Raw genomic sequence first — 72,089 nt, forward strand, 5'->3', positions numbered from 1 at the left:
CATGAAAGGAATAACCTGCATTGCATACCGGTTCATCCAAAATGACTAACTTAGGGTCACCAATAAGGGCAATTGCAACACTCAGACGACGTTTCATTCCTCCACTGTAACTTCCAGCTCTCACTTTGGCTGCATCTGTGAGTCTCACCTCTGCCAACGACGTCTGGGTAATCTACATTTTTTCAGAGCTAGAATTAGAAGGAACGAGTAGCAGTACTCCGAATAGTTAATTTCAAATATTACACATGCCGTGCGTGCATGCACACATAGTAATTACTTCTACAGAACAATTTCAGGCCTGGAGGAGACATACTGATTTTATGGAAGCTGGGGACAGGCCTTTAATAGTAGCAAAGAGTTGAAGGTGTTCTTGACCAGACAGTGCATCCCATAGGATATCAAACTGCAGATTAGAATTTCAGTAACTGGTCAGTCATCTTTTAACGAGGAGAGAAGAGAAAGTCATTTCATTTGAAAATCATATTTATGCATTCCTTATGTGCTTAGATAGACATCCGTACATGAAAAACATATATGTGGGGGTAGAGAGAGAAAGAGAGAGAAACACCTGAGGACATACTCCTATAAGCTTTCGAATGTTTGACATGCCAGTAGAACTTCGGATGGAATGTCCATAAATCAAAGCTGTTAAAGAAGTTTAAAACGTTAACATATTCTTCTTGATTAATTATCGACATTTTGATTAATGAATGTTCAATGTTGTAGTTAAAGAGAGAGAGAGAGAGAGAGAGAGAATCACCATCTCCATTAGTTACTGGAGTTATCCCCGTCAGACAATTAATAGCTGTAGTTTTTCCAGCTCCATTGGGCCCTAGAAGACAAAATAACTGATCTTTTGCAAAGTTCACCCACAAACCCTGGAAATAATATAAGAATAACACATTAATCATATTTCCAAATATAGGTCAATCTCCACATGAAAACAGATTACATTCTCCACCATGTTGCCTTATTGAAAAACGAAATATTTGAGACACTCAAATAAAATAATAAAATAGCGGGAAAGGTTCAGGAAAACAGAAAATTGATCATCACTATTCCAAAAGAGATCAAGTTGAGAAGATTTCAATGTGTTTGTATGAATATTCTGTAGAATTGCACCCAAATCACATAGGAAAAAGTTATTTTCATAAACCAAATAATTCCAAGTGCTTAAGAGATGAGAAGCCGTTTTGTCTGAACCATGAATAATGCACATGCCCATCTTTGCCTTTTCCTGACTCTTGAGATTTCACCTTTAATGAGGAAGAATGGGGAGTAACAATCAAACACATGATTGCTTAGTCATAGAAGCTCTAATGTCATGTCATGAATTAACGATCCCAAAAGCTTAAGTGTCAGATGAAGTCACGTGAATGATTTTATATATAACAGGATTCATCAATGAAAAATTGTTGTACGAAAACAGACAGGAACAACTTTTATTCTAATCACCCCAATTTCGAAGATAAAAGTTTTAATAGGAAATGCTTTACCTTAACAGCATTGTAAGGAGTACTCCTTTTACATTTACAGCAGCACCCAATGTTTAGTGTACCAGGATATGTCTTTGCAAGGCCATGTATCTGAACAGCAACATTTGCGTCAACCACACCTTCTGTTAGTTGCTGTTTCACTTTGTTTTCTTCTTCAAGGACATCTTCATCATCTGGAGTAATTTGCTCATGGCGTGGGGCTGAACCTACACAACTACAAACCCCACCCTCTACAAAACGAAGATAAGGAGATGGGGAAGAAGAGTTAAGTCATAAAGAGCAGGAAAGAAATAAAAAAACACTCCTTGAAGCACAAAATTAATCACCTTTCACTTTTTGGCCTCCTTTTCCCATCCAGTAACTAGGATTTAGAAAGTATATTATCGATTTCCTCACCCCTGATGCATTTGGGATTATGTTGTCAAAGTAGATGGCCAGAACAAACCAGAGAAAGAACGTAACCACAAGCCATATATAAATATCATTCTGTCAATGAAAAAAAATAAAATATACTAACTGTTGCAGTGACACAACTAATGCTTGAGGGGCAGGTAGGGATAAAAGAAAATGGAGAACTGCAGAACAGAAAGTGAAATGTAAAAGCAAAATTGAAGTGGGTTTTGGTGTTGGGATTTAGAGGTCCATCATTGCTTACAATTGTTATCACACAATTATCATCATTAGCAGCACATTCCCCCCGTTTACTCCAGCTAATACCATCATCTTCAGGAGTAGCAACTGCATCTGAAAGCACTTGTAATGCTTGAGCAAAAGGATTAGGTGGGAATAATGACCAAACATTTCGGAAAGTTTTGGAGATGCTATCTGAGTAAGGAAATCCTGCTTGTACAACAAGCTGAAAACAGAAAATAAAAGAAAAAAAAAATATGAGCATTCCTTCTTTCTGCTTCTCAATAAACCTTCTCCAGAAAGTAAGAAAAGGATTCATGCCTGAGTCACAAAGCCCACAATAAATATAGAAAATCCCACTGTTGTTGCCGAAGATGATTTCCGAATGAAAGCAGATAACATGAAGGCTAAGCCAGTCTACAATAAACATAGAAGCTACTTATGGGTTATATAATCCCAATAAAAAAGATGAAGGTTTAAGCAGAAACTAAACAGGAATGTTCTCACCATATTGAGTTCAAAAAGGAAGAACAAAAGGAACAGGATCGCAAAACTGTTTTTCAAGAAAAAACTAAACTGGAACATCATTCCAAAGAGAACTATGAGGAGGGACGATATAATCGTGACAACAGTTTCCCAAGTAAGCCAGGATAACCAGTAAGCAGCATCATAAAGGCCCATCATGGTCATTGCCTGTGCCAACAAAAAAGTCCACAAAATAACAATTCCAATTAGAAAATGATGACAATTTCATAGGGTCAATGACATATCCATATATCATGAACAGTTTACCCCAAAAGTTTAAGCTATTAGCTGAAAAATCAGAAACGATTTTGAGCTTTGTTTTATCCTTCTACTTATCATCTTAATAATTCTCTTATTATATTATAAAGTAAACATAAAATGAAAAAACGTAAAGGTATTTATTATCTTGAACACAAAAAATATTTAATTTTTTTCCTTTTAATAATTAAAAAGATTTGTAAAAACAGAAGGTAAAGAATTTAGAATTATTTTACGATTTTAACTAAATGTCTAACACCGCATTAATTACCTGGCGAAGTTTAAGCTCTTTCTCTGTGACCAAAGAGCTAATCTGAAGAACAAAATTAAACATGGCAATTGCGAGGAAAAACGCTGGACCAATTGAACCCACGGCAGAGAAAGGGATCCGAGCAGGGTGTGCGAATTCCCTCAAAAACACATTCCAACTGAAATTCGAGTCTGAATTATCATTTGAAGCCACAAATTAGATCGCAGCTATTCGAACGTTTCAAATACCAACAGAATTCAATCAAATAACAAACATTTATGTTTCATACATACCTCCAATTAGGTATCTTGCAATTTCACGCTCCGCAGCAAGCTGAAGAGGAAGTTGGAACGAAGCAGTAGGATCTTCATATTTTCCTCGTTTCGGAAGAGTAGTCGAATTCGTTTGAATACCATAGCTTATAACGGTGTCGTTTTTCTCCACGAAATGAAGAGCCCCTGCAACGCGCATAGGGTTACTCAAAAGCCACGCATCCACTTCACCTTTATCCCCAAACGACAACACCTGCGGCACAAAACGCTCAATTATTCATATCATTCACATTGAATCGTTAATTATTTGGTACCTTAGAGGGAGGTATGGGCCTGCCGGGGTTGTTGTTCATGATGCGGTCCACAATGGTGTGAAACTTTGCGTTTTGGTCACCGCTCCAAACGAAGTCGTAGCATGGAAGCTTTATGAAGTACTTGCTTTCGCAAGGAGTGATAGGAGGAGAGGGTTGATTGGGAGGGTTTGTGACTTTTTTATACGCAGAAGAGGTTGATGTTTGAGCCTTAATTGCCTTGTCGATTGCAAATATGAGAAAGATGAACATTAGAGGAGACAAGAGTTGAAGCAGAGTAGCTCTCTTGTTTCGCCACGATAATAAAAGGTTCTTTTTCAACAGTGCTTTGTATTGTTGCGCCACCAGCGTGAACCCGCGGGTGGTAGCCATTTCTCTCTTCTTTTCTCTTTCACTAGAGTTGAGAGTGTGGGGTGAGAAGGAGAAGAATGATGTTATCTTGGAAGAATGCTGGGAATATTAATTAATATATAGTTGGGGCTACGTGAGAAATTCTCTCTTTTGTATCGGAATGGGAAGGGATGCAACATCTTAACTTAAATGGTAGTTCCAAGAAGGGAAAGCGCGGGTTTTTCCTTTCTTTCTCCGTTGTCATTCTTGCAGGAGAGAGAACAAATATCGCTGACGCAATCGTCCTCGTTGTTTGTTGTTTGGCATTTGACTTATCTACATTTACCAACTCTGCCATTCGTGTTTTCTAACCCGCAAAGTTTGATTATATAATTTTTAATAAATTATTAAAAATATATTTCCAATAAAATCTAAAACTTTATTTTATTTATTTCAAAATTTTTAAAATATTAGCAACATAGTGCTAATATATTAAAAATAGACTTAATTGTATTTTTTTATTTTTATGTTTTAATATATGTTGATAGTATTTAATTTTTTTAACTATTCAAATTAAATTCTTCACTGAAAATTAAATTTTATCATATTATATTTTATATTATATTTAAATATTTTATAATATATTTTTTACTTGTATATATTAATAAAATTTTATACTTTAAAAAATAAAAAAACTGAACATGAGTAATTAAAATTAGAGACTAAGTTATAATATAAGAACTAAAAGTATAATTAAATTTAAAAATATTTTGTATTTTTTTACTCATGAAAATTCTTCCAAAACCTTAAAAAGTATTTTAAAAATTTGTATAGCGCATGCTGCTGCATACTAAGAATGATCACAGTGGATAAAATTTGGGTAGGGTGCTCCATGACCTCTTGTCATATCTGTAATTTATGTAAATTTTTATTTGAATTTATATTTTGGTGATCAATAATTGAACTCATTACTCATGCTTTAATTAATTAAATATTGTCTTTTATGATTTATCTGTTCAATAAATTAATAAATACAAATGTTAGTAATGATAAAAAGCATTAATCAAAAGTAAATTATGTAATTTAAATAAAAATATTTTAAAATAATAAAATATTAAAAATAAATTTATAATTTAATTATTTTTTATTTTTTAATTTTAAATTTTTAATTTTAAATTATAAATATAATAAATAATATATGTATGAGATAAATGAGTAGGATTGAATGGTATAATATTTATACTTACACTTGCACATGTATTTATAAATTTTTTGAATAATTGTTTATATTTAAAGTGAGACTTATTTAATGAATAAAATCTTAGGCGTTCAATAATTTTTAGAAATATTTATTGAATCTGACTCCGGTTATTGTCTCAACCTCCGGTTATTGTCTCAACCAGAAGGAACTCAAGTTAGAGCATGCCATAACAAAATTTTGGAAAAATATGAAGTCAAAGCTTGAAAACGCGTATACGTGCATATCCATACAGATTTCCATAATATTATTAATTATTATTTGAAAGATAAGTTATATAATATAATAAAAATAAAGTAAAATATGTTAAGTGAGTAATGATATCGATAGAGTTTTTTTTTTTTTTTTTTTTTTTTTTTTTAAAGCATCGTTAGAGTATTTATAAGTCATATTTTCTTTCTTTCTTTACTTTTTTTACTAATATTTTAAATATTACTAAAAATTATCACTTAATTTTCTATTACACCTTTCATCTGTATTAATGAATATCTCACTCACTTTCTCCATTTTCTTTATGTTTAGGGTTTTATACAAAAATTAAAAATATTTAATATTTTAAATTTTATATATAAAAATTACTTTTTTTTTCATATCCTTCATCTATTATACTAATTAATATCTCACTTATTTATTATTTTTCCAAATAGAAATTAATTTTGAGAAAAAATTCATTAATTTTATAAAATGATAATAATATAAACAAATTAAATTTGTTAAAATATTAAAGAGAAAAAAGATTAATTTTAAGCAAATAAAAGTGTCATTTTTATTAAAAAAATAAATTTATTACACCGTAAATAAAAATATAATAAATATTATTTTTATAATATTCTAGGTGCATAATTTTTATAATAAATTAGAATCAGTGACAGCCACAAAGAATTTGAATCCATGGTATCCAACCTACCAAGGGACATTTGGGTCATCTGGATGGGACGTGGTGAAGGACAAGTTAGTCACTATAGGAGTAGGTCATCAAAAGAGTTGACCATGGAATATATAAATAAAAAAATAAAACTATATTCAAATATTTCATTTTTTGAGTTTACGTGGGGTTGTTTACTACCCTGATTTCTGATAATTAGTGGCTGTTTGAGCTAGTCTGTACACACTTATCTAAGCACATTACATGAGAAAGAAAATTATCACTTTGACCACAACTTACTTGCACTTTAGGCAAGTAAGTTGTGCAAGTAAGTTCAGCCACAAATTGAATTTTATGCCTCTAAAATATTTTGTTGCTGTAAGGTATCCAATCCTGGTTATTTATAACTCAACTTTCCCACGATCGCTCCAGAAATCCATGTTCACAATATCTATTTATGTTCACATTGCTTCACACGGTAAAGAAATTTCCAAGCGCTTTCCTTGGAAAGAAAATTCTTCGCTCTTAAATATAAACAAAAAAATTCTTCGCTCTTAAAAAATTCTACACACCTAATATACTTTATAGTCAATGTATGCGTGATATACTGAATGGTGGCATGTGCCGCCCATTGATAAATGTAAATCTGTCGCTGCTGAGGGTTACAACCGCAAGTTGAATTATTAAAAATGATAAAAAAATAAATCATAGAATATTTAAAATCTATTAACGGTTGGTGTTCTACAAAAGCTGTATTCCCTTTAAATTTATTAATACTTTCAAATATTTAAAAATATTAAATTTTTTATATGCTTAATTTAATCAGATAAATACTTACAGTTTGTTTTTTGCTGAATGTGAGGAACTTTTTATTTAATAAATTATGAAAAATATTTTGAAGCTTTTACATCGAGAGAGATATAAAGTAATAAAAAAGTAAATTTGATAAATAAAGTGATATAATAATAAAGTAATATTAAATAAAAATAAGGTAAAGTAAAAAATATTAAATATTACATCAGATCCTATTTAGAAAAAATAAAAATTCAATAATCTAAGATTAATAGTTTATAAGAGAAATTAGTGTGCAGTTAATATAATTTTATAATGAATTAAAAATATATAAAAAATTAAAATTAATATATTTAAAAATAAGCATTATTTTTTATGATTAATTTTTTTAATAATTATTCCTTATAAATAAGATCGAGGCAGTCAATTTAAACCTTATTTAGATATTTATGAATCAAAATTGCAGATTATTATATTTTGGTTTCGTCGTGCAGTGGTGTGGAGTCGTTTTTATCAACTCCCTTATTCTTGTGTTCACAATCCATTTGTAAGTATTTGGTCAACACATTTTGAGGTGATTACATTTTCGTGTGCAGTTAGGCAAACGAAATCCAACAAGTAGACTTTAGTCATAACGGAACGGGCACTGTTATTTCATGGAAGTTGCATCTCCAAAATTATGTACGCGCCAATAGGAAATACTCCGTAGTTGCTTAAGTTTGAATTGTGCGATGTCACCAACATGGATCTCGGCGTATTTATAATTTCTGTCAAATCACAAAATGATTTAGTTAGAGAAGGGCATTGCAGTCCTTAGACCAAGGGCATATTCGAAAGATAAAAATTAGGCCATTTTGTTAATTAAGCTTAGACTAAGTTGGGATACCATTCTGGAAAATAAGCTAAGTTGAGGGGATAATTTAGTCACACACCAAAACCAAAACATCATATAAAACACCAACAGTTGAAGGTTTATACAAGTATAGGAAATCGAAAGTGTTTTCAAAAGTTGGAGGTTCACACAGTCATGGCAAATGAAAACAACTCAAACTCAACCAAGGAGCATGCGAGTTTCTGGACTCAAGCAAACGCTCTCCTTAGGAAGAATTTAACCTTTCAGGTAACTTCACTCTTTATAACATGTTTTTAATTTTCATGCTTTGTTTGTGATGTATGTATCTATGGCATTGTTTTCAGAAACGAAATGTGAAGACAACCGTTAGGCTGATCATGTTCCCCTTCGTGTTGTGTCTGTTGCTGCTTTTGATGCAAAAGCTGATTGATAATCAATTGAACAAGGCTGAGAACAAGTGTGGCTGCATTTGTAGGAAGACACAAGGGGACACATGTATAGAGCAGGTTTGTGGGATTCAGTACTCGGATTTGGACCAAGTTTCCACGTGTCCCATTCCCAATCCTCCAGAATGGCCACCTTTGTTGCAATTGCCGGCTCCACAATACCGAGCTGTGAGAACGAATGTTCTGCCCGTTTCGGATTTTCCAAACGCCTCCTGTAGGAGAAATGGCTCCTGCCCTGTCACTATGCTCTTCACTGGCACTAACCAATCATTTGGAGAAAGTATATAAATAAATGTTCTATATTGTTATCCCTTAAATTTAATGGTTTTCATAATGTCAACTTTAATTAATGATTTTAAATTCTTTAAAATATTACTTTTTTATTAAAAAGAAAAGCATTTGTTTCATTTTTGTACTCTTGTTGTAATAAATGTTTTTTTTTTCATATAAAATTATCAACTTTAAAATCAGTTTTAAAGACTGGAATATCGTTTTTTATTTTTTATTAAAAAAATTATATTTATTAAGTATTTATATATAAATACTTACTGTTTCAATAAAATCTTACTACTTTATAAATGTTTAAAATCAACACTATCAACTGGTGTTAACATATTTCTAAATTTAATTGTTTTTTTATTCAATTTTCTTACTTATTCTTTGAATGTCATGACTTTGTTTTCTCTTTTACAGTTATATCTGGGAATATGATTCCAAGTACCTTGAGTATAAATAACTCTGATATTATGGGTAGTTTGGCAACTAATGTCGTTGTGAGTTAATAATTTTAATTTATCATTTTCTCTAGCACGGGGAAATAGTTTTTGCTTTTTGGTTTAAATTTTATTTCACTTTTTCTATCAAAATATAGGGATCAGACTCAGCAACAGAGGACACCAATTTTCTGGACCCTGCTTTCTTTTCGGATCTTCCTATTTATTATCTGCAAAGCAAGTGCACACAGAACTCTACATTCTCCATTTCTGTCCAAATATCAACCATTAACAAGCAGCAAGGTATGAGATATCCTTGTATAGTGTATACTATATAGAAAATGTTTCTTTAATATTTGGTAACAGGAAACTGAATCAATGGACATGACTGTGCTACTGCTGCACACTGCTAGTCTGCTCTTTTATAATGAAAGTTGACAATGTATTGTGCAAGTCCTATCTATTAATCAAGAAGGCAATGCATGACTACAATAATCAGATAATGAAATTGCATGCTTTGAACTTCTCTTTTCAGTTGATAATTTAAGTAATTGCCTTTTTTCGTTTGGGTGAAATAAGTAATTAAATAAACTAAGTAAAATTATGACAATAATATTCCAAGGGAAATACAGGCAGTTACTTAGAATTGGCCTTTGGATTAAGTTGAATCCTCAGGTAAAGTGGTCATTGTGCATGCATGCGCTTGCTGGGGGTGGGGGTGGGTATCATGAACTGAACAGACACAAGCCCTTTATGGGTTTACACTGCTTCATATTATGGCTGTGCAAGATTAGTACATGCCTGTTCATGATAGGTTGACTGGTGATAATTGTATACTTTTTATTTTTAAGGATGTTGAGTTCTGGGATCATTGTGCCTTTCTCAAATACATTGTTTGCCATGTTATTCAGTGATATGACTTATCGATCTTATTGCTAATTGCAAAACATGGAATCATCAAAAGGGAGTATAGAAAAAAAAAAAAGAATCATTTATAAAATTTTCTTAACCTTGTTAGGAGACCACAATTGTGACCACAATGATAGTAATCTTGTGGTCCAGATGTGCTCCCACGAAGCATTTTGAATGTGTGCATATGGAGTATACCTGTAGTACTTTTTGTATATTGTTCTGTTGTCTTGGTTGGTTACACTCAAGGCTTGCATCTGATGTCTAGAAATTTTGCTACTAATTCAAGTTTGTTTTCTACTGGATCTAGTGGTAACATGTGCTCAGGGTTTACGTTTATGGCGTAATAGTTCTTCTGAGGTGAACGATGAGCTATATAAAGGTTACCGAAGAGGGAACCCAGAGAGACAGATTGATGAGATATCTGCAGGTAGGCAAATCATTTTATTCAATCTGCATATAGTCTGGAAGCAGGATGTGAATACTTAATTTTGTATTCTTTTGACAGGTTATGATTTTCTAAATTCAAATGAGAATAGATATAATGTAAGCATATGGTACAACTCAACCTACAAAAATGAAACTGGCTTTGGTACTATTTCATTGGCACGTATTCCTCGTTCAGTGAATCTGGTATACATCTAAAACTTTATTTTTTAAATTGTGCATCCTCAATTCTATTATTCTCATCCTTAATCTATTATTCTGTAATTGATATATCATTATGAAACAAAAGACACAGTCTTTGTTTATAAAATAACTACCACAACTTGCATTAGTTGTGAATCTATTGGAATTTAATTCATTGAAATATTAACTTTAAAAGGGAAATACATTCTTGAGCCATCAGTTCTGAAAAGAAACTTGCTTAATCATTACTATTTTTGAAATGCATAATTTGGACAGAAGATGTAAATAATCATGACATATGATTGTAAACTGCTACCTGTTATATGATCTTGATTTCCCTTTATATACATTTTCCCACCTGTCATTTTAATAACATTTGCAAAACTCTGTCTCTATTTTTTTTTTTTTTTTGTGCATCTGGTAGATTATGCTAGGTGTTACCACTAAAACAAGTTAAGAACTGTGAAAATGTTTTTCATTCAGATGCAAAAGTTTGTTTCTAAAATAAATTCATAGCGAAGACACTTGAGAAAACAAAACATGATCATAAGGTGTTCTGCTACTAACAGTGATTAGTTATCCTAAGACACTTCAAAAGGTATGGATCACCATACACTAAGTTGGAACACGTCACATATCTAATAAAGCATAAAATAAAATTAAACATTACAAAATAAGGATGTACATCAGAAATTTCAGCAGCAATAATGCTCCTTGAAATTTTTTATGCACTCCAAACAATTCTCTAAGTTTTTCAAATCTTTCTCTTAGGAGAGAGCTAGAGTTAGTATATCAGCAACTTAAATCTCTGAATTGCAATGAATTAACTTGGTCTCATCATTCTTAACAGCCTCACATACAACATGAAACTTCACTTAAATATGCTGATTTGCTATCCCAATAAATCTCAATAGCTTCCAGTTGCTGTACTCCCAAATTAAGTAGTATTTTCCTCAATGAAATAGCTTGGTTTGCTGCTGTAGTTGCTAGTGCTATTACATATTCGGCCTCAGCAATGGATTGAGTTTTAATTTCTTATTTCTTTGAATTCCAAGAGAACATACCAAAGCCTAAGGAAAAGGTATAACCACTTGTGCTTGTCAGGTCATCAAAGTTTCTCACCTAATCACTATCAGCATAGCCCAACAACCTTTCATTTTCAATTGCTTGAATCATATTCCAAACTGAGTATTGTTTTTCAAGTACCTAAGCACCCTCTTTGGTGCTTCAAAGTGTAATTTACTAGGATTTTGCATAAATCTTGAGAGTGCGATGACTGCATACATACTATCAGAGTTTCTATAGAGAAAAACATCAATTTTTTCAGCTCCATCATCCTTGGTGAGTTTCAAAGTCTGGGCTAAAGGAGTAGAAGTAGATTTGCAATTGTACATTCTGAACTACTATAAGACTTCACAAGCATACTTCTCTTAGTTCATAAAAATTCCCTCATCAAATTGATGCACGTCCAAGTCAATAAAATGATTCATTTCTTCTAAGGTAGATATTTCAAGCTGATTTTTATTCTTTCGATAATCTCCTGTATTTATTGTTTGACCATTCTTAATCACCAGTAAAACATCAACATATCAAGATACAATAAAAGAATTACCATTCAGCAGCCTTCTCCAATAAAGAGTAGCCTTATATTCACTCCTCCTAAAGCCTTGATGACAAAAGTAGTTATCAATTTTGTTGTAACAAGTTCTAGGTGCCTATTTTAGCCTAAACAAGGCTTTACAAAGCTTGTATGCTTTATCTTCACTACCTTTAACAACAAATCCTTTGGGTTGAGCAGCATAAATCTCTTTAGCTAGATTACCATTCAAGAATGCAAATTTGATATCTAAATGTCAAAATGTCCACTTAATTTGTGTAGCCAAAACTATTAAAACACAACACAAATAGTATCCATTCTTGCAACTAGAGCAAAAATTTCTAGGTAGCCTTTCCCGAATTGTTGAATGTATCCTATAACAACAAGTCTGAACTTGTATTTGTTGATGAATCCATTGCAGGTTTAATTTCACCCATATATCCATTTAATAGTGACATTCTTGCCTTTAGGTTTATCAAGCAACTACAAGTCTTGTTGTCTTCAACTGTCGTTATCTCGTCTTTCATGGTTTGGATCCATTCTTCAAGTTTGATAGCATATGCAAAGCTGGTAGGTTCAAAAATAGCAATGTTACATCTTTGACAAATTTCAGAAAGTGGTCTAGTATCTCTTACAAAATAGAGATCATCAATCTCTACTTCTTTCTCTTCATTTATACTCTCAAGAGTAGGAAAAATTGATTACTCATCGGCTTGAGAGGTTGTTTGTGGGCAAGTGTACTCATCGAAAAGTAATGAAAGTATTTTAAAATTAAGTTTTCGAAATATCGTCTCACAAGATTATTTTTAATTATTAAGAATTTTTTAAGTCAATTTTTTGAGATTAAAGAATACGAAAATAAAAATAAAGATTAAAATTAAATCAATTATCAATAAAATTAAGAGCAGGTAACGTAATACACATATTAGTTGAACTTATAGGAGAGGAACTTAGGAAATATGAGTTTACTTATTCAATCCTTTATATTATTCTTTTGTTTAACTCTTAAATTTAATTTCTTTGTAGTTACTAATCATTCATACAAATACTATTAATACTCAATGGTCATGTAATATTAATATTTTTTTTTCTAAACTAATATTCACAATGTTCATGCAAGATATTAATTTAAGAAAGTATAGAACATCTATGAACTTATTAATTTAATAACGATTGGAAGAGAAATATTACTTTAGTCCACTTAATCTTTTGTCTTGTTTTATCCTCTAGTTCTATTAAGTAATCAAAATATGGTTGTCTGACAATATAATTAATTAAAATTATATTATGAGTGATTAATTTACAACATATAATTATGCGCAACAAGATAAACACTAATCACGAAAGGAAATCAAACTTAGATTCAAACGTCAAAATCCCATAAACTCATGAACAAGAATTCTCATTGTCCTATCTATGAACTTAGTTACTCATATTAAAAAAAAGAACTAAAACAATCGTAAACAAAGTTATAGAGAAAAACAAATTAGATTATCTTCAAGGATTGGGGATAAGATGAGTTCTCGGTCTTCAAGTATGGTCGTTCATAGCTACAAGTCTCGCCAAGAGTGTGTCGACGATCACGTGAAAGAGAGTTGAGTCCAATGTGTGGAAGAGTCGAGATGAAAAGTGTCAAGGATCAAAAACGGGGTGTGTAAGTTGTGTTTTTCTTGCTGCGCACGAGGTTTCCTTTAATAGGATTTAAAAACTCTAGAATTTCTTCAAAGTTGAGTACTCGCAAGTGAGCACGACTGTGCCATAGCTTAAACTTGAAGCATGGGCGTGCTGGTTTATATGCATGGCCATGCATCATATTGAAGAATGGGCGTAGTGTGTGCTTGTGGACTGGGCATGCGTTATTTAGATTGACATGATTTTCTTGAGTTTGCACCTAAAACATCTCAGTCTCATGTATCTTCAACGTGTTTGACTGTAGCAAAATTGAGAGAAATTAGTGTATAGATCTATTCAAATTAAGAATAGGTACGTATAAACATGCTGGAAAAGTGTGTCAAAATATGAACTTATCAGAGGTCTCTCACTTCCAACAAGGATCTTCATCCACCTTGTGAGATATAGCCTACTTAAATGCTTTTTTTACCTTCTCATCCAGTTTGTTTCTTTCACATCTGGTACATGAGTGTAATAAAGTGAACCAAACAAAGTTAGGTACTTTATAGATGGCTTGATGCCTCCCCAAGCTTCAATAGATCTCATCTCCTGTACAACCCTTGAAGGAAGCCTGTTCTGGAGGTATATACGATCATGTACTGCCTTTGTCCAAAAAGACTTTGGGGCAATTTCTTCTCAAAAGTCACGCATCTAGACATTTCAAGAACTGATTTGTCCTTTCTCTCTCTTACCACATTCTGTTGTCATGAATACTCTGTGTAAGTTGATGCTCAATTCCCAAATCATTGCAAAACCTTTTAAATTCAGTAAAGGTATACTCTTTTTGTTGTCAATTCTGAGTTTCTTTAAGTACCACTTTGGGCAGTGATTACTAACATTGATTACTTATCCTACGATACTCCAAAAGGTTTGGCTCACCATACACTAAGTTAGAACACATGTCACATATCTAATAAAATATAAAATAAAATTAAACATCATAAAATAATGGTGTACATAAAAAATTTCAGCAGCATATGGACTGACATCTAGTATCTACTCACTTCACTTGCAGGTATCAAATGCCTACCTACAGTTTTTGCTCGGAACTGGTACCAAAATGTTGTTTGAGTTTGTAAAGGAAATGCCAAAACCTGAGACCCCAACTAAGTTTGATTTGGCTTCGCTTCTGGGTGGTCTCTTCTTTACATGGGTCATCCTACAACTTTTCCCTGTGAGTATATTATATAATTTTTTCTCTCTAAGTACATTACATATTACATAAATGTGTGAAGAAATATATTTGCGATGAGCTAAGTTGTTTGTAAGAATAGAATTTAACAGAAATAAGAGGAAAGTAATGACATTTTTCACCGAATGGGTTTGAATTAGGCCTCCCATTCCTACTTCCTCCTGTATCATTTTTATACGTGTGTAACCATCTTTTGGGATGAGTTTAGTTTCACCTGGAACAATAAATGATGTGAAGTGTAAGTAAAAAATTATATTTAATACTTATTGTGTGAACAAGGAAGAATTTATTTTCTAGTGTACTTTTTGAACACGTGTGTTTTTCAATGTAGATTGTCCTGACATCGCTAGTTTATGAGAGGCAACAAAAATTAAGAATCATGATGAAAATGCATGGCCTTGGTGATGGTCCATATTGGATGATTTCATATGGTTATTTTCTTGCCATATCCATTGTCTACATGCTGTGTTTTGTAATATTTGGCTCAGTCATAGGTAAGAATGCAAGTGAACTCTTCATTTTTTGGCATTTTCCATTTCTCTTTAATGTAACTACCTTTTTTTTTTCTTTTATTTTGCAGGGTTAAAATTCTTTACTTTGAATGACTACAGCATCCAATTCGTGTTTTATTTCCTCTATATAAATTTACAAATTTCACTGGCATTTCTATTGGCTTCCATGTTTTCAAATGTTAAGACCGCTACAGGTTTGACGATGGCAACACAATGCTGTTAATATTTTCTTTTGTCAGATTTGATTACTGACGTTTTGTTATTTTGATAATTGCAGTAATTGCATATATAGGTGTGTTTGGAACTGGGTTATTAGCTGGCTATCTTTTCCAATTTTTTGTTCAAGATACATCCTTTCCGAGTAAGTCATATGACTGAGAAATAACTTCCACATCTTGGGTCATTTACATTATTATTCGTATATATATTATAATGGGGTTATTTCAGAGGAATTATCTTAGGATTGATGCCTATTGTACTATGTCACAATTCAGAATCAGATAGTTATCTGCATGAATAATATTTTTAATAATCCCAATAACTAAAGCCTTATTAATTCAAATAATTGCTTCTGTTCTTAATAAATTTGTGGAAAAATCACAACTATTATTAACATGTTCTTAATTATACCTAAAATGGAAATATTCTTACTTTAAATTTCTTTGATGTAATTTTCCCTTTAAAATTTTATTAACCACTTTAAGGAACAGAAAATTGAAATAAAGTAATTGTTGAATGCAACACAACAAAAATTGACATCTGGTGCCCTCATCCCCTTTTCAGCTTTTCCAAACATGTTATTGGCCCCCTAATCATTGTAAGAATTATTGTTCAAGTGATTAGAAACCTGATTCATCTCTAATTCAGGCAGAAGGGTAGTTGTAGCCTATTTTTCCTTATAAAGCAGGCCCACCAATTTGTTAATAACAATATAATATAGCTGCTTTGCTGCTAAGCTTTGTCCATCCACCACTGTGCTAGTAGCCTATTTAGCAACTGATGAAGTTCTTTGTGGAGATTTAATTTTTGTGTTTTACTAACAGCAAGAAAAGGAATAGGAGATTTTGTTTTGGACATGATGAGGAGAGTTGTGCTGCTACTTTATTAGCAATGTGATGTTTCTCTGAATCAATTCATGATGATGAATTATATGAGTTGTCATTTTAAGGTTGCATCGATAATTGAAGGGAATTCTGATGTATCACTATCAATTTTCAGCAAGTATTCCATTTCCTAAGCTAAATGAAAATGGACTAATATGACCATTGTGATTAGAATTTAAATCAACAAAGATTTTTTGCTAGTCATCTTATGTGTTATGTGCTGACTTGTTGGCACTTTCTAACCTATCTTCTGGTTTGTTGATTTCCTGTACAATTTCCTCAGGAGGGTGGATCATTGTTATGGAGTTGTATCCTGGATTTGCTTTATATCGTGGGTTGTATGAGTTTTCACAAGCTTCCTTTAATGGAGATGCTTCGGGGACTCATGGTATGCGGTGGGGAGATCTGAGTGATAGCACAAATGGAATGAAAGAGGTCTTGATTATCATTTTTGTGGAGTGGCTCTTGGTTCTTTTTTTTGCTTATTATATCGATCAAGTTTTGTCTTCTGGAAGAGGGAAAAGTCCTCTTTTTTTCTTGAAAGGATTTCAAAAGAAGCCTCCATCTTTTCGAAAGCCTAGCATCCAGAGGCAGGGATCTAAAGTTTTTGTCCAGACAGAGAAACCTGATGTCAGTCAAGAGGTGAATTTTACTTGCATTGAATACTAATTATTATGTGTTCGCCTACTGGCTTTAGAAACTAGGAACATAATGTCCATCAACAAGTCAACTTCACTAGTTTTTGAAATTGATGTGATGGAGTTGCCTTAGTGAGGAGTGGTTGTGTCAAATATAATACTAGAGTAACTTGGGACAGGTAGGTGAAATTTTAATTATTTAGGATTCCATCAGAGAAGCAATTAACTTTCTTCAATCCTAATCTTTTAATTTTAAACATTGTAGTCTTCTAGATTCTAGGGAAAGAATGTATGATGAAGGTAAAGTAGAATTTTTATTAGTTTGTATCTGTAGCATAAATCTTTATTTAAAATGGGGGGATCTATAGTATAATTCTAAACAGTATATTTTTACTGAAAGTACTTGACGTGGTTGTATCTTAGTCACACGTGTGATGTGTTATCTTTCTTCTTTTTCTCTTCAGAGGGAGAAGGTGGAGCAATTGCTACTTGAACCAACAATAAATCATGCAATTATATGTGACAACATGAGAAAGGTCTATCCAGGGAGGGACGGTAACCCAGAGAAAAATGCAGTGAGAGGGTTGTCTCTTGCTTTGCCTCAAGGAGAATGCTTTGGTATGCTTGGTCCAAATGGTGCAGGGAAGACTTCTTTCATCAATATGGTCAGTTGAAGTTGATTTTCATCAGAAATATACATTTTTCGAGAACTCCTTGCATTTCTTTCCCCTCTCTTTCTTTTCCCTAAAAAAAAATATAAGATCTGGAAAACTTGTTCAGTTGCTGAAGCTCACATTAGAGGAAAGAACTTACATGAATTCTAAATTAACTTAAAAGGAGTATCTTTTCTCTATCGAGGAAAACTGCCTTTTATCCAAAGATGTATGAATTTACACAATGGACCTTTGATTGGTTTACTTCATTATGTTTAGTATGTTATGAAATTTTTGTAGACTTCTATGAATCTTTTATTTTCCTCGGCTGGTTTTCTCTTCAATTCATAAATCTAATCAGTTTGTATATGCTTCCAGATGATTGGTCTTACGAAGCCAACCTCTGGTACAGCTTTTGTTCAAGGTCTTGACATAAGAGCTGATATGGATGGCATATATACTAGCATGGGCGTATGCCCACAGCATGAGTAAGCTGGAATTTCTTCCAATTTTAATTTTTTTTTTCTGTTTGATTTTAAATTCATAGCAATTGAATTTTTTTGCATATTTTTTTCTTTTGTTATTTTAGCTTGCTTTGGGAAACCCTGACAGGAAGAGAGCACCTGCTCTTTTATGGCAGACTTAAAAATCTTGAAGGTTCAGCCTTAACACAAGTAAGTCAATTTGTGATTATAACTGGAGAGAGTTTGAAATTGAAAATCTTGCTTACTAGATTAAGATAAAGAGGTCAATGGCCAATCATATATCTATTTGTGTCCGAAATTTTAACTATTTTGCAACAAAGGCGTTGGCCAATTCCAATTTTAAAAATGTTTAGCAATTTAGAGCTTGTGTAATGGGTTAATATAACTAAAGAGTATGAATTACCATTTGGGGAGGGGGGATATGTTAATATTAAAGGAATTTAAACATCTTGCTAATATATTTTTGTCAAGAGGATATGGATCCTAGATTGCAAGACTATAGTGTAGTTACAAGTTTTGTAAGACAAGACACAAGAAAATTTCAGCTTCAAATCTAACGCTGCAGGCAGTGGAAGAATCTTTGAAAAGTGTAAACCTTTTTTATGGAGGAGTTGCTGATAAACAAGCAGGAAAATACAGTGGAGGAATGAAGAGGAGGCTTAGTGTTGCAATTTCACTGATTGGAGATCCTAAAGTATGTTTTCTTTTAATTTTAATCTGTTTTTGTATAACTACTTTTTGAAGTTTTTTTAGAAGATTCGCATCGTGTTTTCTTATTCTGCTTGCGCTAAAAATTTTGTAAGGTTGTTTATATGGATGAGCCAAGCACTGGACTAGACCCTGCATCAAGAAACAACTTATGGAATGTTGTTAAGCGTGCAAAACAGGATCGTGCAATCATTCTTACCAGTACTCGCTCTTGATCTCTTGTGGTTTTTGAAGCATAGATATAAGTTGTTGTGTTAATTTACTATACGATCTGCTTGCTGTATATGATTTAAGTTATATCAGACAGCTTTTCTATTTATTTGGTTTTAATAACATGGATGTGCTCTCTCTCTCTACATATAGATTGATAAAACTTGTTTTCATATACTTTTCAGCACATTCCATGGAAGAGGCAGAAGTCCTATGCGATCGATTAGGAATTTTCGTAGATGGAAACTTGCAGTGCATAGGAAATCCAAAGGAGGTAACATTGCTTAAATTATAATGATTCATCAAAATCAAATCATTTATAAAAGAAGGCTTAAAGCACATAGACTGAAACTTCATGTCAGTATGTGGTTCATATGCATTGATTGCAACTATAAAATCCATACTGGTTAAGTTATTCAGTATGCTCTTTCAGTGTTCTCTTTTTTACTGCCGTGCGACTTTTTTTAATACTTTTTTTGGTTTATCATAGTTGAAAGCCAGATATGGAGGAACTTATGTGTTCACAATGACAACATCTGTGGATCATGAAAATGATGTAGAGAACTTGGTGCAGCAGCTTTCTTCAAATGCTAACAAGATATACCATATCTCTGGTACTCAAAAGTTTGAGCTACCAAAAGACGAGGTTAGGATAGCAAATGTATTCCGAGCGGTTGAAACCGCAAAGAAAAATTTCACAGTTTCTGCGTGGGGTTTAGCTGATACCACATTGGAAGATGTCTTCATTAAGGTTGCACGTGGGGCCCAGGCATTTGACACCTTGTCATAATTTCACACTAGTATATGTCCTCTCTCTCCCAGAATTTAGTTTTGACCGAGTTTAGTAAAGTCATGTAATCTATGCAGTTAGCTTTAAGTAGATAAAACTTTAATTGTTGTATAATGTATTGTTAGTTTATGCAGGTTAAGTGGTATTTTCACATCTAGTGTCTTTAGTGTGTATATATCAACATTGTTTTATATTATATCCCTTCTACACCGGTTGCCCTGCACTAAAACAAAGTAAAATCTCAAGTTCTCTGTTGTAAAATTTGTATACAATTGCGTATTTAGCAACGAATGCAAGTGTTCGTTTATTTTGTTACAGCTACAAAACTAGCTTTGGAATCGCAAAGCTATCCTTTGTAAGTAACTTTTGTTTCAAAATCAATTTTGGTGAAAACAAGCATGCACTCTATCTCTACAGACATTGAGTGACATAAGAAAATGTTTATTTTGGTTTTATCTAACCCCTTCCTCCTTCAATTTAAAAAATTGAGAACGAATGACATGGGCATGGCAAATTCATGCTTAGCAAACAATTTACAAATTGATAAATGTCTAAATGCTACTGAAAATTTTCAAGTATCCAATTGAAATAGAAAATAAGACAATGCCATAAAACAGGTAATTGGTGGGTGGGGTTCATGGAATGAAATTTTAGTGCTCGGTCATACTGAGAATTCAATCCTACCCTCACTTAAATTATAATATGTAGATTATTTTTACAAAAATTTATTTTTTAGGTGACATCAAATGTTTTTTCATTAACGAAGATTTCTTGGTTTTACTTTTCTATTTCAAATAAACTAGTGAATTTTTTTCGTTTTCTAGGTATTATTGAATAAAAAAACAATTAAACAAGTAATCAAAATATATCATGATTACTTCAAAATTTAAAAAAGAGAAAGATACTGTAATTATTAATAATAAATAATTATTAATAATAAATACTCTATTATATTAGATAAAATTAAATAAGAAATAAATTTAAATAAAAAATAAAAATTTCAAATCTTAAGTTAATTTTGAAAAAAACAAATGTTTGATGTAAAAAAATTTACTTGACACAATAATTAACTCAAAGTGCTAGTGTTGAATATGAACGGCAGTGGGTGAGTAGACGGGTTAGGTATTATAATACTCATCTTCATATTTGCATTTTAAAAAATATCCGTATTCAGCTTCATACTTGCGTGGGTAGTAACTTTAATTTTTATACTCATACCCTTTGGGTATGACATACCTATATTTGCATCTACTACTTAGAGTTTAGGGTTTAGCATACATATATTCGCATACCGATACTACTTATGCTTGTCTAAGAATAAAAAAAATACTTATGAAGAAAAATTTGCCTATACAACTTCACATAAGTAACATAATATTATAAAAATTCAATTATTTAGAAATTATAAGCGCAATTAAACACATAAGTTATTTACCGGTGATGACCCTATCTCACGTGAGATCCGATTAAATGATGATGACATTGAATTGGGCAAGGACGAGATGTGTATGTACAATGGTTTGCCTCTCGTGTGGTGGGATCTTCACACTAGGTAACCTCTTGTGGTAGTTTGGGCGACTAACTTTGGCGATTCATGATTTCTATAACAGATTTAAAACGTTGATAATAAGAGTAAGACTAGGGATAAGAGTAAGACTAAGGTAGAGAAACTGAAATACTAAATGATAATGAGAAATGGATACATAGCATATTCCTTTTTTTAATATTTGAATTTAAAATTGAAAGAAAAATAATAAATTTAATTGAAATATATATATATATATATATATATATATATATATATATATATGAGACTAATATGTTTAACCCACGTAAGGTACAAAAGTATTTTGTAAAAAATTAAAATTAATTTGAAAAATAATTTTAATAAATTAAATATTTATAATTTATATAAATTTTAAAGAAATAATTTGAATAAAAAATAAATAGTTACAATAAAATCTTGTAATGAAAAAATATGTGTATATATCAAAAAAATTATATTCTTCTATTCAAAGAAAAAATTATTTAATATGTAAATTATAATAAAAATAAAACAAACAGAAATAAAAAATAAAAATATTTTTATATTTTATATATTTTCAAAAATTTATTTGAATGTAAATAAATAATAAAAATAATATTATTTAAATTCAATAAATTATAGTTATGTTTGTAAAGCACATGTTGCATAAGAAAAATGTTATTTTAAATTAAAATATAAAAAATAAAATTTAAATATTAACAATAAATGAGAAATCATAAAAAAAATATTCATATTAGATAAAAGTCTATAAATTTGAATTTGAATAAATTTAATTTTATAGAATTAATTTTATTTATAAATAAATATAATTGACATATTTTATATTTAAAATTTTTTATTTGAAAATAAGTTTGTAACAATTTTAAGTATAAATATTTTATCTCAATAAAATAAATACAGTTTATCATATTAACTTAAAAATTAATAATAGTATAAATTTGTCAAAATACAGATTGAAAGATACGTATCTTCAAACCATAAATAATACAGTTGTTTTCTCTTCAAAATTAAACATTCATTAGGTATTTTTTTTAATTCAATCACTTTAAATTTTATACTATAAATTTTTTATAAATCTAATTAAATTAAAAAATTTCTCAATAATTTATTTTTATTTAATATAATAAAATATTTATTATTAATAAATATTTTTGAAAAAATATTAAATTAAAAACATTTAATATATATATATACAGATATTAATTTTTATAAAATAAAAAAATAAATTTAAAAGGAATTCATTAATTTGTCAAAATTTCTTATAAAATAAGAGCTACTTTTTGTTATTGATAAATGTATAGCTACTAATTATAAAAATTGTACATTTTAGATACGAAGTTAGTTATGAATTTAGTTTTTTTTTTAATTTTATTTTAATAATTTTTTATATATAATTGTTTTTAAAAGTAATTTTTTTTATCTTATTTTAAGAAAACTAGTTATTCCAACTAAAAACAACACGAATGAAATTAAAAACAGGATGAAGGATCTGAACAATAACAAATAACGTATTTTTTGATATTCTATTACATGATATATCAGTATCTGTCTTGATAAAAAAACTACATTCATATTTGATTAATTTCCTGAATTTTCTGTGAATAAATATATTTTAGATTCAAAATCTAATTTCAATTTTCATATATATATATATATATATATATATATTAGGATTGGGTAAAAAAATCGACCCCCAACCAATTTCTTTTTCTTTATTCATGAAATAACTTTTATTAACTAGCACTATTTTAATGTAAACCTTTAAGAATAATTCATTTAATTGATTCCAAATCTAAAAAAATATGAGATTTTCTACTTTCTGTGTCTAACAAATCTTGTTTTTTTGAACATGAAGAAATCAAGAAGTTGTCTTGAGTTTGATTGATTAATATATAGTAAAAATTTCTTCCAAAAGAAGAGTTTATTAATTAAACTTTTCACTACTTCGATTTATGAACTATTTTAAGAATTTAAAATATGTCTTTATATTTTTGTGATAGATTTTAAAAAGAGATGTAATATAATAATTTCTTTGCAAGTCTTTTATTCCAATACTATTATAGCCTAAGCAGGCTAAACACAGAGTTTTGAGGAGACATATCTCTATATTTTAAAAGTTTATAAGTAAGTCTCTATAATTAATATTTTTTTATTAGATTTGTTGAAAACAAAGACTTGTACATTATCCGAATGGCTAACAAAAAAGAAAAAACAGTGAGAATAACCTATTAATTATACACTATATGAAGATTCTCAAATCAGAATTCTGTTTTTATCTTATTTTCTCTACCTATATAATAATTTTTTTATATATAATTATTTTTAAAAATAATTTCTTTTTATCTTATACTAAGATAACTAGTTATTCGAACTAAAAAAACATGGATGAAATTAAAAACAAGACAAAAGACCAAAATAAATAATGTATTCTTCGATGTTCCATTACACGATGTATCAGTATCTGTTTTGATCGCAAAACTACATTCATATTTATGATTAATCTCTTAAATTTTTAATGAATAAATATATTTTGGATTCAAAATACAATTTTAATTTATATATATATTATATTAGGATTGAGTAAAAAAATCAACCTCCAACCAATTTCTTTTTCTTTATTCATGAAGTAACTTTTATCAACTACCATTATTTTAATTTAAAGAGTAATCCATTTTATTGATTCCAAAAAGTTGTCGTTGAGTTTGATTAATTAATTTATAGTAATTTTTTTTTATAGTCTAAGTAGACTAAACATTTGAGGGGACAATGTCTCTATATTTTAAAAGTTGATCAATAAGTCTCTACAATCAATATTTTTTTGTTAGACTTTATTAAGAATAAGGAATTGTTTAAATAAAAGAACTTAAATAATTCAAAGTCAATCTCTATATATAATTTTTGAAATTTTTAAATCAGAATGTTTTTATGATATTTTAAAAAAAGTGTTTTTAGGTGTTAATTTTCTCTTGACAAGTGTTGACCATTTAATTTTTCAAAATTCAATCTTAATTTAAATTTTATATTTAAAAATTTTAAAATTTATTTTTGATTTTAAAATTTTTATATCTTAAATTTAATCTTATTCAGTCTGTCTCTGTATAATCTGAGTGCTATTTCTTAATCAAGAATATCTATTAGAAGCTATCTTAGATGTTAGCAATTTTAGAAATTTATTTCTTTATCTCTTGATCTTAATTTAAACTTTAAATATTTTGATAATTATTTTTAATTTAATTTTTTTTATATATTTAATTTGTCTTTTTTATTTGTCTACAAAAATTGTAGGAGAAGATAGGGATTTTCTATTTTAAGATAAAATAAGCCATTCAACTTAAAAAAGTATTATTTAATAATAATAATAATACCTGTATAGTACATCATCAATAATGTAGTATATATATATATATATATATAATTTATAAAATTTTTAAAAGTTGTAAAATATATTTTAAAATTTCATAAAAAATTATTTCAATTTAATAATAGCTATGCGTTAAAGCTAGATTAACAGAATAGGCAGTAGATTTTGAGATATTTTATCCATTTACTAATTCAAAACCAATTTGACAGGAGTTAACATTATCCTAAGGGCTAACAAATAAACAGTGAGAATAACCTATTAATTATACACTATCTTCAAAAGAAGATTCCCAAAACAGAATTCTGTTTTTATCTTATTTTCTCTGCTGTATATATTTCCATGTTTTGAGTTTAAGATTCACAAAGCATTATAGAAAAACAAATTTTCTTCACACAATGTTCAAGTCCTTCTTGTTTGCAACTTTTCTCTTGGCACTTCTGCTCATTGCTCAAGCACGTGAAGATGATAAAAACATTGGGCTTTATCAACTCAAAAGAGGAAATATGCAGTTGAATTTTACAAACTATGGTGCAACAATTATCTCTGTCATTCTCCCTGATAGACATGGTGTGTTTTATTTTATGTTCTTAATTATTTATATATACTGGCTGGCTTAGTCTATCCTTTCGAATAGAAATATCACGTCTTGTTTGTCTATTCAGGTAATTTAGCTGACGTTACGCTTGGCTACGATTTCATTCAGCAATACCAGGTATGATACTTCAATTGTTTTGTGATTCCATTAGCCAATTCAAAAGGAAAATTTGATTATATACCCCACCCCTCCTCCCCTCTCTTGATTTTGCTCTATCGTTCTCTATATTTTGTCTATATTTTGTTTGATTATTCTGTATATAGCATTTGATCAACCGAAATAATCTTTTACAAAAACAAAGAACCAAAGCATTGATCAAATTCAAATATAACCCAAAGTTTTCCTTTTCTTCTTTTTAATCATAGCACTTAATGTGTGGGATTAGTCTCTTGATTTGGTTCTATCATTCAGTAATATAACGATTTCTCAAACTCAAAGCCTTGAAATTTGCTGCAGAATGATACATGTTACTTCGGAGCCCTTATTGGACGTGTGGCAAATAGAATTGGACACGCTCAGTTCACTTTGGATGGCAAAACCTATCAATTGCCTGCTAATGATCACGGGAACACACTCCATGGTATGATAATCCATCAAATTATGTTCCTGCTAATTGCATATAACGCCATGAGATTATGCATAATCTCATTTTTTGATTACACTATTGATGTAGTTAATTATAACTGTTTGAAATATTTGTGTATACAAATATCAGGTGGAACAACAGGGTTCAGTGATGTTGTATGGACAGTAGAAAGCCACAGGGAAGATAGTCACATAACATTCACCTATGACAGTTGTGACAGAGAAGAAGGTATACTCTACTATTGTTTTGATTATAATTTAATTGTTTTTTGGTGTACAGAATCCACTCTAACATTATTATTTATTTTTCTCTCTGAATAACAAATTTCCAGGCTTCCCTGGCCAACTCAAAGTCTCTGTGACATACATGTTAATTGGAACAAACAAATTGGCTGTGAAAATGATTGCCAATCCAGTAGACAAAGCCACACCCGTGAATCTAGCACAGCACTCATACTGGAACCTGAGGGGTCACAACAGTGGTGACATCCTCTCACACAAAGTTCAGATTTTTGGGTCACATATCACACCAGTGGATGACAAGCTCATCCCAACTGGTGAAATCCAATCTGTGAAGGGCACCCCATATGATTTCCTTGAACCAAAAGAAGTGGGTAGCCAAATCAATGACCTTCCAGGTCTATATGACATGAACTATGTCCTTGACAAAGGTAGCTCCGAGCACTTTAGAAAGGTGGCAATAATAAAAGACGATGTCTCTGGTAGAAAGCTAGAGTTATGGTCAAACCAACCTGGTGTTCAGTTCTATACTAGTGGCATGTTGAAGGATACTAAGGGCAAAGATGGAGCCATTTATCATAAGCATGCTGGTATTGCCATGGAAACACAGGGTTTTCCTGATGCTGTCAATCGTCCAAATTTCCCATCACAGATTGTGCGTCCTGGGGAGACATACAAGCACTTCATGGTCTACAGATTCACAGCTGAATAATTTGAATTTGTGAATTTTCTGATTCATTTTATGTGCAGCATGTACTTTGAATCATGATTAGCGGAACTGAGCCTATAAACTAAATCTTTATCCTATGTTTCCGTGGTTATGATATAAATAAATTATTAAGAATAACCGTGTCTTTGCATATCTGAAAATTTCATTCATATACTATGCTTTTAATCTCTTTGGTTTACTTTTCTTTTAATTTGTCAACTAGTTTGGGAAAAAAAGGAAAAGGAAGTGTGCATCGAAAAATATATTTATCTTGTTTTAAATTAGAAATATGAAGGCGATGGAGAAGAGTTTAACAAAATTACGAGCTTATAGTATTATTGTTTACGTTTTAAAAGGTTTCAAAATCATGTTACACATTTTTTTAAGTTTAAGAACTCATTTGACACTAAATTAAACTGAATAAATCAAAATTTTCTCTTTCTTTATTGTTATTGTTTGTTTTATTAATTTACACTTCTGTTTAATCTATTTTCCGCAAGTGCCTCTCTAAATATAAGGGCCAGCATTGTTAAATATAAATAAAACAAAATAAATATTTTAAAATGTTAATTAATTGATACATTTATTTTTCATAATAGAAAATTAGATTATAAGAAAATGCAAGTGAAGAAATAAGAGAACTCTATTTCTAAAAGAAAGAATCTTATATAGTAAGCTAGGAGATGTCAGGGACCTGAGGGCTTTTGGCAATTAACTGGGAGACGAGTCATTGAGCCATTTATGAAGACTCATTTTACCATACCAATACTAACGGAGAAGAGGGAACACGTGCTTGCTTTAACGTAGAATTTGATGTCAACATAAAAATTGACCCTTTGAAAGACCCTTTTTCATAGTTCTAAAAAGATTTCTTATTCTGTTTTGATATATGTATGTATAAATGAATTCATGCCCTTATTTAGTTTAATTCCTCTGGCCCAAAAGATTTGATTAGTTTGCTTCTATTCTTCCATCTCAAACATCCAAGTCAGTGCAAATCAGCAACACTAATTAATGGGAGCTCATTCAGCAAACAATTACTAACACTTTCAGAGAACACACTGCATATTTTTTAATGGCTGCAAAGCAAGCTTAACAAAATCAATCAGAAAAAGACATAACGCTTGACAACTTAAAATTTTATTTTATTTTATTTATTTTTATACAAGAAATAATTGATGAAGAAATGCTAGATATATTACCATCGTTCCTCAAAATCAATCTTCTTATTTGGACATTCAGAATTTGTGTTCCGTTCCCTAACACTTAATTACTTAATGAATAACTCCGTTACGTTAAGGTAGAAAAATTAGGATAGGTGCCTCCTTAGGGAATTCTTTAATACTTATAAAATTTCATATAAACAAATATACACTACTCAGATTATTGAGACAAAAAGAGAGTCCGATGAATGCCTAAATCTACAAAGCTTGGTGAAATAAGTGAAGTACAATGTAAACCTTTGGTGCAATGATTTTCTTCAACCAAATTATTGTATTTCTTTGACGAGGTCTGAAATTTTCTTTTGATAAGAGGAGAGTAAACTTTTTTTTTCTTTTAACTTGATATACTAGGACCATGATCATGTTGGTGTTTGATGAAGATATCATATGGAAATCATATGTTTCAGTTTTTACTATGATTTTTAGTCAAATATTTTATAGGTGTGACTTTGTATTATTTGTTATAGATTAGACATTTGTTTGATAGATTAGCTTAAATCCAAATGAATGATTAATGGAATCCTAATCTAAATAAGTACAAGTGTAAATCTAACTCATGCAATCAATTACAAGATATTTGGAGTTGATTAACATGGTTTAGACTAATACTTAGATTTTGTTCAAATAGAATTGTTTTGTGAAAGTATTGAGTTAATTGAATACATGTGCTTTGTAATTAATTACAACAGTATTTTAACAAAACTATGTCTCAAAAAGTTTAATCGATTACTATGATTTCGTAATTGATTATACACGTTAAAAATTCATTTGAAAAAAATCCATACTTTCACGAACAATCGATTACAATAACATTTAATCAGTTACATGATATTTCTGGGCAATATACAAGCTACATTAAACACTTTAATTGGTTACCAAAGTTTAATATTAGATTAAAATAGGTTCATTATGTTAGTTTTAAATAGCTTATCTTTTCTAACTTAAGGTGTACAATTTTCACTTTGTAGCATTTTTTACGAAACACACTTTAAGAGAGAATCAGAGGGTTATTGCTATTTCAGATAATGTGATTGTTCATCATCAAGATTTAGTGATCATCCAATTGGTTTTATGGAAAAAAATGAAGAATTTTTGCACAAACGAAGGTGTAATCCGTCCTTATCTTTGTTCTTTCATTTTTGTTCATAACTAATATGGAAATGATTTTTCCATAGGTTTGAGAATCATAGTGTTTGATTCTTGATTAAAAATTTTCTTGTAGGGTTCAAGAAAAGTTTAGAATCATAGTATTTGATTCTAGTTTTAATTTACTTCTAGGGTTCAAGAAATGGTTAAGAAAATTGCTTGTACATAGTATTTGTAACATATAGTGTTTCTTGGTAAAAAGAGTTTGACTAGTGTTGTCAAATCAACACTAAATATAGGTTGGGGTTTCCCAAACTAGTATAAATTTTTGCGCTCATTTCTCTTTCATGTTATGTTTTATTTTGACATCTATCTTAAATTGATAAGGATACAATTTTTATTTAAAGAATGGAATTATTTTAAAAAGCATTACCTTTATATATTTCTGACCATTTCTATAACAAAAAATTCTTTATATTTTAAACCTATTAAGGTTCCCATTATCCATTAATGGGCATAAACCCAATTTTCACTCATTAAGCCCATGTTATTTTTTATTAGTAGTCTAAAATACTTACTAAAATTAGATAACTTATATTAAGTTCATAAAAAAGGTAAATAACTTACATAAATATTATAACTAATTTGTATCCCACCTTATTTTATTAGAAATATAAAATTTATAACAATCCCCCACTTTTACTGTATAATTATTTTGACATTTATATCACAAAAAATTTAGGTGCGCAACTATATGTTATTTACTTTTAAATTCTCCTTAAACAATCTAGTTCATCTTATAGGAACCACCACAACATTCATCAAATCAATGATCATTGCAGTCATATCTATTTCAATGACATAGATCAAATATGGATAAGTGACATGGAAATTACATGTAATGTGATTTTAATCATGTCTATTTCTAATTGGTCCAAACTTTAATCTTTATAGAGATCAATTCAACATTATTGCAATATACTTATTGCATAAAATAAATTCAGAATAGAAACACAAATATTTAATTTATTATGTATGAAACAAAAGCATATAGAATATAAGTGAGACTCCTACTCAAACTAAGGAATAATAAGAAATAACACCCATAAGAGCAATGCACTCATGAAAAAATTTAGGTAGTAATCATATAGTAAGTGGATCAACTAACATAAAGTCAATCCCTATATTTGCTATATTAATTTGTTAATTCTTAACTCTTTTCTCAAGAACTAGAAACTTAATATCAATGAATTTTTACTTGGTTGTACTCTTATTGTTATTGGAATCAAGAACTGCTGAGTTATTGTCACAATAGATTCTTAATGACGTTTCAATATTGTTGTTTAACATACTAGAAACTTGATATCAATTTTTTGACAAACTTCCAAGAGATAGCTCCTCTAACAAACATAAATAAGTATCCAGACTTGGAACATTTGCTGTGTTGACATTTAGCAAAATTAGAGTCTAAGTACTTCATGATCACTAAACTATTAGACTTTGATAGAGGAGCATGTACTCTTTTATTCTCTTCAAATAATATATCACACACTTTACTGTCTGCCAATGCTACATCCTAGGATTACTTATGTATCTGGCCAAGACACCCACCACAAATGCTACACTTGCATAAGTACAAACTTGAGCGTACATCAGACTTCCTACAGTTGATGAATAGAGAATATTTTACATCTAGTTTCTTTCAAGGTCATTTTTCGGACATTGTTTGAGACTAAATTTGTCTCATTTAGCTATAAAGGTATCTCTTAACTTACTAACTTTCATGCCAAACTAAAACCTCATTGATATAACTCTCTTGTGATAACCTTAGGATGTCATAAGGATAATCACTTAGTATCTTAATACCTAATATAAAAGAGGTTTTGCCAAGATCTTTCATTTCAAAATTCTTTGTTAGAAATCCCTTGGTTTCATGCAATAGTTATATATTGCTGCTAACAAGTAGTATACCATTAACATATAATACTAAGAATATATATTTACTTCCACTGAACTTATGATAGACAAAATCATCAACTATATTTACCTCAAAACCATAGAAGATAATAATTTGATGAAACTTGTGATACCATTGACGAGAAGTTTGTTTGAGACCATAGATGAATTTCTTTAGTTTTTGCATACCATAGACGTTGAGTCACTGGACACATAATTTTCTGGTTGTATCATAGAAATCATTTCTTTAATGTCACTATTTAGAAATAAAGTCTTAACATCCATTTGATGTGGCTCTAAATCGTAATGAGCTATCAACATCATTATTATTCTAAAAGAATCCTTTAAGAAATTGGAGAAAATGTTTCTTTGTAATCAATGCCTTCCTTTTGAGTGAAGCCTTTAGTAACTAAGTGAGCTTCATATCTTTCAATATTACCTTTTGAATCTTTCTTGATTTTAAATATCTATTTACAACCAATAGATTCCACACCTTCAGATAATTCAATGAAATCCTAAACATTATTGTCTTCCATAGATTTCATCTCTTCCTTTATGACATCAATCCACTTTTGAGAGTTAAAACTACGCATAACTTGACAAAAGTTGTGTAACACCCTCAATTTCATTAACTTTATTTTTTTATTTTAAAAAAAGGAGTTTAGTGCACGGCCTTTCGCTCAAGCAAGATTGGTTTTTTCTAGACCAGGTATTTTGGGGCACTCTCGCCCAAGCAAGATGAGTCTCGCTCAAGTGATAAAGGATAATATCCCCCCAACTATCCCCTTGCCCAGGTGAGAAGGGCCTCGCTTAAGCAAATTCACAGGAAAAATTTGGAAAACTCTCTGGACTCATTCTCACTCAGGCGAGAATAGGGCCTAGACAAGAATATTAGAAAAAAGCTGAAAATTATTGTCTGGGTTTCTCGCTTAAGTGGAAGAAACTCCCTCAGGCGAGAATGATCTCGCTCAAGTGACAGCCTACTTGCTTAAGCGATAATGCGTGAGTTTAGAAAAGTATTTAAGGAACTTCACGTTGAAAAATTTCATTATTCTTGAAACAACATTTCCTCTTATTTCTCTCTGTTCTCTCACCTCCGTTCTCAGATATGGCTGATTGAATTGCTTGTTTGTGTGTGGAAAACTCACCCCTTTGAATTGTTTTGTATGGTGTTATTTTTCCTTTCTATGTGCAAATACAAATGGACAAGGATAAGATGAAGGTATGGATCCTACCTTTTGAAGAGGATATGTGGGTATTCGACACCGCGACCCAACACAGTATATTCTGCAGACTTGCTCGTGTGATTCATGGACAAGAGAGTGGAGGCTCATGGATTACCCAGTATGTTGCAGATACCCCTATTGAGATAGTATTTTATGTTCCTCTTGGTGACACCTAACTACCTTACCCTACCTTGTCTGCTACCCCAACTCTATTGTTAGTTGACCCTCGTACTCTTATATCTAGGCTAGTCCCTGCATCTGTGTCTTTTCCTTTTGTGCATCATGTTTCACCTCTTGTACCAACTGAGAGAGATATTCATGTGGTGAAATCCTCTGTTAGGTACGAGACTATACCATCCTATATGCACCATGCCTACCCATCTACCATTTCATCCCTTATCATTACTCGTTTACCTTCTCACACTGCTGGATGGATTGAGGAGAATGATGGAGATCCTGCTGCTGCTTCTAGCGCTACTTCCCCCTCTTCTTTTGAGGAGTTCGATCCTATCAAGAATTATTCTCCTTACAACTGATGTTGTTATTTCATATGTTTATGTTATTAAGGAGAACTGCTCTTAAGAGTTTGACTATGTTACTCAGACTATTTTTAAAGTTTTACTAGCTGCTACTTATGATATTATGAAAGTACTTTTAGTCTATGGATTATGAGTATTATTGCCTTATTACATTGCTCATTGTGTATTTGGAAACTTTGATCTATATCTAAAGTGATGAGGTGTTGAATATAATTTAGATATGCATGTTAACTCTCTCTTCTGAAAAGGGTTGTATACTAGTTCTGGTACCAAAAAAAAAAAAATGGTATCAGAATTTTGGTATTTTAGGAGTTGTTACATGATTCTTGTAAAGTGAGTGCCCAAGAATTTGATGGATGACTAAAAATTTTTCTTTTGTAGGACATTGCTACTTAATTTATATTATTGTATTTAGATTGAAGTGCTTTGTGGGGTAAGTTATCAATGTTTTCTAAATTGAAATGACAATGTGGATGCTTTCACTATACTGAACTCATTGAACCTTATGGGATCTTTAAAACTATAAAAGTAATTGCAACATTTTTCTTTTCTTAACAAAATTAGCACATGCTTTCCTTTTGAGTATATGCCAGTTAAAAATACAAAGTGAATTAACAACTAATAAGGAAAGAAACAAAATATTCACATTCAACAAAAGAATGAAGTTTCTAAGGATCAGTTATTAAGAATATTTAAATTCGATAAATATGACAAGAATAAAAAAAAGTTTACACAAATAAGACTACAGTTAAGAAGAATTACAAAATACTGATAACAAGGTAAGAAGAAATAATATATACTTAGAGTGAGGAGTGACATGAATCAAAAGAAGAGTGAGGAGTGACTCAAATGGTAATTATACATAAGAATATTAATCTTGACTCAAATATCAATCCTTTTGATTTATGTAACTCTTAACTCTATGTATATTATAACACCTCATTTTTTTATTACATTTGTTTTTTTTTTTAATAAATAGAAGATTTTCAATTTTGAAAATTGCAGCATTTCTTGGTCAAGTGAGACATGTCTCGCTCAAGTGAGATAGTTCTCCCTTAAGCAAGAATGGATAAGAACCTCTCAACTGTCCTCTCGTTCAAGTGAGAAGGGTGATAGAATAAAGCTCTCTGGAGTGTTAAGTCGCTCAGGCAAGCTTATTGCACTCAAGCTAGAAAGAATCTCGCTTAGGCAAGAATATTAGTAGATGTGAAGATACTTTATCTAATTTTCTCGCTCAGCTGAGAATGATCTCGATCAAGTGAAAATGATGTCGCTTGGGCGAGAAGTTATGTTGCTCTGGCAAAAAGGATCATCCTCGCGTAGATTTGGTGTCACTTAAGAAAGAAAAGTCTCACTCAAGCAAGATGACGTGAGTAGAGGATAATTTTGAAAGATTTTGTTATTTAAGAGTCTTCCTTTACAAGACAAATTCATTCATTCTTTCTTCTTCTTACTTATCCTTTGACTCTCACAATTGGTTTTGGAGAGAAGAAAGCACGCTCTAGTCTCATTCTCAGTTCCCTCATTCCTTTCTCCAGCTAGAAAACACTTTTGAACTTCAAATCTCTGTCTCGATCTGAGTTTAGACATCATTTCCAATTGATTTTATGTAAGTTTCCTTTAGATTATACCTCTCATCTCACTTATATTTCATCATTTTCATCCTTTTTAAAAGTTACTTTACTTTGTAATGCTTAGGAAGAACTTGGTCTTTCGGATAATATCTTTCGTAAAAAACTTTGCACCCTTCCTTTTTATCTTAAGAATAACTTCATCTTAGAGACATCATCTTTCATCTCTTTGTGGTGAAAGACTCATTTCTAAGCAAGGGGAGTTGATCCCAAACCCTAAGTCCTATTTATGTGTTTTAGCTTAAAAACTTAAGCTACCTTGTTCTAAATAGTAGAGCTATAGGGTTTTCTTGAAATTATAATGTCAAAAATCGATTCTTTAATTATGGAAAACCTATGATCTATTTATTGAATCATTTAGAATAGAATTTTATAGTAGAAGTTATGAGTAAAACAAGTTTTAAAAAGTTTTCATATGACTTTGCTATTCATTACCATGTATGTACTATTATTGTTGTGAACTATTATTTTGAACAATATATGTATTAGAAGATGAAAAACAAGAAATACTAAACTTTAGGATAGATGATTTTATTAAGATCGAGAGAGTGTCCGGCAATGTATATGTGGTGTGTGGTTTAGTTTTAATGTATTTTACACTATACGATTAGGTTACGTCTGAAAGTATCCAACCTTCAGCATATTGAATTGATTTGTGTAATGCGATATTTTGAACTGTTAAGAAAGTGTGAAATTGATTGCATGTAAAACAAAATTATAAAAAGACAATTGGTACAAATGGTTATGTATGTGGATTTGGAGTTGCTTATGTCACCAAAATGGAAAGAATTATTGAGAAACCTGTGTGTCATGAAAGAGTGACAGATATGTGTGAAATAAAAAGATTCAATGCAAATTGTCACTGTTAAGTTTTCGTATGGATAGTTATAGAGATATAATGAGAATGTGGAAGATGGAACTGATTTTGGAAATATAGGAGAGATATAGGGTAGTGAATGCTATTCTAGTTATGCATAAATTAATTAGATTAAAAGTATTGTAGGCCACACACTTATTTCCTGACTCATACTCTTGACCATACTTTTGTTAAAGGGTCATATAAAAGCATATGATCTATTTGTGTGGTGGCTATGCGGCGACTACCATACCAGTATAAGTCCTTAATGACTAGGAAAGGTATATTGGCAGCGATTTTGGGCCTGTGACTACTGAAAACATCAATAAATGATGGATTAATCAGAATTGAAATAATCAAAATAGCGTGAATTCACGAATTGTATAATCAAACTGGGTTAAGTGTGCAACATTGTGCCTTATTGACTTTTGAGTGGAATTTATAGAAATGAGTTTGTTATTATTTTTAATGTATATATGTGCTTAATTAATGTTTTCTATATTATTTGATTGTTATATAAAATAAGAATTTAGTGGGGAGAAAAATACTCACCCTTACAATTACTTTCAGAAAGTGAAAATGAAGAAGTAAATGAAGAAAATCAGAGTGGTATGTTCGATGAAGATTAATCCATTTTATGATCATATTCTCAGTCGTTTTATATGAGGATAGATTTCTTCTATTAGGACTTAAATTATTCCATTGTTGTAAAATTTTAATTGAGTCCTAATTAAAGTTTATAGTAATATGTAAGTATTTTAATGTTGATTTTAGAATTTATGATATTTTGATAAACTTTGTTGTAAATAATAAATTGAAGAGTATTTATAATAATTAGTAGGTTAATGATTCTACTTGTAATCTAGTTTTGAGTTAGAAATTTAATTTACTTGCAATTGTGTAATGAACGAGAGTTATATATAAAGTTTTAAAATTTTACTAACTTCTAATATTTTAAGATTTATATAAATATGAACTTTTCTAATTCTTTTACAATCCTTACATATTTCAATTAAATTTATAAAAAATTATTTATAAGATGAGAGAAAATAGGTAAATAAATAAGAGTGTCACATATATTATTTCTTTAATTAGTAATATATATACATAGAGTATGGAGTGGAGTGACATGAGATATAGAGTAAGGAGTGACATGAATCAAAAGGATTGACATGTTACTCTTCACTTTTGAAAAAATTTCCTGATGTTCTTGTTTGTCGCTTCAACTGCACCATTCATCATTGTAATGTGAAATTTTAAAACTATCACATAATTACTTCATCATTTTATTATTTAGAGTAGTCGCATTATCAATGATTGACTTGGTAATTTATAGTGACGTATTATATCTTTTCTAACAAATCTTACGACTACATTTCAAGTTACATTGGCGTATGAAGCTATTTTGATTGATTTTGGGAAATAATCAATTGCAACAATAATGAAGTAATGATTGTTACAGGCCTTGGGTTCAATAGGTCTAATGACATCTTTTTCTTACATTGAAGGCCAGGTAATGATAGAACATTCAAATACATTGGTGGAACATTGATGTTGTCAGTGTACGTTTAACACTTATGACATGTCTTGACATGGCAAAAATAGTATACTTCTATAGTTAAATAGTAATATTCAGCCTTTAGAATCTTTCTAGCCATGACATCTATTTGCATGAGTCCCTAAAGACCTGTTATGAACTTCTTTAGTGATCTTTTAGGCTTCAATATCATTTACAATTTAAGAAGAACTATATCATGATATCTCTTATAAAACACTTCTTCATTTAGAAAAAATCTCATTGCCAATTTACTCAAAGTTGTTTTGTCATTCTTTGAGGCATTTGGTGGATACTTTCGATTTTTTATGTATTCTTTAACATGATAGTACAAGGCTTTCCGTCTAGTTCTTCCTTTATCAACTAGTAATAAGCAAATTGTTCATAACGTTGGGTCTTTATAAGTAGCATTTTAATGTATTTGAGGCATTTGCATGAGTCCCTAAAGATTCCTCATGATCTTCTTTAATGATCTTTTACGCTTTAGTATCATCTACGTATCTAAGAACTACATCATAATTTCTTTCATAAAGCACATCCCTGTTTAGAAAGAATTCCATTGTTGATCTACTTAAGATTCTTTTGTCATTTTTTAAGGTGTTTAGTGGATACTCTTTATTTTTTATGTATTCTTTAATGTCATGGTACCAATGCTTCCCATCTAGTTTTTCCTTTATCAAATGATAATAAGTAGGTTGTTCATAGTGTTGAATCTTTATAAATGACATTTCTCCATAGGACTCAATTCAAACATCAATGATGAAGTGACTAGAATATCGATTGATTGATTATTCTCGTGGGGAATGTGATAGAAGGTAATTTCATCAAAGTTTTTTTGTTAATTCTTTGATGTAAGCATGGTATGGGATTTAATTTTGCATCCCAAGTCTCCTTGTTACCTTTTAGTTAATAGATGACTAAAGTTGAGTCATTGTATACCTTGAGAATATTGACTTTTGTCTTTAAAGCAATTTAGATTCCCATAATGCATGCTTCATAGCTACATTATTTGAGCAATCAAAGAATAACCTGAGTGCTTGTTTGGCATATGGAACTGTGTATGAAATTGGATGTTGAAATTGGAATTGAGCTTCAGAATTCTTTTGAACATCTATTTGAAATTGTGATTATAATTCTATAGACTAATGTCATGAAATTCTATTATAACTAATTTGACCCACTTCAATTCCTAACTTGCACACTAAGAATGTAGAGAACTTGGTACAGCAGCTTTCTTCAAATGCTCACAGGATATACCATATCTCTGGTACTCAGAGGTTTGAGCTACCAAAAGACAGGTTAGAATAGCAAATGTATTCCGAGCTGTTGAAACCGCAAAGAATTTCAGTTTCTGCGTAGGGTTTAGCTGATACCACATTGGAAGATGTCTTAATTAAGGTTGCACGTGGTACACAGTCATTTGACACTTTGTCATACTTTCACATACATTATAGTATATGTTCTCTCTCCCAGAATTTAGTTTTGACCGAGTTTAGTAAAGTCATGTAATCTATGCAGTTAGCTCTAGGTAAATAAAACTTTAATTGTTGTATAATGTATTGTTAGTTTATGCAGGGTAAGTGGTATTTTTACTTCTAGTGTCGCTAGTGTGTATATATCAACATTGTTTTATATTATATTCCTGGTTCCCCTGGACTAAAACAAAGTAAAATCTCAAGTTCTCTGTTGTAAAATTTGTATACAATTGCGTATTTAGCAAGGAACGCAAGTGTTTTGTTTATTTTGTTAAAGCTGCAAAACTAACTTTGGTAATCGCGCAAGCATGCACTCTATCTATACAGACATGGAGTGTCATAAGAAAATGGTTATTTTGGTTTTATCTAACCCTTCCTCCTTCAATTAAAAAATTGAGAACGATATGGGCGAATGATATGGGCGTGGCAAATTCATGCTTAGCAAACAATTTACAAATTGATAAATGTCTAAACGCTGCTGATATTTCAAGTATCCAATTGAAATAGAAAATAAGACAATGCAGTAAAACAGGTAATTGGTGTGATCTATCCATGGAATGAAATTTTAGTACTCGGTATACTGAGAATTCAATCCTACCCTCACTTAAATTATAATATGTAGACTATTTTTACAAGTATTTGTTTTTTAGGTGACATCAAATGTTTTTCCAGTTGAACGAAAATTTCTTGGTCAGAATGGTTGTTACATTCTTCTTTATTTCAAATAAACTAGTAATTTTTTTCGTTTTCTAGATATTATTGGATAAAAAAACAATTAAACAAGTAATTAAAATATATTATATGATTACTTCAAAATTTAAAAAAGAGAAAGATACTGTAATTATTAATAATAAATACTCTATTATATTAGATAAAATTAAATAAAAAATCAGTTTAAAAAGAATCACGTAGAAAATTCATTAATTTGTCAAAATTTCTTATAAAATAAGAGTTACTTTTTATTATCAGTAAATGTATAGCCACTAATTATAAAAATTGTGCATTTTAGCCACTATCAATAAATGTATAGCCACTAATTACAAAAATTGTGCATTTTAGCTACAAAGTTATTTATGAATTTAGTTTATTTTAATTTTATTTTAATAATTTTTTATATATAATTATTTTTAAAAATAATTTTTTTTTATCTTATACCAAGATAACTAGTTATTCGAACTAAAAACAACACCAATGAAATTAAAAGCAAGACGAAGGACCAGAACAAATAATGTATTCTTTGATGTTCCATTACACGATGTATCAGTATCTGCTGTGATCGCAAAACTACATTCATATTTATGATTAATCTTCTAAATTTTTAATGAATTAATATATTTTAGATTCAAAATACAGTTTTAATTTATATATATATATATATATATATTATATTAGGATTGAGTAAAAAAATCAACCCCCAACCAATTTCTTTTTCTTTATTCATGAAGTAACTTTTATCAACTACTATTATTTTAATTTAAAGAGTAATTCATCTTATTGATTCCAGATATAAAAATATATACGAGATTTTTTACTGTCCGTATCTAAAAAATCTTGTTTTTTTAAACATAAAAAAATAAAGAAGTCGTCGTTGAGTTTGATCAATTAATTTATAGTAAAATTTTCTTTTACGGTCTAGGTAGACTAAACATTTGAGGGGACAATGTCTCTATATTTTAAAAGTTGATAAATAGGTCTCTAAAATCAATAATTTTTTGTTAGACTTTAATCTTATTGAGTCTGTCTCTGTATAATTTGAGTGTTATTCTTAATCAAGAATATCTATTAGAAGCTATCTTAGATGTTAGCAATTTTAGAAATTTATTTCTTTATCTTTTGATCTTAATTTAAACTTTAAATATTTTGATAATTATTTTTAATTTAAATTTTTTTTATATATTTAATTTGTCTTTTTTATTTGTCTACAAAAATTGTAGGAGAAGATAGGGATTTTCTATTTTAAGATAAAATAAGCCATTCAACTTAAAAAAGTATTATTTAATAATAATAATAATACTTGTATAGTACATCATCGATAATTCTGTAGTATATATATATATTAAAGCTAGATTAACAGAATAGGAAATAGATTTTGAGATATTTTATCCATTTACTAATTCAAAACTAATTTGACAGGAGTCAACATTATCCTAACGGCTAACAAATAACAGTGAGCTAACAAATAAGAAGATTCTCAAAACAGAATTCTGTTTTTATCTTATTTTCTCTGCTGTATATATATTTCCATGTTTTGAGCTCAAGATTCACAAAGCATTATAGAAAAACAAATTTTCTTCACACAATGTTCAAGTCCTTCTTGTTTGCAACTTTTCTCTTGGGACTTCTGCTCATTGCTCAAGCACGTGAAGATGATAAAAACATTGGGCTTTATCAACTCAAAAGAGGAAATATGCAGCTGAATTTTACAAACTATGGTGCAACAATTATCTCTGTCATTCTCCCTGATAGACATGGTGTGTTTTATTTTATGTTCTTACTTATTTATATATACTGGCTGGCTTAGTCTATGCTTTCTAATAGAAATATCACGTCTTGTTTGTCTATTCAGGTAATTTAGCTGACGTTACGCTTGGATACGATTTCATTCAGCAATACCAGGTATGATACTTCAATTGTTTTGTGATTCCATTAGCTAATTCAAAAGGAAAATTTGATTATATACTCCACCCCTCCTCCCCTCTCTTGATTTTGCTCTATCATTTGGTTCTCTATATTTCGTCTATATTTTGTTTGATTATTCTGTATATAGCATTTGATCTACCGAAATAATCTTTTACAAAAACAAAGAACCAAAGCATTGATCAAATTCAAATATAACCCAAAGTTTTCCTTTTCTTCTTTTTAATCATAGCACTTAATGTGTGGGATTAGTCTCTTGATTTGGTTCTATCATTCAGTAATATAACGATTTCTCAAACTCAAATCCTTGAAATTTGCTGCAGAATGATACATGTTACTTCGGAGCCCTTATTGGACGTGTGGCAAATAGAATTGGACACGCTCAGTTCACTTTGGATGGCAAAACCTATCAATTGCCTGCTAATGATCACGGGAACACACTCCACGGTATGATAATCCATCAAATTATGTTCCTGCTAATTGCATATAACGCCATGAGATTATGCATAATCTCATTTTTTGATTACACTAACTATTGATGTAGTTAATTATAACTGTTTGAAATATTTGTGTATACAAATATCAGGTGGAACAACAGGGTTCAGTGATGTTGTATGGACAGTAGAAAGCCACAGGGAAGATAGTCACATAACATTCACCTATGACAGTTGTGACAGAGAAGAAGGTATACTCTACTATTGTTTTGATTATAATTTAATTGTTTTTTGTGTGTACAGAATCCACTCTAACATTATTATTTATTTTTCTCTCTGAATAACAAATTTCCAGGCTTCCCTGGCCAACTCAAAGTCTCTGTGACATACATGTTAATTGGAACAAACAAATTGGCTGTGAAAATGATTGCCAATCCAGTAGACAAAGCCACACCCGTGAATCTAGCACAGCACTCATACTGGAACCTGAGGGGTCACAACAGTGGTGACATCCTCTCACACAAAGTTCAGATTTTTGGGTCACATATCACACCAGTGGATGACAAGCTCATCCCAACTGGTGAAATCCAATCTGTGAAGGGCACCCCATATGATTTCCTTGAACCAAAAGAAGTGGGTAGCCAAATCAATGACCTTCCAGGTCTATATGACATGAACTATGTCCTTGACAAAGGTAGCTCCGAGCACTTTAGAAAGGTGGCAATAATAAAAGACGATGTCTCTGGTAGAAAGCTAGAGTTATGGTCAAACCAACCTGGTGTTCAGTTCTATACTAGTGGCATGTTGAAGGATACTAAGGGCAAAGATGGAGCCATTTATCATAAGCATGCTGGTATTGCCATGGAAACACAGGGTTTTCCTGATGCTGTCAATCGTCCAAATTTCCCATCACAGATTGTGCGTCCTGGGGAGACATACAAGCACTTCATGGTCTACAGATTCACAGCTGAATAATTTGAATTTGTGAATTTTCTGATTCATTTTATGTGCAGCATGTACTTTGAATCATGATTAGCGGAACTGAGCCTATAAACTAAATCTTTATCCTATGTTTCCGTGGTTATGATATAAATAAATTATTAAGAATAACCGTGTCTTTGCATATCTGAAAATTTCATTCATATACTATGCTTTTAATCTCTTTGGTTTACTTTTCTTTTAATTTGTCAACTAGTTTGGGAGAAAAAGGAAAAGGAAGTGTGCATCGAAAAATATATTTATCTTGTTTTAAATTAGAAATATGAAGGCGATGGAGAAGAGTTTAACAAAATTACGAGCTTATAGTATTATTGTTTACGTTTTAAAAGGTTTCAAAATCATGTTACACATTTTTTTAAGTTTAAGAACTCATTTGACACTAAATTAAACTGAATAAATCAAAATTTTCTCTTTCTTTATTGTTATTGTTTGTTTTATTAATTTACACTTCTGTTTAATCTATTTTCCGCAAGTGCCTCTCTAAATATAAGGGCCAGCATTGTTAAATATAAATAAAACAAAATAAATATTTTAAAATATTAATTAATTGATACATTTAATTTTCATAATAGAAAATTAGATTATAAGAAAATGCAAGTGAAGAAATAAGAGAACTCTATTTCTAAAAGAAAGAATCTTATATAGTAAGCTAGGAGATGTCAGGGACCTGAGGGCTTTTGGCAATTAACTGGGAGACGAGTCATTGAGCCATTTATGAAGACTCATTTTGCCATACCAATACTAACGGAGAAGAGGGAACACGTGCTTGCTTTAACGTAGAATTTGATGTCAACATAAAAATTGACCCTTTGAAAGACCCTTTTTCGTAGTTCTAAAAAGATTTCTTATTCTGTTTTGATATGTGTATGTATAAATGAATTCATGCCCTTATTTAGTTTAATTCCTCTGGCCCAAAAGATTTGATTAGTTTGCTTCTATTCTTCCATCTCAAACATCCAAGTCAGTGCAAATCAGCAACACTAATTAATGGGAGCTCATTCAGCAAACAATTACTAACACTTTCAGAGAACACACTGCATATTTTTTAATGGCTGCAAAGCAAGCTTAACAAAATCAATCAGAAAAAGGCATAACGCTTGACAACTTAAAATTTTATTTTATTTTATTTATTTTTATACAAGAAATAATTGATGAAGAAATGCTAGATATATTACCATCGTTCCTCAAAATCAATCTTCTTATTTGGACATTCAGAATTTGTGTTCCGTTCCCTAACACTTAATTACTTAATGAATAACTCCTTTACGTTAAGGTAGAAAAATTAGGATAGGTGCCTCCTTAGAGAATTCTTTAATACTTATAAAATTTCATATAAACAAATATACACTACTCAGATTATTGAGACAAAAAGAGAGTCCGATGAATGCCTAAATCTACAAAGCTTGGTGAAATAAGTGAAGTACAATGTAAACCTTTGGTGCAATGATTTTCTTCAACCAAATTATTGTATTTCTTTGACGAGGTCTGAAATTTTCTTTTGATAAGAGTAGAGTAAACTTTTTTTTTCTTTTAACTTGATATACTAGGACCATGATCATGTTGGTGTTTGATGAAGATATCATATGGAAATCATATGTTTCAGCTTTTACTATGATTTTTAGTCAAATATTTTATAGGTGTGACTTTGTATTATTTGTTATAGATTAGACATGTGTTTGATAAATTAGCTTAAATCCAAATGAATGATTAATGGAATCTTAATCTAAATAAGTACAAGTGTAAATCTAACTCATGCAATCAATTACAAGGTATTTGGAGTTGATTAACATGGTTTAGACTAATATTTAGATTTTGTTCAAATAGAATTGTTTTGTGAAAGTATTGAGTTAATTGAATACATGTGCTTTGTAATTAATTACTATAGTATTTTAACAAAACTATGTCTCTCTAGTTTAATCGATTACTATGATTTCGTAATTGATTATACGTTAAAAATTCATTTGAACAAAATCCATACTTTCACGAACAATCGATTACAATAACATTTAATCAGTTACATGATATTTCTGGGCAATATACAAGCTACATTAAACACTTTAATTGGTTACCAAAGTTTAATAATAGATTAAAGTAGGTTCATTATGTTAGTTTTAAATAGCTTATCTTTTCTAACTTAAGGTGTACGATTTTCACTTTGTAGCATTTTTTACGAAACACACTTTAAGAGAGAATCAGAGGGTTATTGCTATTTCAGAGAATGTGATTGTTCATCATCAAGATTTAGTGATCATCCAATTGGTTTTATGGAAAAAAATGAAGAATTTTTGCACAAACGAAGGTGTAATCAATTCTTATCTTTGTTCTTTCATTTTTGTTCATAAATAATATGGAAATGATTTTTCCATAGGTTTGAGAATCATAGTGTTTGATTCTTGATTAAAATTTTTCTTGTAGGGTTCAAGAAAAGTTTAGAATCATAGTGTTTGATTTTGATTTTATTTTTCTTGTAGGGTTCAAGAAAAGTTTAGAATCATAGTATTTGATTCTAGTTTTAATTTACTTCTAGGGTTCAAGAATGGTTAAGAAAATTGCTTGTACATAGTATTTGTAACATATAGTGTTTCTGGGTAAAAAGAGTTTGACTAGTGTTGTCAAATTAACACTAAATATAGGTTGGGGTTTGCCAAACTAGTATAAATTTTTGCGCTCATTTCTCTTTCATGTTATGTTTTATTTTGACATCTATCTTAAATTGATAAGGATACAATTTTTATTTAAAGAATAGAATTATTTTAAAAAGCATTACCTTTATATATTTCTGACCATTTCTATAACAGAAAATTCTTTATATTTTAAACCTATTAAGGTTCCCATTATCCATTAATGGGCCTAAACCCAATTTTCACTCATTAAGCCCATATTATTTTTTATTAGTAGTATAAAATACTTACTAAAATTAGATAACTTATATTAAGTTCATAAAAAAGGTAAATAACTTATATAAATGTTATAAATACTTTGTATCCCACCTTATTTTATTAGAAATATAAAATTTATAACAATCTCCCACTTTTGCTGTATAATTATTTTGACATTTATATCACAAATAATTTAGGTGCGTAACTATACGTTATTTACTTTTAGATTCTCCTTAAACAATCTAGTTCATCTTATACAAGACTAAGGAACCACCGCATCATTCATCAAATCAATGATCATTGCAGTCATATGTATTTCAATGACATAGATCAAATATGGATAAGTGACATGGAAATTACATGTAATGTGATTTTAATCATGTCTATTTCTCATTGGTCCAAACTTTAATCTTTATAGAGATCAATTTAACATTATTGCAATATACTTATTGCATAAAATAAATTCAGAATAGAAACACAAACATTTAATTTATATGTATGAAACAAAAGCATATAGAATATAAATGAGACTCTTACTCAAACTAAGGAATAATAAGAAATAACACCCGTAAGAGCAATGCACTCATGAAAAAATTTAGGTAGTAATCCTATAGTAAGTGGATCAACTAACATAAAGTCAATCCCTATATTTGCTATATTATTGTAAATCTAACTCATGCAATCAATTACAAGGTATTTGGAGTTGAATAACATGGTTTAGACTAATACTTAGATTTTGTTCAAATAGAATTGTTTTGTGAAAGTATTGAGTTAATTGAATACATGTGCTTTGTAATTAATTACAACAGTATTTTAACAAAACTATGTCTCTCTAGTTTAATTGATTACCATGATTTTGTAATCGATTATACACATTAAAAATTCATTTGAATAAAATCCATACTTTCAGGAACAATTGATTATAATAACATTTAATCAGTTACGTGATATTTCTGGGCGATATACAAGCTATATTAAACACTTTAATTGGTTACCAAAGTTTAATAATAGATTAAAGTAGGTTCATTTTGTTAGTTTTAAATAGCTTATCTTTTCTAACTTAAGGTGTACTATTTTCACTTTGTAGAATTTTTACAAAATACACGTTTAAGAGAGAATCAGAGGGTTATTGCTATTTCAGAGAATGTGATTGTTCATCATCAAGATCTAGTGTCATCCAATTGGTTTTATGGAAAAAAATGAAGAATTTTTGTACAAACGAAGGTGTAATCAATCCTTATCTTTTTTTCTTTCATTTTTGTTCATAACTAATATGGAAATGATTTTTCCATAGGTTTGAGAATCATAGGTTTGAAAATCATAGTGTTTGATTCTTGGTTAAAATTTTTCTTGTAGGGTTCAAGAAAAGTTTAGAATCATAGTGTTTAATTTTGACTTTATTTTTCTTGTAAGGTTCAAGAAAAGTTTAGAATCATAGTATTTGATTCTAGTTTTGATTTTCTTCTAGGCCCATTAATGGGTCTAAACTCGATTTTCACTCATTAAGCTCGTATTAGTTTTTATTAGTAGTCTAAAGTACTTACTAAAATTATGTAACTTATATTAAGTTCATAAAAAAAGGTAAATAACTTATATAAATGTTATAAATAATTTGTATCGCACCTTGTTTTATTAGAAATATAAAATTTATAACAATCTCTCACTTTTACAGTATATTTATTTTGACCTTTATATCCTAAAAAATTTAGGTGCGCAACTATACGTTATTTACTTTTAGATTCTTCTTAAACAATCTGGTCCATCTTATACAAGAATAAGGAACCACATCAACTTTCATCGAATGAATGATCATTACAGCCACATGTACTTCAATGACATAGATCAAATATGGATAAGTGACATGAAAATTACATGTAATGTGATTTTAATCATGTCTATTTCTAACTGGTCCAAAATCTTTATAGAGATCAATTCAACATTATTGTAATATACTTATTGCATAAAACAAATTCAGAATAGAAACACAAACATTTAATTTATTATGTATGAAGCAAAAGTATATAGAATATAAATGGGACTCTTACTCAAACTAAGGAATAATAAAAAGTAACACCCATAAGAGCAATGCACTCATGAAAAACTTTAGGTAGTAATCCTATAGTAAGTGGATCAACTAGCATAAAGTCAGTCCCTATATTTGCTATACTAATTTGCTAATTCTTAACTCTTTCCTCAATAACTAGGAACTTGATATCAATGGATTTTTACTTGGTTGTACTCTTATTGTTATTGGAATCAAGAACTGCTAAGTTATTGTCATAATAGATTCTTAATGACCTTTCAATATTGTTGTTTAATAGACTAGAAACTTCATATCAATTGTTTAGCAGGCTTCCAAGAGATAGCTCCTCTAACCAACATAAATATGTATCCAAACTTGGAACGTTTGTGTTGAATCCATATTTTATTGAATTTTTACTAGTATTTTTAGTGTTCTTTAATAGAAAAAGCAAACTTAGAATGTGTAAATAAGATGAAAATTTCATTTAGGTCAATTATCAATTTCTTAATTTTTGGTTAATTCACATTGATTTACATAGATATAATTTACAATTTTGATCATTTGAATAATTGTGCAAGAATTTCTAGACATATTCCATCGACTTTTAGCCTTTAAGAAAATTTGAGTTGAAAGTGGCCACTTTCAAAAGTGATAGTGGACACTACAACAAGCTAGATCTAGAGGGTAAAGTAAAGTGACCACTTTCAAAAGTGATAGTGGACACTACAGAGACCCCAAATTGCACTAGGCTTGTGCGTAGCTACTTTCAAATCCATAGTGATAACTACAGCAAGGGCCAAACTGGTACAACGCTGCGCATAGCCACTCTCAAATCCATAGTAGCTACGCGCACTGCGCTTAACCATTATCACCTGTCATAGTGACAACTCCAAAAAAGAATGACAGGATTAGGAGGCTGTGCATAGCTACTATTGTTTCTATAGTAGCTACTATGGGCGACGACCACTTCATTATAAATAGATTTTTGGAAATTAGGGTTAGAGAGCTTTTTACACTTTTAGATTTTTCATTTTAGGAACACTTGCAGAGCTTAGGTTAGCCTTGGGTGACAGCCAAGGACCCAACCTAGGTCTCACCTGTGACCGAAGTTGGGAGAGTTTTGAAATCTTGGAAGCTATCTCTTAAGTTCATTGGGCCATTTGAAGTGTTGAGTAGAAATGCCCTTGTAGCACCAAATAGCGTTTCCTCTGAATCTTTCGAATCTACATTCGGTGTTCCATGTGTCACAACCCAGGAAATATGTGCCGGATCCTTTCCATGTGATTGATCTTGACTTGGTCCAAGTGAGAGAAGACTTATCTTATGAGGTGTGTCGCAACCGGGCGATCGCAACGGTACGGCGGATGACAAACTTGTTCCAAAATATTAGAGGAGTCGCCACCAAAGTTTATTTTTAAGAAAAAACCTTGGAAAAACTTAAATATAATACGATCTTTGAAACCAAAAAAATGAGTTCGGGAGTCATTTACGTGTAGGGAAGGTATTAGCACCCTACAACGTCCGTTTAAAAAATGGTTACCTAAAATTAATTGTACAAAATTATTCTAATTTTGAAAAATATTTATTTAACCCCTAAACATTAATTATTTTATTTTAGAAGAAGAAATATTATTTATTGAAATATTATTTGGGTTATTTAAAAAATATTTTGACTTGACGGGTACGGTTTCTGCTCCTACGTATCCCCGGATGCAATGGGGAACTCAAAGCCACGTAGTTCTATCTAAAAATTATGAAATTAGTTGATTATAATTAAGTTTAGTAAAAGAAAAATTTATTTTAGAATTAAAATCATTTTTCGTAAAAATTATAATGTTTAGGATACAAGATAATGCAGTTATACATGTACCCTACGAGAAAACAATACAGAAAGTGAAGGAAGATCACATAACTATACTGCAAATCATTAAGAAATATTTTATTCGTAAATGAAGTATTTGAATTTTAATTTTGATTATGATTAATACTGAAAGAAATTTAAGATAGCGTAAGCTATACATAAACTTCTTATAATTTATTAGACTATCGAAGGCAATGTAAATTACACATCGATATTATAAAAATTTATAAAATGAATAAATTATAGTAATTTAATTTATCAAAATTTGAAACATGACTTAAGAAAATAAAAAAAAAATTTATTTGAATTGATTAAAGAAGATACTCATTTAATAAAAAAACATTAAAAATTTTATTTGATAGATTTATATTATATAAAACCTAAGGTAACGTTGGTACACATAGATTTTGACAATTTATAACGCATAAAGGTAGAGTCGCTACACATTAGCATTATAAATTATTTCTTAATAAAATAATTTAGATTTAAATTAGTTGATTGATTTGTAAATTAGTATTTAGAAGAGAAATACATCTTGAATTATTATTAAAGTGATTAACTAATTAATTAATGACAATATGTGATAAGTTAATATTGCATAAAGTCTTGGTAACGTAGGTACACATAGACTTTATCAATTTATAATACATGACGATAGAGAAGCTATACGTTAGTATTATAAATTGATACAATTATATTATTATTTATTAATTAATTATAAAAAAATAAGTAATTTAGTATTCACAATATAAAATTAAATCGCATTAATATGATACAAATATATAATAAATAAAATAAAAGATAACGATCCTAAAAAAGAATATATAAATAATGAAATATAAAAAAGGAAATAATTTAAAAAAAATCAACTCAGATATGATATTGTAAAGTAAACGGTATCAAGAGATTTTAAATAAATAAAATAAAATAAAATAATTTAAACAAAGTTAACATAAAAAAAATAAAAAAAATAATAAAAACTCATTCATTAAATAAATTAATAATTATCATAATAACAAATAATAATGATGATGAATAAATAAATAAAACTAAAACAATAAATTATATGTTGAACTAAATAATGATAAAAATAAAATAAATAAATAAATTTCGACAAAAAAATAATAAAAAATAAAAAAAGGATAAAATGGTCTAAAATTTTAAATTTTCAGATTTGAGAGGGAAGGACTTTAGGGTTAGGGGTGTGCTTTTCTCCAAGAAAAACAAAAAAAAAGGTTATGAAAGGGTGGAGGTGAGGTTAATGGAGGTCATGGTTTTGAGTGGTGAAGGTTATTGAGAGCAAAAAGAAGATGAATGAGACAAGGTAGGGAAAGAGTTTTTTTTATAGTGAGTTTTGTGTTTGTGGATGATGATAGATGGAGGAATGGGTGGAGAGGTGGTGAGACATGGATATTTGAAATGGTGGTTTAAAATATTTTTTTATCATTTGAGATTGATTTGATATAGGAAACGTTTATTCAAAATATAAATATGTATGAAGAAGAAAAATGTGTAAAATGTATGATGAAGCTTACTTGATGTTCTTGAAAATTTTTGCTTGCCTCTTGTTCTTCCTCCTTTCCACTAACCTTTCTTTCTCTCTCTTTTCTCTTTTTCTTTCCCCGTTTTAGAATGCCTCCTCTCAAAAATTTTTTAGCCTCCTCTGATGTCTCCCCCTGCTCCATGGTCCTTTTTTCCTTTTATTGTTAGGGTTTTCACCAAAAGGCCCAAAATTCTGAATTTTTCCTTTTTTATGTATAAAGTAACATTGGTTCAAGAATTTAATTATTTGTCATATTCTATTTTCCTTTTAAAAATTAATTCTGAAATTTTCCTATTTTATTAAGACAAATTTTTGTTTTTGTTTTTTTTTTTTTAAACCTTTTGATTCCATTCTTTTTTTGTAATATTAAAATTCAGATTTTTTATTTTTTTATTTTTTCATTTTTATTTAAAAAAAAATTAAATCAAAATTTTAGTGTTCACAAGGTGTATCCGCTAATGATAGCGGATCACAACGTGAAACAGTTGAGGGGCAAGGAGATTTCATTGGTGAAGGTGATATGGAGCTCACGTGATGAGAGAGATGCCACATGGGAAATGGAGAATAGAATAAGAGAGTTGTACTCAAAATTGTTTGTGTAATATGTATGTGTTGCTTTGAATTTCGGGGATGAAATTTCCTAAAGGAGGGGAGAATTGTAACGCGCCGAATTTTGTAATATATTTTATTATTAATATAAGTGTTTGCGTTGACTTTTCTGCGTTGTGTATTTATATATATATATATATATATATATATATATATATATAAACATATATATATGTATGATGTGAATGAATATTGGAGCTTGCACTTGAGTACGTGATGAACACTGAATGCTGGTGTGTATAAATGCATATGGATGCGTATAATGTGTTTGTATATAATTGGATTGAAAAATAGGTCAAAGGTGTAATACTGGGGCATTCTCACTATAGCGAGAGTATTCTCGTTGTAGCGAGAGTGTCTAGCTGTATCGACAAAGCCACAGTTTGTGGTACATTTTTGGGTGCAATCTCGCTGTAGCGAGATTCTGCAGAAACCAGAGTGCAGTTTTGTCTGAGTTTTTTGCTATAGCGAGGGTTTGAGAAAGGTTATTTCTCACTTTTCCTTCAAAATCTCTTCGATTCTCTCGACCCAAAACCCTATTCTACCGATTAAATTGCCTCCAAAGCCATTCAAGAGAAATATTGAAGTTTGAATCCGTGTGGAGAACGCTTGGAGGTGAGTTTTAATGGTTAAGGTTTTTATTTTTCATCCCCTTTCTCTGTTTCTCGGTTTCCTTGGATTCTCATAGAGTTCTTCCATGCATTTAGGCTGAAATTTGTGTAGAGAGCACTTCCGTGGTTGAATTCAAGTGTGCGTCTTCAATCCAAGGTAAAGGGGACTCTACCTTATCTCTTTGGGTTTGATTGTCGTGTATTTTGATGAATATTGCAATGTGGTTGAGATAGAGGGTAGGAAATATGTATTTGATGGAAATTGCTTTGTGTTGTGAGGTGTGATAGCATGTGGAAACCCGTGATGGGTGATTGTGTGGTGTGAGTATGCTAATACTTGATGAATGAGGAATGTAAATGTGAACTATGTTGAAAATATTATGAGTAAATAAAGGCAATGTATGTGCCGCGTAATGTGAATAAGTGAAGGCCGAGAGCCTTGTATAATGGTGAATATTGTGTGTGTGGTTGAAATGAATTATGTAGTAAATGCATGTGGGCACTTATGCCGTGTATTGAGAACGATTATTGCGAACAAGTGTGGGCCCAAGGACTGTGTAATATGAATAAATATAGGCTTTGTGCCATGTACTGTAAAACGAATAAAGGCCTAGTGTTGTGTATTATCCATTATTGTGGCTTTATGCCTTATACTGAGAATGAATATTGCGATTTGTGTGAATGGGGCATCCTTAACGCCGGTGTAACGTGTTGTGAATGTTTCAGTGATACATTGGGGGTGTGAAAGATGAGGACAATAGAAATACCTTAGGGAAGAGGGAGTGGTGCTGACACTGACTGTAGGAACGGGTGCACCACGGGCCACACACTCTCTTCCTGACTAGATCTTTGACCACTACCTTTGTTGAGTAACCTGTGACTGCCCACGTGGTATCTGTCAGGCGAGGGTAACCGGCGACCATCCATGGTGAAAATATGTAATGCTTATTTGTGTGTTTGGTAGTGTAGAGTACTCACACTTACATTCATTTTTTAGGTAATCAAGACGATTAGCATTGGACTCAGTGAAGGGTTGGATGGAACTGCTATAGGGCTTAGGATATTATTTTGAAAATGTTGTATTTGAAACGGTCCTGTAGCAGTTAATTGATATAAACTTGTAACTCTTTTCTTCATTTTGAAATATTTGTGAAACCATGTGATGAGAATTTTATTTAAATAAAAAATTTTAATATCCTTATTTTTTTGCAAAATTTATTATTTGGAAATCAAATTAAGGTGCTACATTTTAAGGTTGATTCTCGCTTGCTGAATTAATCTAATTCAAAGGAAGAGGAAGAGTGTTAAATGTTGAGAGGAATAGGGATAGAATCATGTGAATGAACTAAGGATTACTACGTCTAATTGATTGACTTTTACCATTTTGTTTCTTGCTCCCTTTATTGAATCTAGAATCATACAACCCCCCCTTTACTTGCTTTCAAAGTGAATGTCTGTAACATGTTTAATGCACATTTTCAACCAAAGTCATTGGAGACAACCTACACTTGCATCCTAAACTACACAAAAATTTCTGCATACTTTGATGAGGATTGGCGACAAATCTTTATGTAATCTGAACGATCATCAGTTTGCTGTCTTGACATTTAGTAAAATTAGAGTCCGAGTACCCCATGATCCCTAAACTGTTAGACTTCTGCTAGATGAGCATGTACTCGTTTATTCTCTTCAAATAATATATAACACACTTTACTGCCTTCCAATACTACATCCTAAGATTACTTATGTATCTAGCGAAGACAGCCACCACAAATGCTACACTTGCACCAGTACAAACTTGAGCGTACATCAGACTTTATACGGTTGATGAATAGGGAATACTTACATCTAGTTTCTTTCAAGGTCATTTTTTGAATATTGTATCAGACTAAATTTGTCTCATTTAGCTATAAAGGTATCTCTTAACTTACTATCTTTCATGCCAAACTAAAATCTCATCGATATAACTCTCTTGTGATAACCTTAGGATGCCATAAGGATGATTCTTAGTATCTTAATACCTAATACAAAAGAGGTTTCGCCAAGATCTTTCATTTCAAAATTCTTTGTTAGAAATCCCTTGGTTTCATGCAATAGTTATATATTGCTACTAACAAGTAGTATACCATTAACATATAATACTAAGAATATGTATTTACTCCCACTGAACTTATGATAGACAAAATCATCAACTATATTTACCTCAAAACTGTAGAAGATGATAATTTGATGAAACTTGTGATACCATTGACGAGAAGCTTGTTTGAGACCATAGATGAATTTGTTTAGTTTTTGCATACCATAGACTTTGAGTCACTGGACACATAATTTTCTAGTTGCATCATAGAAATCATTTCTCTAATGTCACTATTGAGAAATAAAGTCTTAACATCCATTTGATGGAGCTCTAAATCATAATGAGCTATCAGCATCATTATTATTCTAAAAGAATCCTTTGAGGAAATTGAAGAAAATGTTTCTTTGTAATCAATGCCTTCATTTTGAGTGAAACTTTTAGTAACTAAGTGAGCTTCATATCTTTCAATATTACCTTTTGAATCTTTCTTTATTTTAAATATCTATTTACAACCAATAGATTCCACACCTTTCTGTAATTCAATGAAATCCTAAACATTATTGTCTTGCATAGACTTCATCTCTTTCTTTATGACATCAATCCACTTTTGAGAGTTAAAACTACGCATAACTTGACAAAAGTTGTGTAACATCCTCAATTTCATTAACCTTATTTTTTTTTATTTTAAAAAGAAGAGTTTGGTGTAGGGCCTTTCGCTTAAGCGAGATTAGTTTTTTCTAGACCAGGTATTTTGGGGCACTCTTGCTCAAGCGAGATGAGTCTCGCTCAGGTGATAAAGGATAATATCTCCCCAACTATCCCCTTCCTTAGGTGAGAAGGGTCTTATTCAGGCAGATTTGCAAGAAAATTTGAAAAACTCTTTGGACTCATTCTCACTTAGGCAAGAATATAAGAAAAAGGCTAAAAAATTATTGGCTAAGTTTCTTGCTTAAGTGAGAAGGAACTCATTCAAGCGAGAATGATCTCGCTCAAGTGAGAGCCCGCTTGCTTAAGCGAGAATGATCTCGCTCAAGTGAGAGCCCGCTTGCTTAAGCGAGAATGCGTGAGTTTAGAAAAGTATTTAAAGAATTTCACGTTGAAAAATTTCATTATTTGCCAAACAACATTCCCTCTCATTTCTCTCTGTTCTCTCATATTTCCCTCTAAGAGAAAACTCTCTCGAACCCTGAACCTTTTCCTCAAGAGATTTCTACTTTGTAATACTTAGGGAGATCTTAATTTTTTGGACAAAATCTTCAATTAGAAGTATTGTACCTATTTTTTGGACCTCAAGGAGAACTTAGTCTCGGAGACTTATTTCCAAATAAGGCAAGTTGATCAAAAACCTTAAGTTCTATTATTATATTTCAGCTTGAAAAACCAAAATACCCCATTTTTAATAGTATATCTGAAATATTTTTCTTGAAAGTATAATGTTAAAAATAAATTTTTGACACAAAAAAAACTATGGTTTGATTTAAGAATCATTTAAAACAGAATTTTATAATAATAGCTACGAACAAACAATGATTTAAGAAGTTTTATAATTTGGCTATTGATTATCATCTATGTGAATAATATACGTATTGAAGAATAAAAATTGGAAATGCTAAACTTTAGGATAAACAATTTTTATTAAGGCTGAAAGAGTGTGATCTCTAACAATGTATTTGTGGTTTAGTTTCAATGTATGTTAAATTGTACAAGTGGTTTATGTTCGAAGGTGTCCGACCTTTGGTACATTTCATTCACTTATATGATGTAAAATAGGTGGATGATTTATCAATATTAAAATGATGTATTGTAATGAGTGTGAATTCATGTTTGATAGTTCATATATATTGAAATTGGTGAGTTCATAATATTATGAAAAGTGTTTGATTGCCCTTGGAAGATAAAATGTTTTATTAGTGAAAACTAATGAATAAAGAGCTTATGTAAATGAGTGTGCCTGTAAAATCAAAGTTATTTATATTATTAAAGCAAAAAGAGAAGTTCTGATAAAATGTGTCATGAGAAATGCTAAAGTGTTGATAAAATATATGTCATAAAAAATGTTAAGACTATGCATAGATAGTTACAAAGATACACTAGGAGCATAAAGCCCAAAGACGATTTAGGAAATAAGGGAAAAATTAGGGTAGTGAATGTTATTCGTAAGTGCGTGCACATGATTTGCTTTGTTGAAAGTGAAAGCATCATAGGCCACATACCCATTTTCTGACTAGACTCCTGACTATACCTTTTGTTGAAAGGGGCTAAGGGAACACTGTTGTATCGGTGTTGTTTGGGCTACCCGACGACTATCTATACTTATGTAAAACTTCAAGAGATCCGAGAGGCAATGACTGTGGAATTGTGAGATGTGTTATTGTAATAGGTGAGTCATAACAGATTGATTAGTGTGATTATAATATATATTATAATACACCGACAAGTGTAATTATAATGCATATATTGTAATGCATTGATTAATATGGTTATAACACACTTATTATGGCATACTGCTTAATGTAAGAATATATGAAATGATATGAGTCTAATGTATGTTTGAAAGTATTGGTTATATGATTGTTATTATGTTTGATCTAATGTAAAATTCATTAATGTAATATATGAGTTAGCATATTGCATTAAATAATATTTCTGTGTAGCATAATTTATTTATAAAATAAAGGATATGGTGGGACGGGAATACTCACCCTTACGAAATATGTTTCCAGGAAATAAAATTGAAGAGTAAAGGAAGGGTGATTCGATCTAAAATCATACACTCAGTAAGATTGTAAGGAATAGTTGCGTTGATAATGTTTAGATTAATTGAGCACTGTAATAATTTTGATAAAGTTCTATTTTTTATTGACAAGAGTATGTAAATATTTTTAAGGTTAATTCATTTGGAATTTGTGATACTTGATTGAATGTTTTTGTAACAAGTAAATCAAAGTGTTTGTAATATTGATAATTAGTTATTTTAAATTATAGTTTACATTCTATTTTAGTTAGAAATTTATCATACTGATTGATAAAGTTATTTATGTTTCAAATTTATATGTATGTATCATGGATTAAATAAATTGTTAAGATAAAAATTTTACTTTGTTCTATTTGTAAATTTAAAATTTCTAAATTATATTTTCTTAACAGTTTTGGAATATTCCTATCTATAATTGTCAGTTGAAAAGTCGGTAAGAAATGGTTACATTTACAAACAAATTTTTTGTCTGTAACTCTCATTCCAAATTTTCCTCTAATTTTCAAATTACAAACGGATATTTTCGTCTGTAATTTTTGTCTATAATGCTTCACGCTAAATGGTAGGCTAAATACAGACATAAATCACAGACAGGTTTTATCTGTATATATTACAGACAGATTTACAAATGGATTTCTCCAAAAATAAATAAATAAATAATAAATTTTTTTGATAATCCGTCTGTAATATAGACAGATAAAATTCGTTTGCAATTTCTATCTATAAATAACGTGTTTCTAGTAGTGATTAACATTGCATGATTATTGAGTGTTAATAGAACTCGTATGAGTGGTTGGCAAATATTCAGATACTAATACCAGAGTTAAAATAATTAGAACATAAAGAACTGTAATATGTGAAACCATAAGTCATAGGCCCATCTCATTCGATTTCTCTCATACCTTGCATTATTGTTCTCTTTAATTAATTTTTAACATCAAGTCTTATTTTTAATCTATCGCATTTCCTTTGCGTTTAAAGAATCAAATCAAGATATTCTTGGTACTTGAAAATAATCTAAGTGGGACGATAACTTGAGAACTCTTTTTTTAAAAATTCTTTTATTACTTTTGGATGGGTAGACTTTCCCACGAACAGTTACTCTACTTTGTAATACTTAAAAAGAACTTGGTCTTTCAGAAAACATCATCCGTAAAAAATTTTGTGTCACGACCCTTTTTTATAAGGATTAATGACATTCTGAATTACTACTCCCAATTCAGTTTGATTTATGAGTTAATACAAATATATTACAAATAAACTATTTTTCTAAAGAAAATTTGACCTTAACATTTTCAATCAATAGATTAATAAAGCCACAAAGATATTTTACACATCATAAAGATAACATAAGAGTATGTATATAATTACAACAATGGCTCCAAATGGAACTCATAATACAAAATCTCTGCATAATAATTACATAAAAACCTTAGATTTGTAAACAAGTGGCTTAGGTTCACACTAACACCTAAACTACTAAATTAAACTACATATCCCCAAAATCTTCAACCCAGACTACACTTTAGCTAGACTCCCTAGCAGGTAAATTGAACACTCCACCTGTCACTTATGCTCACGTACCATTGTACGATCATTGCAACACACACACACAACAACACAAACAAGCACAAGGGTGAGCTTATATAAATAAGAATAATAATTATATAATATAAAAATATTAAAACATTAGTACAATTTATATAATTCACTGCAATCAGTGCAATAACTTCAATCAAATTATGCAGCATTTCAGCCCATTCCTAGCCTATTTAATGCAAATGTAGCGATTCAGTTTCCATCTGGTTTCATAGCCTAAGTAATACAGAGGAACTGTTCCGGTCTAGGAGTGACTCATTCCAGTATTTGGTGTAATGTTACTTTGAATTTGATAGAGATACTAACTAGCAAGTGTACTAGGTAGTTGTAACAAGTAATAAAATTTGGAATTCAATGAGCCCCAAGTATCGTCCACAAGGATCTTATTTCAATTAACAATTCACAATTTAACAATTAGTTGATTTGTAACATGTAAAAGTAAGAAATAAAAACAATAAAAGGTAATAAACTTGCTGTAAAAACAAAATACAAATTTTGTATCAAGAATGCTATATGGAAAATAGTTAGGAATCACTTCACCAGATTTTCAATTGCAATGTAATCATGTTCTAAACTCTTGAGAATTTTAATTGATTGATAATCAATTTCACTTCCTTAACCAAAGGACAATTCCTTGCCTCATTGATCCTAATACCTAATTAAACCTCCCTAATTCCTTAGGTGAAATTCAATCAAATATTGTATTAAGTTCTGGAAATTATAGGATTACTAGATTATGATACTTATTCCTAAGATCTCAATAACTTAGGCATATGATTCAGATCTGAGAAATAAACTCAATTTCCATTGATGAAAATTCTTCTAAATTCAATTGAATGAAGGATTAGTTCACAACTGCATTAAGAACAGAATCACATACTCAATTCAATTAAAATCTCAAGATTCAATCCACAATTACATCACAACATCAAATCTGGATCCATAGATCCCTAACCAAAAAGGTTTAGAACAACATTACAATGGAAGAAGGAGAAGTAAGAGAAGAAAAAGACAAGGAGCAGAAGAACATCTTCCAATACCCAATCTTCACACTGATTCCTCTAGAAATAAAGCTTGAAAGTCGCTCCCAATCTCTCTTTCTGAGTTCCCTTGGAAGTTAAAATAGTTACAAAGTGAAAACTAACAAAAATGAACCAAGTCTGATTTTTTGAACCTCTAACTTCTATTTATAAGGTTTTTCCCACTTTTTTTTCCCTTTCTACACATTAATCTCTGAGAATTCTAGCATCAAAGGTCTTTTAGAAGCTTCTAAAACTGATTTAAGAACTCAAATCGTCCAAAGTTGACACTTAGAAGTGATATTTAAAATTCTGTTACTTTTGCGTAGACACTTAAAGTCGTTTAAGTGTTTACACGCAAGTGTTCTTTATTGGAGGATCCTCACGCGTAGCTACTCTGAGCACTTGAAGTGGCTACGCGCTGACTGCATAGCTACTCTGGGCACTTAAAGTAGCTATACGCTCAATTGCTTAGCTACTCTGATCACTTGAAGTAGCTACGCGCACTGTGCAGTTCTGAATTAGCCTTGGGCGTAGCTACTCTGAACACTTGCAGTGGCTACGCGCACTGCGTAGTTACTTTGAACACTTGAAGTAGCTACTCTTAATCTTCATGAATTTTTTTTTCTTCAAAGTGTTCACTCTATGTACTCAGAGTGATTACGCCCTACATATAACACTTGATTCTTCATCTTTTAAGCTCAATTCCTCTACTTTCTTCACTTTAATCTTCAACTCAAATTCTCAGCTCAAGCTTCTGCACAAGGATTAAATCATTTTTAAGTCAAATTGTTCAAAATTGGACTAAAAATCTAAAAATCAAAACTATTTATATAATTATGTATATTAATGCAATTTTTATGATATTTTCAAGTTTACTTAGCACTTTACTACTTATTTATTAACAAAATTATACTAAAAATTATGGTAAAATGTAAATTTATCATGTAACACCCTCAATTTTGTTACTCTTGGATAGGAAAAATAAAAATTTGGATAAAGGAAATCTCGCTTAAGCGAGATAGATCTCGCCCAAGCGACGCAAGATTTCCTAAAATAGAACATTTTGGAACCCCTCGCTCAAGCAAGAATGAGATAAAGTTGGCCCAATTGTCCTCTCGCTATGGCGAGAAAGGGATCTTGCTTAGGCTCTAGGCGAGATTGAGCTCACTCAAGCGAAAGTATTCTTACTCAAGCGAAAATATCAGAAAATGGGTAGTCTCGTTATCTGGTTGTCTCGCTCAGGCGAGAAAGGCTCTCCCAGGCGAGGATGGGAGCTCGCTTAAGCGAGAATCTCATCGCTCAAGCGAGATCGAGCGAGTTTAGAAGGATATTTAAGGAATCTCAGCCTAAAACACGTTCATTTCTCACCAAATGACCTTCTCTCTTCATTTTCTCTGTCTTCTCTGTTTCCAATCTCTAGAAAGAACTCTCTCAAACTTTGAATCTCTTCCAGATCCGAGCTCAAACCTAGACTTCAATAAGATCTAAGTAAGTTCTCAAAGTTCAGATCTCTATTTATTCCTTTTCTTCGGTTCTCTTCTCATATTAGGACATCTATCTTGAAATACTTAGGAAACCTTATCTTTCAGAAGATATCTCCGTGGATATCACGGAATCTCTCCGTAGACCTCTAAAAAAACTAGTTTTGAGGAACTGTTACAGGTAAGGGAAGTATTTTCTAGCTTTAGTTATATATATATATATATATATATATATAGTGGTTCTACAAAAAATCTAAGTAACCCACTTAGTGAAGATCTATAAATTTTGATGATATCATAAGATAAAGGAGTATTTTTGATATAAAATAAGGGTGAGTTTTTTTGAAATGAAATCGGATTCTTAGAGAAAACTATGGGCTAGAACAACATTAAGAAAGTTTAAGGCTAAGTTATTTAGTATGTATAAGGGTTAATTAATTAAAGACACAAAATAATAAACTTTAGGTTAGAAGACCATATTGAAATTATACGAGTTGGACTGAGTTTGAAGGTGTTCGACCTTCGGCATATTGTACTGATTGTATGGTGTGATATTGTGTGATAGTTTATGTGCTATGATTGATATACTATATTGATTGCATGGTGTAATTTTGATGGTAGTTTCTATGTTAGATTGTCCTATTGTACTGATTGCATGGTGTGATATTGTATGATAACTTTCTATGTTATACTAGCATGATGCATTATAGAGAAAGAATGAGATACATGATTATGATGCGTGGGTGAAAATAACTTGAAAAGGGTAATTACGATACATATTATAGCACATCGAAGAATGTGTTATAATATCTATTGTGATCTATGAATTTATATAAATTGTAATTCACGTATTATGACATGCTAATTGATACAAAGAATATGGAAATGAGAATGCTGAGAAAGAGAATAATTTAGATAGTACAACGATACACTGGGGTATAGAGTCTGGAGAAGATTTGGGAAATTTGGGGGAAATGAGGATGGTGAATGCTAACGATAAAAGGGTGCACAATAATTTATTGAAAAAAAAATACATTCACAGGTCACACCCTCATTTCTTGACGAAGCTCCTGACTATACCTTTGCTAAAAGAAGCCGAGGTGGCACACGTGTATCCATGATTTTGCGGCCAACCAGTAGCTATCTATGCTAGGAAGTCCTCAAGGGATCCCAGGGGCAATTGTTATGAAAATGTTATATATGTGTAATGGTATAGAATCTGTATGATTATAATATATATATTATAACGGATCGATTTATGTTGTTATGATATAGGTTGTAGTACATCGACGAGTGTGACTGTGACACATGTATCATGACATATGAATTGAGACGATATGATATATATATATATATATATATATATATATATATATAATAACATGCATGTCAACATAGAAATGTGTGTTTAATGAATGAAGTATTTTATATGCTTTGATTGATAGTTGTATTATTGTATGTACTTGGATGGGATGAGTGTCAATATGAATTGTGCAATATTGATAGTGAATTAGAATAGAGTATTAGACAATAACTTTAGTTGCTTTTATGATAATTCTTAATAAAATAGATTTAATGGAACGGGGAAATACTCACCCTTACTAAAATGTTTCAGGTAATGAAAGAGAAGAAATGGAGATAGATGATTCGTTCTAGGGTCATACTCGTCAAGGATTGTGGGAATAGAACTACTCAGATATAATAATTTTAATATGATAGATGTATAAGTCTATTTATGTATATTATTCCTTGAAAGTGGAAGATTTTATTGAGAGATTTTGTAAATTAACACATTTTATTAATTTGTATTCTCATGTTGTATCATTTATTTAAACCTATACAATTTCTTACAAAATTTCTTATTTATATTTTTTATAATGTAAATATTTAAAGAAAATTATTTAAAGAAGAGAAGAATGTTACAAAATGGTATCGGAGCAGTTCGTCCTAACAAGCCTGGGGTATAGGACTAGTTCGTTGTATTAAGTGTTATTTATATTAGTATTTGGTAAGATAATAACATGAAATTATTGTTGTTAGTGTGACCTGTTTGGTACTCCAAATGGGTATTTATGTGAAATGTTTGATTTGAATGTGTGTATGTATACGTATGTGAACAATAGGCTTGCTAACATACATATGATATGTTTATCTAGATTACAAAATGACAAGTAGAGATAGATCAGTTAAAGCCAACACTAAGACTACAACGAATGTTGCTCAAGTGTCAGAACCTTTAGTGTATGATCAGAATGCAAAAGTAGCTAAAAGTTACTGATTACCGACATTCATGGGGCATCGTCCTCCTAAGTTTTAAGGAGAGTTCGACCTGGAAGGAGCCTGGAAATGGATTGCAGACATAGAATGAATCTTTAGTACAATGGATTGTAGAGAAGAACATGAAATGGACTATGCTACGTTTATGCTAATTGGAAAGGCAAAAAATTGGTGAAGATCACAAGCGACACTTTGCCAAAAGAAAGTGGATTCATCACTTAGGATACATTTAAGACAAGTTTCTTGGAGAACCATTTTCTAGGAGATTTGAAGAAACAAGAGGAAAGGGAATTTCTTAGATTAAAGCAGGGAAAGATGTTAGTCAAAGAGTATGCCATTAAATTTCATGAACTGATGAAATATTGGATTTATTTTTAGCAAGAGAATGATGACAGAGATTGGTGTAAACAATTTGAGAATGGACTAAGGAGTTACCTTCGCAAAATAGTCAGTATCTTTCAGCTAACGGATCTACCAACATTAGTAAGCAAGTGTATAATGTTGGAAGATAGCTGGAAGAGGAGTTAGTAAATGATAAAACCAAAGAGTTATTCAAACAAGAAAATAAGTTTGTTAAATTTCAGAAAGAGTCTTACTCAAATACCACTAAACAATGGGCAAAGAAAAAGACACCTTATAGTGGCGATAATAATAATTCTAAGAACTCTTGTAATAAGTTTAGGTGTTTTAGATGCCAAGGACCTCATAGAGTACAAGATTGCCCACAACCACCTGCTAAGTGTAATCATTGTGGAAGATTAGGGCATATGGAAAGTGTTTCTTTAGTAATTTAAATATTTAAAGAAGAGAAGGATGTTACATTTGGATCTAGACAAGAATAGCTCAATGTTCTATTCAGTTCTAGAATGATGAAAATGAATGTGATGCAGCACAGTTAAATCACATTACACAACAAAGTTACATCTAATCTCAGCTTCAGCAATATAGCAATGCATACACATTCATCCAGTCTTAATAACACAACAATGTATATATTCAAAGCAAAACCAAGCATTTTGCAGTATTAATTAAACATTCCAGTACGTATTACATAATGAAACTAAGCTGTTTAAAACATTAATTAAATATTTTTACATATATTAACATCCTCGACATATATAACTGATGAATCCACAATTTATTAGATTTTTACTTATCTTTTTAGTGTTCTTGAATAGAAAAAATAGATTTACGAATTGTAAATAACATAAAAACATCATTTTGGTCAAATTTCATAGGTTTCTTAATTTTTGGTTAATTTACATTGATTTACATAGATATAATTTGCAATTTTGATCATTTCAATAATTGTGCAGGAATTTCTAGAGTCATTACATAGATTTTTAGCCTTTGAGAAATTTTGAGTTGAAAGTGACCACTTTTAAAAGTAATAGTGGACACTACAGCAAGCTAGATCCAGAGGGCAGGCCAGAGTAACCACTTTCAGAAGCAATAGTGATCACTCCAGAGCCAAAGGAAGCACCCAGACCTGTGCGTGTTTACTCTCAAAAATGATAGTAAACACTCCAGAGAGCCCTAGAGTTCAAGACCCTGTGCGTGTTTACTTTTATGAACGATAGTAATCACTATGCTCGCGCGTGTTTACTCTTGTAAACGATAGTAATTACTATGCTCGAGAGTATTCACTGTCGTGAACGAGAGTAACTACTCTGAAGGCGTCAACTTTTCTATATATGAATTTTTACCATTTAGGGTTAAAAGAACTTTTGCAGACCTTTTTCCTTCAGATTTTCTAGGGTTTTTAGGATACTCTTGGAAAGTCTAGGTCGACCTTGGGTGACAACCAAGGGTCGAACCTAGGGTTTGAATTCCATTTCTTCACTTTTCTTTGATTTTCATCTTGATGTTATTGATTTCTCTTTACTTTCATTTTGTAATTGTGAGACCCATCCTTATGGAGGGTTAAACTTTCTTGTAATCTCCAGTGAGTTTATATAGATTCTTGAATTCCTAGGTTTTGAATGTTAATATAAATCTTTTTCTTCCATGAATTTCTTCCTCCCAAACTCTTGAATTGAATTAATGGTTGAATGAGGGGAGCATTGCGTAAAGAACCCTAATTCGTTTTAAGGAAATTCTAAATTTGAATTGCTTAATTCTTGTTTAATTCCAAGATTGTGTAATCAAGGAATGAGAGATTGGAGTTCATTGGATTGCTTAATTCATATGAAAACATAAGGTTAATTTTTGCTTGTTAAATCAACCTAATTCTGGGAGGAGAGGAAGAGTATTAAATCTTGAGAGGAATAGGGATAGAGTTTATATGAATGAACTAGGGGTTACTACATTTTATCGATTGAACTTTGCAATTTAATTTTCTGCTTAAGTTGATTGAACATGAAATCACAAAACCCCCCCTTTTTACTTACTTTCTAATACATTGCACACTATATGTTTGATATTTGGTCACTCGTCCAATGATTCATGGGAGACGACCTAGGTTTGCAACCTAGATTACATAATTTTTTTTGCATATTTTGATGAAGGTTAACAACAAATCTTTTTGGAAAACGAAATGAAAACTTATCGTTCATCAATAACACAACATTACAACACATTATGTTCTACCACAGCTTTCCAAACAATTATCATACAGCAGAGAAATACACTCAACCATATATATTTTGGGGTTTACCTTAAAGATTGTTCATACAACTACTGATTCTCAGCTAAAATTAAATTATCTATCATACGAGACAAATCAACTTAGTTAAGCAATCTAGAATTCTACTCAGCTATACTATGGGTTTCAACCTAAAATTTGACCATTCAACAATTTATTCTCGGCTATAACAGAATTAGGTTCACAATTAACTTTTTATTTATTATACAAATAAATCAGCTTATATAAGCTCCCCTTACCTGGAACGAGTTCCAAGATCTTGTTTCTTATGAGTCCCAAAGAGATACATTAAGCGTTTGTGTATGAAATATGGCTCAAACGGTCGAGATCTACTCAGAATGACATGATATAAGTCTCTTGAGAAAGAGAAAGCAAGAAATAAGAGTAAAGACAGAGAACTGAGCTCTAAAAACTCACCTAAATCTTGATGAAATAAATGATCTCATTTTAATTGGGAAGGAATTCAACTTCAAGAAAGTTTTCTCTAAGAAGAGGAAGTGAGAGAACAAAGTGAAAATGAGAGAGGAAAGTTGTCTGGTGAAAAAATGAACGTTTCTGGCGATGAGACTCCTTAAATACCCCTCTAGATCAGCGCGCACTAGCTTGAGCGACCTAATTCTTGCTTAAGCGAGATCTTCTCTCGCTTAGGTGAGCTCACCCTCGCCTGGGCGAGAAAACCAGATAGTGAAACTTCCCAGATTTCTATTATTCTCGCTTAAGCGAGGAACACCTCGCTCAAGCGAGCTCCATCTAGCCTGAGCGAGTAGTGTTCTCGCTTAAGCGATATCGGGTCCAGAGAGCCACCTAATTTTCTTGCTACTCCTCGCCTGAGCGAGATTATCTCGCTTAAGCGAAGTTGCCCTTCGCCTGAGCGAGATCCTTTCTCGCTAAGGCGAGGGGACAGTTGAAAAGGCCTTATCTTGTCTCGCTTGAGCGAGATTGATCTCACTTGAGCGAGGGGACACTCCAAAATGCCTAATTATGCACGACTCAATCTCGTTTGAGCGAGACACTCAGCATCCAAAACTCTCAATTCTTTCTAAAATGAAACAATACAAGTCCTTCGTTATAATTCTTAAGTTATCACACGCACAACACACTTAAAACTCAATCCCTAACCCGCATGGCTAATCACTTTCAACAAAACCATCATACATCATTACAAATACAATGCTCTCTAGTCAGCAATTATACAGCTTTCATATGATCCAAGTATACACAACACCAGTTAAAAGAAGTAATGCTTATAAAAAATGTTTGATATCCAATCAAAACTTTCGGTACTAGTCTTACTCAACGATTAACCAGACAGCACTACAACTCACAACTTCCATCCAGTAACTGCACAACTTACCCATTCACATTCCAGCATATGGAATTTCATACTGTCCAAATATATGTAACAAGACTTAATAGGAATAATTCATTTATAAATATGTTGGCCTAACATTTTGCACCCTTCATTTTTTATCTTAAGAAAAACTTCATCTTAGAGACATTACCTCTTATCTCTTTTGTGGTGAAACACTCATTTCCAAGTAAGGAGATTTGATACTAAACCCCAAGTTCTATTTATGTGTTTTGAATTGAAAAACTTAAGCTACCTTGTTTTGAATACTAGAGCTATAAGGTTTTATTGAAATTATAATGTCAAAAATGGATTCTTTAAGTATGGTAAACCTATGATTTATTTATTGAATCATCTAGAATAGAATTTTATAGTAGAAGTAATAAATAAAACAAGTTTTAAAAAGTTTTCATGACTTTGCTATTCATTACCATGTATGTGCTGTTTGCAACACCCTCTTTTCATTATTTAGAAAATTATGTTTTGTTTGATATTAAATAGCATTGGGATGTATTAGGAGTAAATTGAGAGGAGTTTTAGAAGAGGATGATGCAGAGGATCTCACTCAAGCAAGAGAAATCTCGCTCAAGCGAGACTGAGCGCACAAAAACATCTTGTTCCAAAGCCATCTCGCTCGCTCAAGCAAGATTATTCTCGCTCAAGAGAGATAGGATAGAATTGGCTCAACCGTCACCTTTCTCATACGAGATGGAGATCTCGCCCAAGCAAGCTATGTTGTGTAGGCGAGGACTCACAGGGAAAATCTCGCCCTCTCTAATCACCATCTCGCTCAGACGAGATGGAACTCGCTCAAGCGAGCATATAAAAAAAAACGTTAGGAAAATCATAGTCTGCATATCTTGCTCAAGCGAGGGATCCATCGCTCAAGCGAGATGCCATCACTCAAGCGAGATGTTCGTCGCTTAAGCAAGAGTGCGCGGGGCTTAGGGGTATTTAAGAAATTTCCAGCATGGAAATTCATTTTTATTTCAATAACTCACGTCCCTCTCTCATTTTCTCTGAACTCTCTCTTCTCTATCACAGATAAAGCCTTAGAAACTCCAAAGCTTCACCAAACTTGAGCTCAAACTTCAACTCTACAGAATTATTGGTGAATATCTTAGAGCTTGAACTTCTTATTTTTACTTATATCTTCTTTATTTTCTCTTTTCTCAAAGAATCTCTTATTTATAAGGTGTAGAACTACCTAAGGTAAGGAGAGTTCTATCTTATTACTAAGAAATGTTGTGTTTGTATGTATGAAAGTGTTTGATTTGAATATGTGATGGGTGATAACATATTTTTGATATATTTGGAATATGACTTGCTATGTGTGGAGCATGTTTTATGATTATGAGTGTGATGTTAATTTGAATATATGCATGTATATGGTGAACTGAGACCGAGAAAACTAACTCTCGACAATAATTGAGTAATAAATGGTAAAATAATGAACTGTGGAAAAATATAGAAAGATAAGATAGAAGCATGAAAAGAAAAAGGATCTAATAAGGACGGGTATAGATAGTTCAGAGGTACACTGAGAGTATGAAAGATGGAGAAGACTGAAAAGTCTTGGAGAAATAAGAGTGGTGGATGCTCCTCTTGAATTGCGCAAGACAAATGAGAGTAAGAGCACCACAAGCGTAACGCTCGTTTTCTGATTAAACTCCTGACCATGTTTTTGCTAAAAGGGGTCAGGTCAGCACACATTGTATCCGTGTAGTTACAGCTATCCAACGACTGTCTATGCTAAGGAAGACTTCGAGGGATCCTAGGGGCAGTGAAAGTGGAAACTGAAGATGTCAATAGTAATGGACTTAAGTGAATAAATTAGAATATTAATGATCTTGATATATAATGCTTGTATGATTGCCTTATCTGTATCATTAAATTATTTGTGATTGTATGCTTAGTAATGAAAATAGAGACTCATCCTTACATAACCATTTCAGGGAATCAGGATGACAACACCTATCAAGAGGATTAGATTAGTAGAAAGTTCTGTAATTAATAGGTTAAATAATTTATTTAATGAATGTTAGAGACTTTATTTCTTTAGGTTTGCTATATATGTAAATGACGTACCTAATAACATTGTTATGATAGAAATGGAATTAGCTTATAGCATTCTTTCTTACTATCCTATAAGTAGAATCCATCATACCCTCTGTGTGTATATTTTTCCAAGCATTATAAGGACTCCAGCTGCATTAACCTACTTGTTGACATACCATGACCATGATCGTTTTAGGAGATCATCTCGATGGACATTTGAACGGATCACTGGTACCCAGGTTACTGCAGACCCTGGTGACGTATATCTTGGATTAGATTATGATCTCGATTCTGATGATAGCGATGATAGAGGGATGGCATGGAGATGACTAGTGTCTCTTTAGTCTTGTGATGGATATGTTGCTCATTAGGACTTGTTTTATTTTGAATCTTGTAAAAAAAATTTAGTGCAAATTGTTACTGTTAAGTTTCTATATGGATAGTTATAGAGATACACTAGAAATATGGAAGATGTAGCTGATTTTGGAAATCTGGAAGAAATATAAAGTGGTGAATGTTATTTGTAGTTATGCATAAATTAATGAATGCGAAAGTATCATAGGCCACACATTTATTTCTTGACTCATACCTTTGACCATGCTTTTGCTAAGGGGTCGTAGAAAGCACACGTTGTATCCATGTATGGTGGCTATTTGACGACTATCCATACTGGCATAAGTCTCTCATGACTAGGAAAGGCATGTTAGCAGCGATTTGGAGCTCGTGAGTACTAAAAGTATCAATAATGATAGATCCATTAGAATTGAAATAGTCAAAGTGGCATGAATTCATGAATTGTGTAATCAAATTCATTTGAGTGTGCAACATTGTGCCTTGATGACTTTTGAGTGAAATTTATAAAAATGAGTTTATTATTATTTTTAATGCATACATGTGTTTTATTAATGTTTTCTATATTATTTGACTTATATAAAATAAGGATTTAGTGGGACAGAAAATACTTACCCTTACAATTATTTTCAGGAAGTAAAAATGATGAAGCAAATGAGGTAAATGAGAGTAATATGTTCGATGAAGATTTATCCATTATAGGATCATATTTTCAATCATTTTGTATGAGGAAGGATTTGCTCTGTTAAGACTTAAATTATTTTGCTGTAAAAATTTTAATAGAGTCCTAATTAAAGTTTACAGTAATATATGTAAGTATTTTAATATTAATTTTAAAATTTATGATATTTTGATAAACTTTATTGTAAATAATGAATTGAGGAGTATTTGTAATAATTAGTAGGTTAATGATTCTACTTGTAATTTGTCTTTGAGTTAGAAATTTAATTTACTTACAATTGTGTAATGAATGAGTCATATATAAAGTTTTAAAATTTTACTAACTTCTATTATTTTAAGATTTATATAAATATGAACTTTTCTAATTCATTTATAATCCTTACCTATTTCAATTAAATATAAAAATTATTTATAAGATGAGAGAAAATAGTTAAATAAATAAGAGTGTCACATATATTATTTCTTAAATCGGTAATATATATGCATAGAGTATGGAGTGACATGAATAAAAGAAATAAGGAGAGACATGAGATAAAGAGTGAGGAGTGACATGAATCAAAAGAATTGACATGTCACTGTTCACTTTTGAAAACTTTTCTTAATGTTCTTGTTTGTCACTTCAACTACACCATTCATCTTTGGACAATATGGAAAAAAATTGTGATGTTGAATTTTAAAACTATCACATAATTCCTTCATCATTTTATTATGGCTTAAATATATTATTAGTCTCTACAAAATGTAGGTTGTATTGTGGTAAGTCCCTATAAAATTCTCTTGTTAGGATACAGTCCCTGTAAAATTAAAAATTCAGGATTTAGTCCTTATTGTTAACCTCATCTCTCTCCACGTGGCACCACATGCCTAGTTATAGCCTATGTGGCATGTCACGTCATTTATTTATTTTATTTAGTTTCATTGTTTCACTTTGGAGAGGGAAAGGGGTTGGTGTGGGTGTGAAAAATAAGAAAGGGAGGAAGAGGAGATGGGATGGTGTAGATGGGAGGAATGGAAAAGGGGTGGGAGAGAGACATGGTGCAAACGGTGGTAGGAGTGTAGGTGTTAGAGAGAAAAGGATGTGGGAAAAAGGGTGGTGTGGATATGAGTAGGGGTGTGGGAGGAAAATAAGAGTATAGGTGTTGGAGGGAGAAAGGTGTAGGGAAAAGGTGAGAGGAATGGGTAGTGCGAATGTGGGTGGATGAGTGGGGAAGGGGAAGGGGAAGGGGGTGGTGCGAATGGAGGAATGGGAAGGGGTAGTGTAGGAGAGTGGTGCGAATGGGGGAATAGAAGTAGGTGGGGTAGAGGGTCGTTCGGATGGGAGTGTTGGAGGGAGAGAGGTGTGGGAAAAAGGAAGTGTTGGAAGGAGAGGGGTGTGAGGAAGAGGAAAAGGTGGTGTAGATAGGAGAATGGAAAGGGATAGAGGAAGAGGTGGTGCGGATTGAGGTGACAATGTGGGTATTTGAGGGAGAAGGAGTGTGGGAAAGGAAAAGAATGGGAAGGGGTGGGGGAAGGGAGAATGG

At 31.0% G+C, this 72,089-nt stretch overlaps 4 protein-coding genes across 14 annotated transcripts in view; 3 read left to right on the forward strand and 1 right to left on the reverse strand.

Moving 5' to 3' along the window:
- LOC113863223 (ABC transporter A family member 2) overlaps positions 1-4,434 on the reverse strand; it is a 12,696-nt gene extending 8,262 nt beyond the window's left edge. Inside the window, exons 1-12 of one of the 6 annotated variants that reach the window (XR_003504527.1) lie at positions 3,746-4,410; positions 3,453-3,684; positions 3,181-3,350; positions 2,634-2,819; positions 2,448-2,543; positions 2,152-2,352; positions 1,823-1,982; positions 1,497-1,726; positions 761-878; positions 569-645; positions 314-403; positions 29-172 (exon numbers count right to left, since the gene is read on the reverse strand). Coding sequence is in view for 5 of the 6 variants with exons in the window: in XM_027496735.1 (XP_027352536.1) it covers positions 29-172; positions 314-403; positions 569-645; positions 761-878; positions 1,497-1,726; positions 1,823-1,982; positions 2,152-2,352; positions 2,448-2,543; positions 2,634-2,819; positions 3,181-3,350; positions 3,453-3,684; positions 3,746-4,114 (2,073 nt within the window). In the remaining variant the exon portion in view is untranslated. Of the gene's footprint in view, positions 1-28; positions 173-313; positions 404-568; positions 646-760; positions 879-1,496; positions 1,727-1,822; positions 1,983-2,151; positions 2,353-2,447; positions 2,544-2,633; positions 2,820-3,180; positions 3,351-3,452; positions 3,685-3,721 lie in introns of all 6 variants that reach the window. The other 5 variants (XM_027496735.1, XM_027496724.1, XM_027496748.1 and 2 more) reach the window with 5 other exon arrangements.
- A 3,102-nt stretch (positions 4,435-7,536) lies between these two features.
- Positions 7,537-20,482, forward strand: LOC113873188 (ABC transporter A family member 7-like). 6 transcript variants are annotated; one of them, XM_027511214.1, is made up of 18 exons: positions 7,537-8,107; positions 8,185-8,566; positions 8,980-9,059; positions 9,158-9,302; positions 10,219-10,338; positions 10,417-10,541; positions 14,822-14,980; positions 15,330-15,492; positions 15,579-15,704; positions 15,788-15,871; positions 16,897-17,255; positions 17,716-17,916; positions 18,283-18,392; positions 18,494-18,578; positions 18,955-19,083; positions 19,193-19,298; positions 19,493-19,581; positions 19,798-20,482. In XM_027511214.1, exons 1-18 carry the CDS (start codon positions 8,015-8,017, stop codon positions 20,095-20,097), a joined length of 2,856 nt encoding a protein of 951 aa, XP_027367015.1. In that variant the 5' UTR covers positions 7,537-8,014; the 3' UTR covers positions 20,098-20,482. The 6 variants fall into 6 exon arrangements, with proteins under 6 accessions (XP_027367015.1, XP_027367022.1, XP_027367038.1 ...); XM_027511221.1 differs by having other exon boundaries at positions 7,955-8,107; positions 8,980-9,063; positions 9,171-9,309; positions 10,226-10,338; positions 19,798-20,399; XM_027511237.1 differs by having other exon boundaries at positions 7,955-8,107; positions 15,330-15,405; positions 15,549-15,704; ... (2 more) ...; positions 17,722-17,916; positions 19,798-20,399.
- Positions 20,483-25,399: 4,917 nt separating this feature from the next.
- LOC113851707 (aldose 1-epimerase-like) lies at positions 25,400-27,136 on the forward strand. Its single transcript, XM_027482197.1, has 5 exons — positions 25,400-25,571; positions 25,667-25,716; positions 26,056-26,179; positions 26,315-26,413; positions 26,517-27,136. The coding sequence occupies exons 1-5, from the start codon at positions 25,400-25,402 to the stop codon at positions 27,134-27,136; spliced, it is 1,065 nt and encodes a 354-aa protein (XP_027337998.1).
- Positions 27,137-40,979: 13,843 nt separating this feature from the next.
- Positions 40,980-42,726, forward strand: LOC113851723 (aldose 1-epimerase-like). The gene is made up of 5 exons (XM_027482199.1): positions 40,980-41,151; positions 41,247-41,296; positions 41,641-41,764; positions 41,904-42,002; positions 42,107-42,726. The coding sequence occupies exons 1-5, from the start codon at positions 40,980-40,982 to the stop codon at positions 42,724-42,726; spliced, it is 1,065 nt and encodes a 354-aa protein (XP_027338000.1).
- The last annotated feature ends 29,363 nt before the right edge of the window (positions 42,727-72,089 follow it).

The sequence above is a fragment of the Abrus precatorius genome, unplaced genomic scaffold, assembly GCF_003935025.1.
Source record: "Abrus precatorius isolate BTA unplaced genomic scaffold, Abrus_2018 Scaffold10, whole genome shotgun sequence".
NCBI lineage: Eukaryota > Viridiplantae > Streptophyta > Magnoliopsida > Fabales > Fabaceae > Abrus > Abrus precatorius.

Coding starts and splice junctions, on each gene's coding strand:
- LOC113851723 (XM_027482199.1), top strand. CDS start 40,980: ATGTTCAAGTCCTTCTTGTTTGCAACTTTTCTCTTGGGACTTCTGCTC. Junction 41,152..41,246: donor CATTCTCCCTGATAGACATG/GTGTGTTTTATT, acceptor TTGTCTATTCAG/GTAATTTAGCTGACGTTACG. Junction 41,765..41,903: donor TCACGGGAACACACTCCACG/GTATGATAATCC, acceptor TACAAATATCAG/GTGGAACAACAGGGTTCAGT.
- LOC113851707 (XM_027482197.1), top strand. CDS start 25,400: ATGTTCAAGTCCTTCTTGTTTGCAACTTTTCTCTTGGCACTTCTGCTC. Junction 25,572..25,666: donor CATTCTCCCTGATAGACATG/GTGTGTTTTATT, acceptor TTGTCTATTCAG/GTAATTTAGCTGACGTTACG. Junction 26,414..26,516: donor CAGTTGTGACAGAGAAGAAG/GTATACTCTACT, acceptor ACAAATTTCCAG/GCTTCCCTGGCCAACTCAAA.
- LOC113873188 (XM_027511214.1), top strand. CDS start 8,015: ATGGCAAATGAAAACAACTCAAACTCAACCAAGGAGCATGCGAGTTTC. Junction 15,493..15,578: donor AATATTTGGCTCAGTCATAG/GTAAGAATGCAA, acceptor TTTATTTTGCAG/GGTTAAAATTCTTTACTTTG. Junction 15,872..16,896: donor TCAAGATACATCCTTTCCGA/GTAAGTCATATG, acceptor CAATTTCCTCAG/GAGGGTGGATCATTGTTATG.